Source organism: Saccostrea echinata, unplaced genomic scaffold, assembly GCF_033153115.1.
Source record: "Saccostrea echinata isolate AGI-Se365-2 ecotype Australia unplaced genomic scaffold, CSIRO_AGI_Sech_v1 ptg000017l, whole genome shotgun sequence".
NCBI lineage: Eukaryota > Metazoa > Mollusca > Bivalvia > Ostreida > Ostreidae > Saccostrea > Saccostrea echinata.
Window position 1 is genome coordinate 2055368 of NW_026889766.1, and position 72089 is coordinate 2127456.

Sequence of the window (72089 nt, forward strand, 5' to 3'; positions counted from 1 at the left end):
CCATAGTGCTTATCAACAAAGAAAACCTCCCAAACACTACAGAACGCCCTGCTTCCGTTGTGGTAAGTGTGACCATTTTCCTTCACAATGTCGCTGCATTACTAGAAAATGTAAAATTTGTAAGAAAATTGGACACATTGCCATAATGTGCCGATCTAAAAATCGATTTTCGAAGCCCCGTCAAAAACCAAGGTTCATTGATTCGGTGTCTAGAGATGAAAAGCAAAACAAAGTAAAAGCCAGGGTTGCCGGTCATGTTGTTTCAGCTTTAGTTGATACAGGGGCAGACATCTCCGTCATGTCGCAAAAACTCTTTCAGAAAGCGAAATTGCACCAAAATTATCCTTTGCAAAATTCAACAACTTTTGTAAGAGGTGTAACTGGCACTCACCTCAAAATAATTGGTAAAGTTACTATACCCATTGAAATTGGCAACCTTGAGCTACATCAGCCATTTCATGTCACAGAGCATTGTTCACAAGATTTCATTTTGGGTTTAGACTTTCTCAAAGCACAAAATGCGCAAATTGATTTTAAAGAGGGAAATTTGATTTTACAACAGGGTATTTCAGTTGTACCATTTTTGAGATCAGATCAGAGTTTGTGTCATGTGTCATTGATAAGCAATGTTAAAGTTCCTCCCAGATCTGAAATTATTCTACCAGTGCAATCAAATCACAGAAATTTTATAAAATCAAAGTTTGGCGTCATTGAAATGAATCCCGCTTTAGCAGGTACCCATTCAGTTGCAGGTGCAACCTGTTTAGTTCAAATGAAAGAAAACAAAGCTGTAGCAAGAATCATGAATCCAACAAATTCAGAAATTAAAATGTCGAGAAATCTAACAGTTGGCAAATTCTATGAAATTGAAAGCATTACTTCAGAAATTGACAGTGAAATCAAACAAATTTCTACTGTAAGTATTTCAGACAAACAATGCAAAACTCAAAATGTTCAAAAAGCAAAAGATTTAGGCATAAACTTGTCAAATTGTTGTTTGTCGGCAAATGAAAAAGAAAATCTTTTAGATAAGCTTGGTCAAAATCGCGATGTCTTTGCCAAAGATTTGTCGGAATTGGGTAACTCAAATCGACACCCGCACACAATAGACACGGGAAACGCTGATCCGATCAAACAAAGACCGTATCGCGCATCTCCGCAAGCCAGAGCCGAGATTTCGCGCCAAGTCAAAGAACAACTCGACAATGACATAATTGAACCGTCTGTCAGCGATTGGTCAAGTCCTGTGGTTCTTGTACGCAAGAAAAACGGTGATTACCGATTTGCAGTCGATTACCGGAAGTTGAACTCGGTAACAAAACCAATCAACTTTCCACTTCCGCGAATGGAAGACATCATAGATACACTAGGCGAGAGCAATGCACAGATTTTCAGCTCCCTAGATATGTTTTCTGGGTATTGGCAACTCAATTTAGACCCTAAAACAAGACACAAAACAGCATTCATTTGTCATGAAGGTTTGTATCAGTACAAGCGCATACCATTTGGTCTACAAAATAGTCCCAGCGCATTCATGTCTGTAATGTCAGATGTACTTCGCGATGTCAATTGGAAGTATACTTTGGTTTACATGGACGACATTCTGATATTCTCAAAGAATTTTGAAGAGCATTTATTTCATTTAGACCAAGTATTTCAAAAACTCAGAGAGGCAAATTTGCGCCTCAAGCCATCAAAATGTGAATTTGCTGTAAAAGAAGTCAAGTATTTAGGCCATGTAATTTCAAAAGATGGAATTTCTGTAGATCAGTCAAAAATTGAAGCTGTCAAATCATTTCCTGAGCCGAAGAATACAACTGACATTAGAGCATTTTTGGGACTTGCGAATTATTACCGCAAATTTGTCAAAGGTTTCTCAGAAACTGCAACACCTCTCAATAGACTACTAGCCAAAGGTACAAAATTCAGATGGGACGAAGATTGTCAAAAAGCGTTTGACACACTCAAGCAAATCCTTACTACAGCACCAATTCTGTCATTCCCTGATTTCAATAAAACATTTATTTTGTACACAGATGCGTCAGGATTTTCTATTTCTTACATTTTGGGACAAAAAGATTCAAAAGGGCGAGAAACAGTAGTAGCTTATGGCGGACGTGCACTCAGACAGGCCGAGAGAAACTGGTCTATATCTGATAGAGAGTGCTTAGCATTAGTAGAAGGAATCAAACATTACAGAATTTATCTGGCTAGCAAAAAGTTTCAGGTATACACAGATCACAGTGCCATTACGTTTGTAAAGAAACTAAAGGAAGTTGAGACAAATAGCAGACTAGCAAGATGGGCGATTTTCCTTCAGGGTTATCAGTTTGATATTACTCATAAGAAGGGCAAAGTACATGCAAATGCAGATGGGTTAAGTAGAAGAGAGTACCCAGAGGAGTCCAAAGTAGATGTCGCCATGCTTGAGGAAGAGAGCAAAACGAAAAGCGTTCAAGTTCAGACAGAAGTCATTTACACAGATTTTGACCCATTTGCCTGTGTAAACGAAATTACAACAGTCTCAAAAGAAGAACTAAAAGACTATCAGAGAAATGATCCTGATTTTCAAGACATTATAAGGTATATGGAAGAAAAGGAATTACCAAACAGAGGTAGGTTTGACAGGAAAATAATACTCGAGGCCCAGGACTATGCAATTGATGAGGGCATATTGTATCATTTCTATTATCCTAAGGGCAAAGGGCATCGTACTGACAGGCTTGTAAAGCAATTGGCTGTACCACACGAGCTTCGAGAAGATATTCTCCTTTCATATCATGACTCTTTGTTAGGAGGCCACCAAGGCAAAGATAGAACGTATCAGACGATTCGATACAAATACTTTTGGCCCTCCCTGTACGCAGACATTTGTAAATATGTGCAAACATGCATTTCGTGTCAACGTGCAAAAGATGACAAGCACAAACATCCAGCTCCATTGAGGCCATTACCTATTACGGAAGCGTTCTCAAGAGTTCACTTAGACTTGTTAGGTCCATTGAAAACAAGCCCAGAAGGCTACATGCATGTTCTAGTCATCACTTGCGCATTTTCAAAATGGACAGAGGCATATCCCCTGAAAGAAATTTCAGCCATAACAGTTGCAGATGCATTCTTTAGAAATTTTATTTGTAGATTTGGAAGTCCGGATTCCATTCTTACAGATCGAGGTCAGCAATTCATGTCAAAGGTTTTGACAGAGTTGTGCAAAATCTTTGAAATTACAAAATTAAAAACATCCAGCTACAGACCGCAAACGAATGCAGCTGTTGAAAGAGCTAATAGTTCCATCTTAAACAAACTCAGGACGTACATAGATGCAGAGCAGACAAACTGGCCAAAATTATTAGCTCCAGTCACATTTGCTATGAATACTACAATTGCTACGGAATCGACTCAGTACAGTCCCTATTATCTTTTGTTCGGCCGAGAATGTAAAACACCATTAGACACTTCCCTAAATCCAGCAGAAATCGTAAGTCAGAATGCAAAAGAGTATGTTGACAGCATACATAAAGAACTCAAGAAAGCCAGGGAACTAGCTACCAGAAATATTGAGGAAGCTCAGGAAAAATACAAGACTCAGCACGACAAGCGAGCAACTCCGCCAGAATTCAGAATACATGAAAAAGTATGGCTGAGGTCGAAGAAGAAGCAAGTTGGCCTAACCCCTAAACTTTGTAATAAGTGGATTGGTCCGTTCTACATAATTGAGGACAATCACAACAACACCTACAAACTTAGGAATTGTGCTGATAACACAGAGCTAAAATCTGCAGCACATGCGGATGATCTGAAACCTTTTCACGATCCTGAAATCCGCCCCACAAACAGATTAGATCCCCTCCCGGATGAAGATGAAGAGTTGAGTTCCAGTGGTGATGAGTCGTCACAAGCAGATGAGTCAGGAAGTGAAGCTGATGATCAGTCAGACGCGGAAAACGATAGCGTAGACGATGAAAACGAACCAACTTACAATGTCGAGAAAATAATCAACGACAAAATTATCCGAGGGAAACGGCATTTCCGTATTAAATGGGAAGGATTTAGCAGCAAAGAAAATTCATGGGAACCAGAGGAATACATTCCAGATGCGTTAATTCAACAATATTTCCGGGTTAAAAGCGCGCGAAAAACGCAGAGACATCGTAGAAAATGACCAAGCAGTACAAATTCTAAATTTTAAATTTAATGAGTAAAAACAATTCAAAATTTTATTTCATTTTGTCAAACAGGCTTGAAATATGGACTCGTCACCCATATTTTGACTCTGTTAAAAGTTTAGCGAGCAAGAAGTGACGAGCTTGGTCGTTAAACCCAGACAATTATTAGAAAATATACCCCCCCCCCCAAAAAAAAATCTTTTGTTTACTACATTTAAATGTTCCCCTATCTTTTTGAGATATTTGACTTTATCTTTATCTTGTTCATTTTGTCATTGCTCATTTAAAGCATAGAATGGTATCTGCTACAAGCTGCTTTCTTTAAATAATGATTTGATTTTAATGTCAATTCATTTAAATCACACTTTCGTGATTGTTGCACATGAGTAGATTTTGTTTAGATTCTCAGAAATGTTGTTCAATGAGGAATAGAACTTTCTTTGATTTCTTAAAGTTGAGGTTGAAATTCAGTATACGAAATTTTTTTCAGAAAAGACTTCTTTAAAATTTTAAATTAATGTAATGATTTAGTTGTGTGACATGAGATACTGATGATTTTCGATCCATAAATTAAGTTATTTATATTTAAAAGTGTCAGTCAAACAGCGACAGTGTTTAAGCAAATGGTCATTCTTGTCAATTGATATGTGATTATTAATTTTTTTTAAATCCCGTTAAAATATGCATAAAATCAAAGTTTTATTCGAATTTTAAGTGATACATGTGTATATTGATTCATGGAGGATCCGATAAAAAGACGACTTCTAAAGATTCCGTGGACACATGCTTGACTGTGATACATTCCACACATCCCTTGGATCCGCATACTGATGAAGCGATTCGCTGTACTTCCTGTCAACACAATTCTATGGACTATGCTTTTTTTTCTTCAAATAAACAACTAACTCTTAAACCAATTCAAATGTGGACTTCGTTCATAATATACATTGTACTATATTTATTTCATAAATACTACCTTGTATATTTTTAGTCATGTTTACGAATGGTGTATATATTTTTTTTTAACTCTTCACTCCATTCCCATTTTTTTTTTTTTCATATATCAGACATTTACTTTTATAGTCAGTCATTCTATTTTTTTTTCTAGCTTGCTAATTTTATTTTTTTTAACGGATTCGGAGAATCCTTTGGGGAGCAAGAGGGTATTATGACCGTGCAAAATGTATATTTTGCACATTCGTAAATATTTTGTATTTTCGGCTTGTTTGTGAGTTAATATATTTTACATACGCAATCTTATGAAATTCTTCTTGATAGAACGTAAATTAATGTTTATTAAAAGTCTTAACTGTAACAATGAAATAGTAAATCAAAGATATTAAATATTGCTTAAGGGTAAATACTTATAAGATAGTGAGGACAGATGGACAATGCATTTCAAGATCAAAAGAGTGTTTGACACTAATTGAGTTAAAACGTTTAGGTAACAATTAGCGGATTAACGCAGGTGAAGTAATGGGCGTTAACCTTTACCGATGGTCAGTCTTGAGTAATAAAGATTGACAGTGATTGGATAGATAATACTGATTAATTTATAATTGGGCATGTCAATCAAAGTAAAGTAAATGTTTTATAAAATGTAAAATAGAGTAGAGAGTTAGTAAGAAACAGAGCTAGAGTGAAGATACATTTTAGGTTAAGAAGTGTCCGTAAAAGCTGTAACGTTTACCTCATTGTCATAAGGTCTGTCTGTCCGTTCATTTAATTGATATAGGGAGTTTCCCCATATATATTGTACGGAGTGAAGAGTAACTGATTCCCCAGATTGTTATGATATATTTTATTAACTTCAATAAATGTGGAAAATATTGCGAGTGTTGAGCTAATTCCCTAGTAATCGCCAAGGTGTAGAGACACCACAAAACGGGCGGTTATATAAGCATGTTTACTCTATTTACAAGTAATTCATGAAGAAGTCTTTACACATTGGCGTATATTCCCTCCGTAGAAACAAAGAGGGAAACCAGTTGATAGCATCGTTTGTACTCTTCCTACAAGAAAAAAAAAATAAGGAAAATTAGTCTATAAATCAATTCATCATTGAAAACATTTTTGTTTTTGATGCAATGTTTTTTATTTCTATTTTTTGATGCATTTTGCTTTCAGTTCAATTATATTAGGTCATCTTTTAATATCTGGTATATTTGTAAACCTATAGTGTTTAGAACGCACGTTTTATTTGAACTATTTAAACTTGGAAAATATTCATATCTTAATCATTTTAGTTATCAATAGTGGACTTATTAGTGACCTTAAAGTAAAATGAATGGTTATTAAACGGGGATGGACATTAATGTTGTATCAAACACAGAGACTTTATAATTGGAAAAAGATACTTTAATTTCATGAAGTATAATAATTGTATTAGAACAAATGGGATTTTAATATTGGTACAATGAACTGTACTTTTGAAAATTGTTTTTAATGGAATTAACCAGAATAGATTAATAAACTCATCCTTACTTAGTAGTAAAATTGGAACGGAAATACAAAGAAATTATTACATTATTTTGTGTTAGAGTAATGAAATTGGGAACTTTGAGGTAGATTTAGAAAAAGAGCTAAGGGCAAGAACTCCTATAGTGCTGAGATGGAGACTGAACCAAAAAATTATTCAATAGCCGAGTACCGAGTTATGCCGAAACGCCGTTTTTCGTCCGTGTTTATCAAAAATGTTCCTCAACGTTACTTCCGGTAATATTCTATCCCTTGTTTATATTGAAAACTTTTATCTTTTATCATTAACTCTGTTACTGTCATGCAAATTTACTTTAAGCTGCAAACATGGAATTGTCTAGAAAATTTATTTGCACATACCACTTTTGTTGTCCTGGTAGAAAAACTCGACCAGACGTCAATTACAGAAGATCTACAGGTGCAGGTGCGACTGAGCAAAGGTACGGAAATCAAATGGTTTTATTGAAAGTAGTGCCAACCATATTATGGATAATAGTTTTTAAAAAAATAATGGAAAAACTGGTAAAGTTTCTGGTATTATGATACATGTATCTTTAAACGAAATGCAATAATGACTGTTTTACACGGGATTTGGGGTGGGGGGGGGGGTGGTGTTAAGAGTTATTTTTAAGAAATAATGCAGAATTGAACAAAATAAAATTAAAAACATCTATTTCAGTTGCAACTCATTTGGTAAATGAGGACATTGACACACAAGAGATGATTGTCCTAATGTTATTTCCCAGACAGCTACAGTTCTGTAATTAGTTGTAAATGAATTTTAGAGAACTCCACACAGAAACACTGATAAATTTAAAAGATAGGGCTAAGGCATACATGTAAGTAGAACTATATATACATGAAACTTGACTGTGTCCATTACATATATCATTGAGATAAGTCATACTAGGTCTTTTAAGGAAAAGTTTTGCATAACTGTTTCAAATTATGATTTATATATTAAAAAAATGAACATTTTTAATCTAATAAGTAAAGTACATGTAGCTTTACACTGCTTTCAGGAAAGCATATTCCCTGACAAGAAGAAGTATAGAAAAGAACACTCAAATACTACTGTAGTTAATGAAAAAGTTCTGTATGCAGGATGTTGCTGGAGTACCACTAAGACAGATCACCTCATTGCATCTCTAAGGCATGGCTTTGAAAGCTTTGTGCAAGTTATAATTTTCACAAGATTGATAATATGTATACCTGCTAATGAAACATGAATGTCTGCTGTATTAAATCCTTATAATGTTATGTATATATAATAATATATAAATTCTCTGTATTGTCAGTGTTTGAGTAAATTGTCATGGACTAGACAATAAAAAATATACAAGACAGAATCCGTATCTTTATTTATTTATTTATTTTTTTTTTTTCTTGATAAATGAAGTAATTAATTATTTTGCTAAATTTCATATTGAGTACAAATATTTTTAGCAAGATTATTTAGACTGATGCCCATTTTTTTAAATGTTTTTAGGGAGAAGAGCTTGTTTAAGTCCTGCCAATCAGAAGCTTGCTGTGTTCTTAAACCTTAAAACTTACTGTGCATTCCTCGACCATGTCAACATAGATATGATTTTTGGCTTATCATAGAAAAAAATATTGGACTGCAGTGAAACATGCAAATAAAATAGCAAAACAGTTGGACAGTATTTTGTTTGCTTAATACTCTCAGATGGTCTTAGTATTTGAATTTTAAATACAATGAAGAACTGTTTTCTATGTTGCTATTGTTTTTCAATAAAATGTTCTAAGATAAAAATAAAAAATATTTTCAAAATATTAATTATACTTTTACTGTATATGTGTATGGACATGAGATTTTGTAAATTGATAAAACTGCATATTGGTACGTGACATTACAGCAACATTGAGGGATATTGAGTGTGTGGCAGTTAGGCAGGTTCAGTCACTAGTAGCCAGATAGCTCAGTTGGTAGAGCACCTCACTAGTGATGCAAGTGTCTGGGTTTTGAATCCTGGTCTGGCCCGTCATATTTTTCTTCTTTCCGGTTACAAGTGTATGTAGATGCTTAAATATTACACAGTTGATTTTTTGTTCAGTATCTTGAACACCACTGAGGCAGTACACTCAACTTTAGTTTGAATTCCAGTGTCAAGTTTGATACACTTAATGCATGTACAAGATACATGTCTTTCCTCAGTCGTACATCATTGGAGATCTTGGACAATTATAGTGTCAAGCATTGCACGATATTTTTTTTCAAACTGATTTATTGAGTTAAAGAATTCTACATGTTAATAATGATGCAGTTAAAGAAACCGAACAAGTCTTCTTTTTTTTTTTTTCAACATTCTAGCATTAAAAAGCCTTGATCTTGTGCGTGAACAAATCATGTGATGATGACTTTTGAGCTGATGTACCCAATTGTCAGGTTTTTACAATTAATTTCCATTTCATTACATATTGGAATCATGTTTAAATATGTGTTACAATCATATATACATTTAGAACTTTCTGTGTATATAGAGGACGCAACAATATTATGTAAAGTCGCCTTTTCACTCCCCCCCCCCCCTTTTTTTTTTTTTTACAGTTGCTGCGTTTCCACCCAATTGAAAATTCACGACAACGCATGTTGACACTACAGGTTCTAGAATGAAATACATGTACAACGTATAGAGTAAAATGCAACAAAGTAGTCGTTTAACAGTGTTTTACTATGTATTTTTCCTAAATTACATAACTGATGATGATTGATATCGCGGGATACATATACAAGAACTGGTTTTAACTCAGAGTATTTCAAATAAACGTACATTAAAATATATTTCTTCCTTCATGTAAAACACATTATATTACACCCATAAATAGACGATTTCATGCGTACATAATCTCGATATCAGGGTAACTAAAGTAAACAACCCGACTCGAATGTAAACCGGAAGTAACCAACCCGGTGGAACATTTAATTTTTTTCTAAAATCACTTGATCGGCCTGATTAAACGGGGAATAAAAACGGCGTTCCGCCATAACTCGAATCGTGGCTATTGTGGATATACCTTGATTGATGGATGGTGACATGTTGGGGTTCATTGGTTAACGGATACTATGTACAAGCGTAACTATTAAGGCAGCCAGTGAGGTGCACATTTATATCCGGGACCATGAATACCCTCTGAGCATAGAATACCCTATTTTCTGGAAAAAACACTTTCCGTAAAAAGTGGAATTTTTTCACTAAAAAAAACCAAGTTTATTATTTACTACCTTTGGCCTTTTTTCTTATAACTCTCTTAGGTTTTTATTCTTTTTTTTCGTTCTAACTCTCAGCTTTTGAATAATTTGGACTTTATGACAATTTTTGATCAATAAGCCGTTGTATACATAAATTGTGTTGGTCTATTCTGATGACATTCCAGGAATTACATTTAAAACTCTATACAGTCACGATGCATTAAAAACTGAACAAAATCATTTGAAAGCATATGTAATTTTCTTTGACTTAGAATGATAAATATGTAGCAGTTCCGACTCACAAGTTTAGTTAAGACTTCTGGCCTCCTAGACTGTATTTGTCGGACAGTGGTGAATACGTCTACTTCACCGTCCATACGAAGCTGCTGAAGGGCGTTATATAAAACACAGAATATCCCCGCTGGTCCAGCACCATCCCTTATAGAGCACAAAATTATAAATGTATGATTAATTCTTCTGCCAATGTTAATGTATACAGATAGAATAATTCATGGCTTTCAACCTTCCAGACTTACTGAATTTTGAATATTATTTATGTTATAAATACTTTTGTCTGAGGAAAACATTACGTGACAATGGGATCTCCTTTAAAGGAATGCATAACTCACTTGCTAATAATCACAGCAGGACATTTTGAAGTTTTCTCTTTTTCCAGAAGCAACTCTGTTCCTTTTACCAAAGAATCATCGTTTTCGTGGGGTATTAGGAAGACATCAATATCTCTTTTGTGTTCCTTTCATTTATTTTTGTTTGAAAAACAAAATCGCTTTATAATTGTATTGTAATTCTTTTTACAAAAAATTAAATATTTCTGTTTGTATAAAATAGTGATTGAAAACTTTTTTTTCATGAATAACTATCAACTAGAAAATTATTTGATGCCATAAAGAAGAATAGATTGTTTGTCGTAGCTTTTAACAAAATTGCTACTATTGATATTTTAAATATCTTACAGTGCTTGAAATAACCAGGGTATCTTGTGAGACGCCATTAATGGTGCTCCCACTATTTCCGGTGGTGAGGATGTAAGGAGGACACGACTGAGACAAACCGCGCTTTGGAAGCCAGGTAGTTTCCTGAATATGCATTTAAAATAAGTAACTTTTAAGAATTGGAGGAAAGTAGTGTTTGCTTTTCTTGGTACAAGACGATAAGCTAGCATACATTGAAACTAGGGAAATAACAAAGTTCTATATGTATAGGTCTATAAAATTATAGAAGGCTTTATTTATAAAAAGAAAACATGTTTTCTCTACAATGAGTAACACGCTTGAAGGGTTATAGAGGGATAAAAAAAAATGTTCTGCTACCTCGTCGTTGTCAGTCAAGACCACTAATGCAGCCACTTCGTGGTCCATACATAATCTACACAGATCAACATTAGTTTCAGGTAGAGGCTTCTGGGTCAATATAAATCCAGTTGGGTTTGTGAAAGTCTAAAATACAAATAATATTGACACTGTTTGCATACTGTTTATACATACAATGCGTCTCTGCGATTTACTTTTATCTATGATTTTTAAACAAGGCCAATTTGTAAACAGTCTTGCAAATGTGTATAATATATAAATGCAGTATAAAATATTTTCCACTTATGTTTGAAAAATTCATTATATTTGTATAAGTTCTTGGGTTATATATGATGTACAATCTCATCCCAGGCTACAAATGCATCTTCAGGGGGTGGTATACATGTATGTAGTAAAGTGCACGGAACATTTTTTTTCAACCAGTCAGGGTTCAGTATTTAGAGTTCCACTCAAATACGGTTTGTTTAGCCACATGTACGGTAAGTTCAACTTAATAATTTTATATCTAAGAATTTTTAAAGTGACAGAAGTTATGTTTATCTTCTGTTTTATTAGTTGTCATAGTTTAGATCATATATATAGGTTCCAAGGACAGTCGCTATAAACTCCCTATATATTCCCACTATAATGTATCTCTTCGTTTGCCCTTTATTTTACAAGTACTGGGTAGTAAACCGTTTGATTGATATATTTATTTACATATTCATATGCGAAATTGTGGTTTTTAGCATGGTTGTTTTATTTATCCATCATTTTATGTCGTGTACATTCAGAATAAATAGTTGCAATGCTTAGGACCTTCCTTACAATGAAACAAAATGATTTTGGACTTTGAAGGACTTCTTATGCATAAAAGTGTAAATATACAACTTATCTATTTCATTTTTTATCATATAGTATCCCCTCCCCCCAGTAAAATGTCAAAAGACAATGAAGTATTGACGAACAGAAAACACTGTTGTATTTTAGCGGGTAGAGATATATTGCAAGTACGAGTAAATATTTACGCAGCACTGTTAAAACAACAGAAAGGAGACGTGGCCTAATCTATATTCGAAATTTTTACTGTGACATCACGCAAAAATAACAACTGATCAAAATACCAGAAAATGAAAAAAAAAATCTGCGAGTTTTTACAACGGCATAAAGTACATGAAATCTGTTTTATTGTGTACAGTGTTGGTATATTTTACATCAAGGTGCCTCATTGAATCGGCTTTTCACAAGGGCACACACGTTATAGATCTTAGTCATTTTTTAATATAAATGAAAGAAATATTCTTTAACTTAAAAAATACTATCGCTTTGGTGAATTCGAGAGATGTACGAAGTAAATACATTAAATATTTTGTAAAGGTCACTCATACTTAAACTTGAGCCCCACTATTTGAAATTTTAACCAATAAAATGCTAATTCTATTTAGCAGCAGCACGTACGGAAAGATCAAGATATGTAGAAGCAATTTATCGCTTAAATTTTAAATTTGAAGTAGCATATGCCCATGCGATATTAAACTTTGTGTAGGCCCTTTATGGAGTACTAATTATATTAATATATCACGTGACTGGCACATCAGATGACCAAACTAAATTTTACACGGTATACTTTACACTTCTTAATTTTGTTGATTTTATCTTAGTACGCCTTTACGGTGCTGCGTAAAATGTAATTACTTTATCTTGCCTCTACGAATATTAAGAATGTTTGAATTGATTTAAGATTTCTTAAACATTGTAGATGTTATTTTAAATCTAACAGCTTAAAAATACAAAGCAATCAGAGCTATGAAGTATGCAGTGTATAGATGATTTTTAAGTCAAGCCGTCTTTGCCAAGATTGGCAATATTTAAGATCACATGGCTCACTCTTACAATAATCATACTTGTAATGTCCATTGTAGATACAAAAAAAAAATGCCTGCAATTGTTGATTTCTAGTCAAAGTTCTAGTCATATTTACATCGACAATGTACTTTGTATTATTACACATTGACATTGTGTTTAAAAATCATGGCAAATGGGGTTATAGTACTATTTAAGTTACACAGTATGAGGCTTGATGCAGCACATCTTATGTAGCCTTACTAAACTTTTATCTGTAAGATATGTACGTCAAGGCTGTTGATAAAAAATTGCACAGGGTAAAACTGCATCTTTCAGTCAACTGAATGATCACTGATAGGTCTAGAAAGGGATTGAATGGCAAAGGTGTGTCATTCAGAAATCTTTCAGTTACTTTTCAGTTAACAGAATGGCAGCGGTCCATCCTTAATCATAGCTTACAAGATGCACTTGTATGTTTTTTGCATTTTTTTCTATGCAGGTACATAAGTGATTAAGTGTACTAATACATGAACAACACGTTTTCCATTCTGTTGCGGGTTTCCATTTTAACTGCCACTTTTTAAAAATGTAAATAAGATGTTGAAACTCGAACAAATCGACTTCATATGTGCCTCACCTCTACTGAATGAGCAGATTTTTCAGCATTTAATTTTCCCTAAATGAACAATTAGACCCATTTTTGGATTTAGAAAGTGTGCTTACTGCAGGTCTACAAAACTGGGAAGAATAAGAGATTCCAAGGTTCTAAAGACTTTAATCGGAGGCATAAATTTTTAATTTGTTTTATTTTTTAGATGAAACAAACGATTTGAAAATTTTTGTGTACACGTACTTAACACAACCGTTCCTTGTGTAGACTTGATTACTCTAAGTGACCTTTAAACAATTGATTTTAAGTCTTCCTTACATTCAAGTATATTGCAAAAAATCTTAAATTATTTTTTCTTATTCAGAGAGAGTTCATTTATTACATTAATAAACATATTAATAAAACTTACCGATACAATAACTGCATTTATAAAGTCATTTCGTCCTTTCACATATGATGTCAAATATGGTCTAAACTTCGAAACTGAAAATCAGGCCACATGAAATAGAAAACTTTTTTCATAACTTATATTCTTTCTTCTTTATAAAAATCGAATGAACTATGATATATATATATATATATATATATATATATATATATATATATATATATATATATATATATATATATATATATATATATATATATATAATGAAGTTACTTAAATACATTAATGCTTAATAATTAAGTATACTTGGCAGAATATCCCCACTGAAATTTTTTGATTTGTTTTCGGCCTTTTTAGCATCTTTTTTATCTTCGTCGTTGTAAACTGGTTTCAGGGATGTCAGGAACTAGAAAAAAAAAATCTAATTCTTATTTCAGGACAACTATATGAGAGAGAAATTAATTACCGTCTCCTTGATGCCTAATAAATACCTTAAATTCTTTGTATAAAATTCTTTGATTCAACGGTGAATGGTCATTTAGTAATTCTTCCGTCTTTGATTGCAAATCCCCTTCTTGGATTACATTGCCCTTGTCCTGGAAGCCACATTGAAGAGCTCTATGTAAAAATATATACTGCTCCTGAAATTAAAAACAAAACAACACTGAAATAATTACCACATTTTGCCAATTTCATTTTGACCTCATCCTTACTTTTTGATAATATCTTACGGCTTTGTTTGATGATATTTATTTATGATAGTTTAATTTAATTCTGCCACTCACTGGTGTTTGAACCATGGTCATTCGATCATCTCTCATTTGCTTGACAAACTCAAAAACGTTGATCCACCCCGTTTTTCTTCCCTGTTTCAGCAAAGAGTCAAGTCCTATAAAGGTACCCGTTCTACCAACACCGGCACTACAAGGGAAGAAAGAATGGTAATATTTATTCTGCCGGTTTTCATATTTCAACGAAATTGAAATCAATATTGAATGACTCATTTTTGTTTCAAACAAGCATATAGTTTTGGAATATATTAAGGAAGGAAAATAAAGTAGTGGAGGAGACATCTTCCAGGTGACATTTTCCCTTTTAGGGCCACTTGGCTTGGCATGCTTCTTTATTTGAATTTCGATCATTGAATGATTTTTCATTGCATGTTAAGCTTATGTCTTCTCGACTCCAGAATCAACAGCTGTCCTGCCGTGTAGTTGTGGAAGAGATAAACCTTATTACAGAAATATTGTGGTGTGTGCGTGATGAAATCAATAATAACTTTTTGGTATATAGCTTTGAAATTTTTCAGTAGATTGAACTCTTAATTCTTTTTATGTGTGTGTGATGATGATGATGTGTGTGTGCGAATAAACGACAATCTTAAGAAAGCATTTTAATACAATTGACAGGATTTAATTTTTGTTGCCATTGATTGATCAATTTTATTTCCTTTTACTTGTAGTATCATTTTACCTGCAATGGACCAATAATGGGGCATCAGAATGTTTTCGCTTGGTAACAGCCTTATGGAACTGAACAAGTCCAATTTCTTCTGGAGTTCCATGGTCTGGCCATGCAGTGTAATGAAAGTGGGTTATTTCTCTCCTACCATTTGTCTGGAATTTAACATACAAATTTGTTCAAATACTAAAATTATTATGTCATCAAAAAATCTAAGATGAATAAAGAAATTGTCAAAGGTAAAATAGAAAGTTCTGAAAAACACATTTCATTCATAAAATTCATTTCTTTTCTTTTAATTTCGTTTAAAACTTATTCCAAATATTTTATAAATTTGCATCGATTGAATAAAAGCGTTAACTTACTTTTTTTCGCTGTACTAAAAATTTTCGAAGAATGTAAAATGCATATGTATTTTCCTCCGAAAGAGATATTTCACATGGACCTATATTCATGGTTTTGTCTTTATTTGGCCAATATTGTGTGCACTTGTTCTGAAATTTAAGGATTTAAGAATCAATGACATACGAGTAAAATGAAAAATCATATTGTTAGAAAAGAAATCGTATATAGGAGGAATAATCACCTTTCCATTTTCTATAATGTTGGTCAGCATTACTATATCTTTTATTTCTTCTTGCCAAATCATTCTCCAAAAATCTGCCAATGTGTTGCTTTTTGGGCCTTCAGAGGAAATTTTCGATCCGGAGAGTGTAATGGATTTATGGGGGTTTTTTGGTTTAAAAAAGAACAGAACTCATTGATAACATGTAGTTCATTTTGTTAGTATACAAGCTGTTTAATAAAAAACGTAAAGAAATACGCTTAGTATGTTTATAATAGGAACATTTTCATACCTTGTGCCCCTATGTATGCAACGTCTCCATTAAAATCCTAAAATCGACATTGCAATGTATCATAATTATTGTGTTGCGTGAAATTAGACAGAATTTATTTATGAGAGGTTCTCATTCAAATTTTTGTCACTTAGAGCTAAATTGTTACCTTTATATAGTTTGCATTGATATAGTCATTGTCCAAATTCTGCCATTTATCTTTGAGTATGACTCTAGAATGCTCATCTGGAATCAAAGTTGTAAGATACTGCATTTATGTCCTTGAGATGTGTACATCATTTTGTCTCTTTTTGGGAATACATAAGTATTACTCCGAAATCATCGATCGACAGAGAATGCTTGCTCCTCCTAAGCACCTAATTCCATCTCTAGTGTTTCCAGACGTCTTTTCTTTTAGCCGCATTCACTATTCGTTTTATATACTCTATTTATGAGATTACCCTTCAGTCGGTAGAACGCTCGCTTCGTGATCGGGAGGTCGTGAGTTCGAATCTCGGCCGCGACTGACCTAAGTCGATAAAAAAAAAAATGGGAAGCACCTGTTCCTTCGCCGTGCGCTCGGCACTTTGAAGTGAAAGTTGCGGGTCCTTCGGATAAGACCTTAAAAACCGGGGTCCCGTGTCACGGCAGGCGTTGGCACGATAAAGATCCCTCACTGCTTAATGGCCCTGAGTGCCGAGTAGAGGTCAAAATTTGAAACCCTTCACCGGTATATGGTGACGTCTTTATGAGTGAAAAATTCTCGAAATCAATATTGATGAGATTGATCACTATTTGTTCTCTTCTTCTTTTGCAGTTTGTCAATTTTGAATATTTTCAACAACCAACATGAATTTGAATTAGCATATCTATATTGAAATTTGAAATTTCAGAAAAATCCTTAAAAACATAGATACATAGCGGATTCCAGTAAATGTTCTACCAAACCTCTTTCTTTACTCTTCACTAAAATTGTAAGATTAGTGAAGGAGAAACTTTAGAAGTACTGCGCAAAAATATACTGTATAAGCAGGAATTTTAGCGAGGATTTAATTTTGGAATTATTAGCAAGGGTGTTTAGATCGCTAAAATTAAATATAGCTAAAAATAAATTGCATTTTATTTGTTATAGCCTCTTTAGTAGGTATTTAAAATCGCTAAAATTGATTCTCGGTAAAATTTAATTACCATTATTTAAAGATAAATCGCTAAATTTGCGTCTCATAAAAATTTCCACTTAAGGGGAAGAAGGACCTTTAGCTGAAAAAAATACTTGTCATTCATTTTTTTTTTTATATTTTGTATATTTCTAATTAAGTATGTCTCACATATCATAAAGCAGTTATATCATTAGGTTTCTAACCTTATTTTAGAGATACTGATTGACAAATACTATGCCCTACAGTATCTAATGGGAGTTTTAATTCTCCATGTTTCTGCGCTCATTTTTAAAGCATATATAGAAAAATATGTAAGTGAACATGTATCGTTTAAAATATTTCAGAATATGAATAGGGTTTAAAATTCGAATAAGCAAGTTAATCCAATCACACTGCATCTGGATAGGGAAAACTACGAACTTTTTAAGATAACTTAAACAACAAAAAAAACGTAATTTACAAAAAATTCTATCATTCAATATTTTCAAATTTGCGTTGAAATGCAAGTCTTTCAAATTATTGATTAACTGTAAAAAGTGGTGAAGCTGACCTCAATATTGCACTGGACATCGTTAAAGACGACATAAGCACGACAAAAACTTGTCATGTTTACATTTCTCGAGTACGGGAAAAACAAACTATGACGTCTCACTAAGCTAACTAAGTGAAATAAGATATACCTACACAAGATTTCCGTCATCAGCCATGCAAAAATAATTTTTGTGTTCCCCGTTTCTCAAAATATTTCATCATATACTGATTATGACCTGTTTTTACAGAATAATACCGCCCCTGTATTCACCGAGTATGATCTTGCTGTACTAACAGATCGTGTATGACGTCACCGACTTGTTGGACGCGCAGTTTAGGGAAACAGAGGAGTGGATCAATCTTTTTTCATAATTTGTTAATGTTTACAAGAAAGTTAAACTTTTCATTTTTTTTAATATAAAATGATAATTCAAGAAAAAAAATTGGCAAAAATTTATACAAGAACTGATGCTTTACACGTTTTACACTTACATAAACGGAGACTATGACGTAGTTTAACAGGGTCATGTGACCATGTGTTCTTCATCCCCTTAAACGGTATTCGAGACGTATCGTAATTCAGATGTGGATACATAAAAAATCCAAGGAACTTTTGGAAAATTTGAAATCACAAAACTTTACCAAAAACCAACAAAACTTACGACTTTTCATGTTTATATACAACCATTACCAACGATAAACTAAAGTGCAGGCTTTTTGATATATTGACAGTTGCTTTTACAATAAAAATGGAACTGGTAAATTAACTTGCCAAGTCATTGGTCATTAGCCAAATTATTTTGTTAAAAACTATTCTGATTGTACACAAGTACTCTTAAGTTGATACTAAAAAGATGCTAGAGTTTATTATTGACAATATCTATGTAATTTTTGGAGACCAGGTCTTCCAACAATCTATTGAAATTCCCATGGGTACCAATTGCGCCCCATTATTAGTAAACCTAATTTTTTTATTCATATGAAGCAGAATTTGTTCGAACTCTTACACGTGAAAAGAAGAAAACACTTGTTGGGTCTTCAACTCAACATTTAGTTAAATCGACGACGTATTGTCAACAATGATTATTTCCATTCTTATGTCGATGCGATATATCCCGGTGAGCTTGAAGTAAAAAATACCAAAGAGTCTGACACAACTGTTTCATATTTGGATATTTTACTTGAAAAAGACGTTAATGGTAATATAATAACCAAGCTTTGTGATAAACGTGACAATTTTTCAATCGTCAACTTCTCCTACTTATGCAGTAATATACAGTCACCAACTGCATACAGGGATTTATATATCTCAGTTGATTCGATACGCAAGAGCATGCTCTAGTATTAACATTTTCTAAAACGAGGTAAGTCATTGACAAACAAGTTGTTTATACAAGAATATCAGCAGTCTTGTTTAAAGTCATTTCGTAAGTTCTCTGGTCGGTGCTGGTCGGTGCAATGACATTGTTAGCAAATAGAATTTATCATGAAGTCAAATGCTGACTTACGTTTTTCATACTAATTGTTAGGCCATTAATTTTTTTATCTACGGATTTACCAGTTATTTCCTGATCATGACAAGGAGCACACGGTGGGTGTAACCGGTCTAAAGTGGATGCTCACTTCTCCATGGAACCTGATCCCACATCTGAAGCTATATAGATCCGTGTTTGCTCTGCTCAAAATTTTTTATTGTTTAATGGATTTTTGAGCTTGAATACTGTTCGTTATGTACATATATTTCATTAAATAATCTCTGCTTCATAGGAAAAAAAAATGTCGACTTATCAAGGAAAAAAAGTGGCTATCGGGATTCCAGCCAATTTGTGGAAAAGCTGATATCAAAACTTACACAGATATTATCATTGAGGAACTCAAGCATCTAATTATCAACTTCAGAGTTCTTGTTTTTAGAATCAGAATGATTTTAAAAATGAAGATCTGTAGATTTACGAGCTCCATTCATTTAGGAAGCAGTTGTCTCTGATGGCAAAAGCCTTCTCTTTAATTACTGTAGAATCATTTAAATTCTTGGGCAAGAAAAATTAAATTGGTTCTTTGGGACGTAATTTTCTTATGAAAATGAAAATCGTATATATATATATATATATATATATATATATATATATATATATATATATATATATATATATATATATATATATATATATATATATATATATATATATATATTAGATTCAATGAATAAATATGTTGATAAAATAATTGTTCATTGTGTTGTAATTTCTGACTCACGAAATTCACAAACTGTGATCCACCTCAAACAATAATGATTCTAAAGTATCTTGAAGAATGATTGTAAAAACTGTAGAAAAGTCAATTATTGTTTTGTTGCTATCGGGTTTTTTCCCCAAAAGGTTTTTTTGTGTTTGTTTTGCTCAGAGTTCGCCACGGTGTGACCGGTGACAGGGGATGCTTACCCCTTATAGGCACCTGATTCCACCTCTGGCTTTTCCAAGCGTCAGTGTTTTTGGCCTGTTCAGGATCATTTGGTCTTTATTTTTACCTTTACAGAAATAAAAGGTGTTTTGAGGGATATCTTATTCAGATGTACAGAAAAGAATGAAATAATAAGAATAGTGTAAAATTATCCCTAGACTTATTATATAAGACTCATTCACCAAGTGTTACGCTCCATTCACATCAGAGATAACTTGTTTTACATAGGAGCATTTAGAAAGATTTACATGTATTCTATTTAAGATTGTTTGGGCAATAAATTATTGCATAATTAATACACAAGCAACCCCAAGGATTTTTTATTTAAACATATTCCAAGAAAGCAAGGTTCAATATACTACATTCTTTATATGGTGTGACAGGTTGCGGTGGCGTATAGTATATATACAGTAGAAAACTGTGGAAATGCTGTAAGTTACAAAAAAAAAAAAAAAAACAAGGGGATTTTCATACGGACAGGGGTTTTGAAAGCCAGTAGTAGTATTGGCTGGGCGTTCGATTGATAGTCGGTAGGTCCGAATTCCATTTTTGATCCTGCCAAGAGTTCGGTATTACAAGTAAAGTTATACTTTGGACTAGGAGTTGGTGCAAAATTTATAAACGATTTTCAACTCAAATGTATATATAATTATATATAATACGTTAAAGAACTTCACTGAGAAAAGAAGCGGGTTGGTACATGGATGTGATCAAATCTTCCGAGAAGGCCTCGGAATTTCATAACGCTCTTCATTTTTGATAACGTAAGGCATTTCTTTAAACAAAACTGCATATATAAATGGTTATTATTTTAAGAAAGTAAAAGAAAAGTCTAATAGATATAAAAAAAAAAAAATAGGCACGATTTCCGATATCTATTAATCGTTTAGCTTTTTGACTATCTGACCAATAATAGAAAAACATATTTTATTTTATGTTGGCATTTGCTTATATACTAACAAAGAAGTAAATCATATATGTTTGTTGAAATAGATCATTTATACATTCTCAGCTGATTCAAAATATTTTTTAGAAGGTCGTCCATAAAAAATAGTGATATTGGCTGTGATAAAGTGATAAAGCTTGTTTAATCATTTGATAATTAATATGTTTTATTCATGGTGTATAAGCATTATACATTGGAAAAAAATAATTTAAAAAAGTTGGGAAATATCGTTACATGTACCCGCTATCTCAAAGTGGAAGAGAGAGCATAACTCAAAAATTTGACCTTTAGATAAAGATCCCGCATCAGACAATTACACGTTTTTTCGAATGTTCCATGAAGAAAACAAAACTTACACATTTGAAATTTCAACAAAAGGGAGATGTTTATGTTTGATCAAAAATAGGTTAACTGGGTATCCATTATAATTTTGATATACACCTTATAATAAATACAATTACTCGACTATATCTCCAGAGATAAAAAGTAAAGTAGGTCTTACATGGAAATGTTGTTTTAAAACGGTTTTTGGCAACGTTTTCCATTTTCTTTGCTGATTTACAAACATTGACATTTGCTGGTGGAAACCTCTATTAAAATCAAAAGTTAAAAACGTTTAGTAAACACAGTTGCTAGTTTTGGCTGCAGAAAAGTAAACAAACAAACAGTACAAAAATCGAAAAAATGAGATGGAGAGAGAGGGAGACTCAATTTCACAATTTTATGAAAAACCGTAACATTACCTTCCTAGATTTCAAAATGAGAATTTTAATTATGCAACAATAATTTAAGATACTTGTTTGAGTAGAACAACTCTCATTTATAAAAATAATACGGTACATGTAGTGACAAACCTTAAAGAATATCATTTTCTTCCCCTACTAGTATAATTGAAATGTTTATGAATTAGGGGTACATGTATTTCATTTCATTAAGAAAATAACGTTAAAGAAGGTACCTTATATTCTGACAGAAACTGTCTGTTCTCAAATTTACTCTTTTCCACTATTACATCTTGTAAATCCTCAATATCCATATTTGTATTAACCTGGACCGTGTTGTAATATCCATTATCACCATTAGAGGATGAAGGTAAATGGTCAAACTCGTCATTTGTTCCCTTTGATTGGTCTTCTACATAAAATTCCACTTTGTCTGGATATTTATTAAATTAACAAGGAAAACATATAATAAAATTTCATTTAAATGATTACCCCTAAAATCGCTGAAGTTATTTTCCCCTCTCTGTTTGCTATCACTTTGTAAGTCAGACGTCCTAATGGTAGCCGTGTCACTTCGTTTGCTGCTAGTATTACGGTACCGCCTACAATATTGAATAAAATAGTGAAATATTGAAGGAAAAAAAGATTCTTTAAAATAAATTGATTGATATGCGTTTAATATAAGTTTGAATACCAGAAAGGAACTAAGACCTATATACATTGTACATTGAACTAAACCTGTAGAAAAATAAAAGAGATACTCCGGCTATAGATAGAAAAACGATTGCTGAAAGTGTTCCTCCGATTACTGCTGCATTACTGGAGAGTTCTTTTGGATTGATAAGATACTCTATATATTCTACAACGCAAAATAAAAAAAAAATGTTGATGGTGCTGAGATTTACAAATCGTTCTCTATTTCATGCAGGTCCCGATCCTCACAAATGATTATTATTATTATTATTTTGTTGTTGCTGATATTTCAAGTGTTCTTACATGAATGACATATTCAATGCTTACGGTCACAGTAAGACCCATTCCAATTCTTTTGACAACCATAAAGGCAGGCCCCTGTCGATTTCATACAGACAGGATTTGTCTCATTGCATTTCCCACACAAAATATTGCATTCGTCGCCAAACATCCCATCAGTGCATACTTAAAAAAGAACGATTATTTAAGATGCATAAGATAGACAAAACATACATATATACATGTAGTTCGTGCCAATCCTCATATCCTGCATTTTGTTCACATTTAACGTTTAATTATTCCATATTATTCAAAAGTTTTAGAACATACTTTCACAATTTGTGCCATTCCAGTTTTTTTGGCATCCGCTTTTGCATGCCCCTGTGATGTTGTTACAAGATGTTTCATTCTTGCAATGTCCGCAGATCAAGGAGCAGTTTTCCCCGTAAAAACCTTTTAAACATCCTGCAGAAAAAGCATATTCAATGATTGTAATGAGATATGAAATCTATTTCTCGAGTGGGACGGAATTAAAAAAAAAATGATTTCAGGCGTTCAAGCACGAGTTAAAACATGTATGAAAAAATTTCTTTTGAGGATGGTTTATTTAACATAGCTATCTTATAACAAAAAGTATATTCCTGAAGGGAAGGGAAATTTCATGTGTCAAGGTAAAAAAATGTTATGCTTGACCTTTTTGTGCATTGAAATATTTCTTTTTGAACTTCCACCTTTATTTGGTGCATGAATTACAGTATTTTACTGTGGCAAATGTAATGAAAGCAAAAATGAATTCAAAAAGCTTCAAGGTTAACATTTAAAGAGAATACCTGATCAATATCACCCTCAGTAAATCATCAATCATTAGGATGACACATATTCTTCTAAATTACAATGGAATGTAAAATATACCATCACATTTATTTCCAGCCCAATGACTCAGACATCCATGTGGACAGATTCCTGTTATGTTGTTACAATATGTTTCTGTTTTACAGTGTCCACACTCCTCTCTACAATCTGTACCATAAAATCCATGGTTGCAAACTGTAAAAGAAATAATGCATTTTTTAAATATATTTTAAGTGTAACAACTTTGTTCAGTCCGATTTATTTTCCCTGTTAACAATTCACGCCAGATCGACACGTTGCAGTGGTTTGAATAATACATGTACGAACTAAATGAATTCACGAATTTTGTAAACGAATTATACTCAATATTACGATAAAAGTATACAAAAATGCAAATTCACTGCATGTAAACAATGATTTAATATTGTAATTTAACATTATTTCTTGGAATTAACAATACCGTCACATTTTTCTCCAGCCCAATGATCTCGACAACCATCCTGACAAATCCCTGTAATGTTGTTACAGTGTTTCCCAGTTTTACAATTTTCACAGGGTGTAGCACAGTCTCTACCGTAGAACCCATTTTTGCAAACTATCAAAAAATAATTTCAGAATAATAAATATGCTAGCATTACTTGCTCAACCGTAATATATGATTGATGAGCCTGTTTTCAAAACCAAGATTTTATTACTTTACTCAATACTCTTTCCTCGAATTACTTCATACCGTCACATTTCTCTCCAGCCCAATGGTCTCGACAACCATCCTGACAAATCCCAGTAATGATGTTACAGTATGTCCCTGTTTTACAGTTTCCACAGGGTGTCCCACAGTCTCGACCGTAGAACCCTTTTTTGCAAACTAATAAGGAATAAATTTAAAACAAGATGTGTTTATGAAACACTGATGCCCCCGTATGGCAACTTATAGCAAAGGTTAAACTTTCACAAAGATAGATTCAAATTTGTTGGTACCAAAAGTAAGGTCTTGTCTCGATGAATATACCTGTGAAATTAAAAAAAAACCCTAGCAGCAACGATTGAATAGATATGGAAAAAAGTTTTTGTAAAGTAAGTCAAACATCAAGGTCAAATGGTTAAAAAGAGTTGTGCCCAAGGAAAGGTCTTCTCACAGCGAATACACATGTAAAATATGCAAGCCGATGCATCAATCGTTCAAAAAATATGACCAAGGTAAAACTTTTTCAAAAGTTAGGAACAAGGTCAAAGTTTATCAAAAGTAGTTCAAACTCCAAAGTCAAGGTCAAAAGGTCAAAGTTGATGGTATCTAAAGGAAGGTCTTGTCACAAGAATTACATACTAGAGTATAAAAGCCCTAGCACCAACCGTTCAAAAGGTATGGCCAAGGTCAAAATTCGGTAAAATTTTGCAAAACTGGGTCAAACGCAAAGGTCTAGGTCAAAGTTGTTGGTATCTAGAGGAAGGTCTTGTCACAAGGAATACACTTGTGAAGAATGAAAGCCCTAGCAAAAACCGTTCAAAAGTTATGGCCAAGGTTAAAGTTTTACAAAAGTAGGTCAAACTCCATGGACGATGTTAAAAGGTCAAAGTTGTTGGTATTCGAAGGACGGTCTTGTCAATTGGAATGCACATGTGAAGTATGAAAGCTTTAGCACCAACCGTTCAAAAGTTATGGCCAGGTTCAAAGTTCGGAAAAAGTTTGCAAAACTGGGCAAACTCCAAGGTCAAATGGTCAAATATGGCTGTACACAAAGTAAGGTTTTGTCACAAGGAATAAACATGTGGAATATGAAAGTCATAACTCCAACCAATCAAAAGTTATTGGCAATGTTAAAGTTTTTGCGGACAAACAGACATACTGAGAGACAGATGGACGGACAGGGCAAGTACTATATTCCCGAATCTTCGATACGGGGGCATAAAAAAAGGAGAATTAAATGCAAAGTGTATGAATTTGTGTGTGTGAGTATGGGCGGAATAGAAAGAAATAAAAAAAAAGTGAATACAAACGTTTTGAATCTTCTGATAAAAAAAAGCAGTGAAGAAATGCAGGGGTTTACTTAAAAAAAAAAAGAAAAAGAAAAAATGGAGGAATAATGAATCGTTAATTTCCTTTTTTAAAAAAAAACATAATTTAATATTTTACACATTTTTTTTTAAAATAATAACTACTGTCACATTTCTCTCCAGCCCAATGGTCTCGACAACCACCGTGACAAATCCCAGTAATGTTTTTACAGTATGTCCCTGTTTTACAGTTTCCACAGGATATCCCACAATCTCGACCGAAGAACCGATATCTCACAATCTCGACCGAAGAACCGATATCCCACAATCTCGACCGAAGAACCTTTCTTTGCAAATAATAAATAAAATAAAATACTGAGATAAAAAGTGTGTGTATTTATTAAACGGGTTTATTATAATTGATCCATAATTTACGCCTTTGATCCAAGTTCTTTTTATAAATCCATCCCTATCGTCGCATGTTTGTCGAGCCCAATGATCTCGACATTCAGCCTGATATAACCTGGTAAATAAATGTTGTTACAGATTGTCCCTGCCTCACATTGTCCACAAGCCTTCTCACAATCTCTCCCATAGAACCCGCTTATGCAAACTAATAACAATCAAAATTAAATATAGTAGAACGTGTTTAATCTAGACACAATTCTTTCAATCCGTTTTGTTCAGTCAAATTTCAATGAAAAGTCTATACCCATGGAATTCCTACAAATATTCTCAGACTGTTGCTTCCAAAGTTTTCAATTTCGAACAAACCTAACAGTGCCTAGATATTGAATATCTAAAACAAATTCCACTTAATTGCTCTTGTTTTTATTCTTATTTCAACTATAGTCAGGTTTTTGACAGTCATGTGATAAATGTATATAATGTGTACTGTCTGTAGGTAATGGACAAATTTCAATATCGCAAGAGCATACCCTAGTTAAAATAAAAAAAAAAAAAAAAAATAAGTAATAAATATTTTCCACATATTTTGTAGCTAAAGTGCTGCTGCTTTAAAAAGAATTCACATTTTATTAGTTTAAATTTCAAGTTATTTAGCTCTAGTCGAAATATGTGTGACTTTAAGTATTCTATATATTATTTTATCCTGCAACTACCCCTTGCATTGACCTAATAAAGGTAACCTAATAAACCAAAGCTTTATTCGGTCAATGCCCTAATAAAGCCTCGTGGACGTATTCCGACGTTTTAAAAGCATTGTGACGTCATGAATATTGCAATGTTTACGCCATGGCGTCTTAGATTCAACTCAGAGATGTACCTAAATCGATAGAAAATAGTTCGTTTTGAAGGTCATGTAAAAATATGTTGCAGGATAAACAAAATACATAGATACTGTCTTGAAATATAAGCGATATTTGGGCTCCGGTCGAAAACGTGATAGAGGGCTCGGCAAGCCTCGCCCTCTATCACGTTTTCTTACCCTCGCCCAAATATCGCTTATATTTCAAGACATTAACCATGTATTTTATATAAGTAATGCTCTCGATTTCAGGAAAGCAACAACACTTTTCAAGTTAAGGAATTTTCCGATATGTTACTTTAAAAACATGGTCAAGATCTGTTAAGTGTATGTCCTTGCGAAAAGGCGATTTAATGAAGCACCTCGGCGTGAACATGCAAACCCCGTACAGAGAATCAAGGTAGAATTAATTCAATACATTCTCTCGATAGTTTTTAAATACAAGTACTAAACAAAGGTTTCTGATTTGTATTAATGGTCTGCTTAAAATTTGCAAATAATATTCTGTTTAATAATAAAATTCATTTTTCACTGTGATAAAATTACTTGATCCGCCTCTCACTGCACATAAAATGCATCAGCTTCTACCATAATGGGTGTTCTTGATTTAGCTTAATTTGGTGTACACCAGTGTACACCGGTGTGAAAGATGGTGGTGTATAATCAAGTGCATTTTACGAAGTGTAGTGTATATGGTGTAGTATACGTTTTGCATCTCGCCAGTGTGTGGCTTAAATTTTTTTTGTTTTAAAGTGAAAAAAAAAAAAAAATTAAAATACGTTAAGAATTGACTGAATTATTGAAAATTGTTAAAAATGATTTCAGTGTCATCACTTACAAACAGAAGACAACTTGAATGTGATTTCTTCTCCTTTATATAACATAAGATCATTTCTTAAATATTCAATCGTACCATTCTCCGCCATTTTGAATTCAGTGTACACCTTTCGACACATGCCCTAAATTTGGTGTAAGAAAGTGTACACCGAATGTACACTCAAAGTCTACACCCCTGCACTTGATTAAAAAAGGTGTACACGGTGTAAAAGGTGTAAGTAAATCAAGTTCGCCCAATGACGTCATGTCGACAAGTGCATTGCGATCAGTGACTTGTTAAAATTTTGCTGTGTGAGATTTAACTAACGACAAAAATGAATGCAGTGGTAAGTTTTGATAAAGTTCATTACTCTTAGGCAGTTTAAAATCGCAAATTATTTCATTTTCTGTTATTGCTATTTTTGTGTAAAGCCACAGTTAACATTTCCCGTATAATTAAGCCCCGCCCCCCTTTATGCAGCCTTAACAGAGATGCGTATGAAGGACCTTCTTATTGTTGAAATAATGTCATTCACTATTCTTTTGAATTCTGCTTGGCAAAACAGCATTGCAAGCAAAATATTGTTAATTTCATAGCAATCTAAAAGGTGAAAATTTCGAACAGTTATCGATTTCAGGAAATCAGCAGACAAAACGAATCCTGAAAAGGGAAAAAAAACATGCTCTTCTGGAAACAACAAAGGCAGAATCAGGTGTAAAGGAGAAGATAGCTTCCACTGTTGACCGATCACACCTGCCATGAAGTCTATGTATTGACCAATTGGACGGAATATCCCTTGTCAAATTTTGTATAAAAACAGTAACCTAAAAAATGGAAAGAAAAATGTCATACAAATACGAAATACTTGTATTTGTACAACCATTTGTTGTATTTCAAAACAAGATAGGATTTGCTTAAAGCTGTTTTAAAATTTTATTTTTTAAATCTTTTTTTTTGTCAGTGGCTTGATCGTATTGCCTTTTCTTATCGAATCAGTTGGGAGACATAAACACAACATGCAGGTGATGTTGGAATATTCCTACACAAATAACAGAAATTGACAGTTGAAGTCATTCTGATTGTCATACAGATTAGTTACTGGTTGACCATTATAGTCTATAAAAAGTAAAACTTCAAAATATAAAATAGTTGTGGTAGACTTTTCAGTGGTTTTTTTTTTCTGATTTCACTGGGTTTTATCGAGTTCACAATGAATGATCGTTATGCCTTGTTTGTTATATTTGAATTAGAATTTCCGTTTTAACAGGGCAAAATTACTGTTAATTAATAAAACGTCGGCGATACTTACGTACTCATAAATTGACGCATTCAAAATTTAGTGCAATGTTTGGAAACGTATTGGTTTGCATAGTCAAGAATTAGCACTGCACCCTCGTCTCCACCATGTATTGTATTTATTTTTGATTTATTAAGGCTATTTCCAAAAAGTATTTTAATCCCATTTGAATTTTTGGCCAAAGTAAATGTCAGAGAGAGAGAGAGAGAGAGAGAGAGAGAGAGAGAGAGAGAGAGAGATTATCCCTGCTATATAGTCCTATGAAAAACTTTAAAATCTCGCAAACGTCCCGGAGGAAATTTAATGTTTTAAAAAAACATTTTTTATGCAGTGTTCTTCAAAAATATTCAAAACTGAAAATTAGTATGTGACCATGCATAGTGCAAATTTTATCCCTTTGAAAATTAAAAATCTTAAAATCATTTTAGAGATAAAATAGGATTAAATAGCGAATCAAAATATTTTGAATAGCGAAAACAAGCTATACTGGTATTGCTTAGCCTAATTCAAATAAAAAGCCTAACCAATAGATTTTGTTAGACCTGTTTGTATTTTAACCATTCTTAAAATATTTCCATCAACATTACTGAATCAATGGAAGCTAAATATAATGATCAAAAAGTCATCGATATATAAAGTAATATATATGAATGTTGTTAGGAATAGGTAATGATGATAAGTGGGAAGTGGGGTTAATATTCACAAATCTTATTAAATTTTGAACATTTAGGACCATTTAGAGATAACTCATTATCAAGTTTTGATTTAGTATATTACTCTTATATAGTTTAAAATCGCAAATTATGTAAGGGTATATGTACTAGAACCGTTCCATTCCTTAAAAGAAATGGAGCCGAGGGCACAAAAGCGCCGAAGCATGTTGCTTTCTTTCAGTCCAAAGCTACTTTGCTTTTAAGGAAAGGAGTGCTACAAGTATATTGACCAGCCTAAAATTTCTGTTTTAAATGCTTTTATTTATTGTTTGTCAATATATAATGAAGATATATTTTTATGATACACTGTAATTTATAAGTATGGCGAAGAAAACATTGGGAAGTTATTTAAATCCACTATACTTTAATGATTGAGATGAGTGTCTGACAACGAAAGTAAAGGTACCGAGTTCGATCGTCAATTATGACACACTTTTTCCTAATACGAAAATATAACTTGGATTTTTTTTTAAAAATAAATTCTAGCCTTTGTAGAGGCAAAGTAAGGAGAATTTGTACATAACAAACAACGTTTCTCTTTAAATTGCAAGTCTTCATTCCTGAAAAGTAATGAGGCACTCAAACAAAAGAGTAAAGCCACAAGTGGATTTTAATTCATTTTTGGTATTGTGAGGAATTGCTTATTTGTGTGATGACACAGTCATCATTCCCGTATAAATTAGGCCCCTCCTCTTTATGCAGCCTCAACGGTGCTTGGAAAGTAATGAAAATGAAACTATATCTCCCATATCTGCTATAAATTGCATTATGACCAATTGCATTATCTCCAAAAACAATATCACTCATACAGAATTTATGCTTCACAATACCTTGGCGGTAACAAAAATCAACAGGGTAAATTTCCTCTCAAAAAATACTATTAAGCAAGTTTATCTTTTTCGTAGAAAATGCAAACATGACACTTCGAAATCGCAGAATTCGACAGGGTGAATATCCTCTCAAAGATGATACAGTTGATACAGTTTATATACAGTAATTTACAGGAACGCAAAAACGACCATCTTTTAGATAGCGAAACTTTACGGGATAAATTTCCCCCCAAAGAAAATAACTCATACAGATTTTTTTATTCACAACATCTTAAAGATAGCAAAAATCTACAGGGTAAACTGCCTCTCAAAAATGACATCGATACAGTTTCCATATATTAATTGAAAGCAAAAGCAATAATCTTTTAGAAAGTAAGACTTTACGGGGTAAATTTCCCCCCAAAGAAGGTATCACTGATACAGTATTCAATACACTTATAAAAGCGAATATAACACTTTGAAAACCACAGAACTCTACAGGGTAAATTTCCTCTCAAAAATAACACTGATACAGTTTATATACAGTGTTTCAAAGCAAAAACATCCATTTTTAGATAGCAAGACTTTACGGAGTAAATTTCCGCCCAAAGAATATCACTGATACAAAATTTATGCTTCGCAATGTCTTGGAGGTAGTAAAAAATCTACCTGGTAAATTTCCTCTCAAAAATATTACTTATACAGTTTACATCATACTTAGAAAAAGCAAACATTACATTTTGAAAATAGCAAGTATTTACAGGGTAAATCCCCCCCCCCCCCGGGATGAATTTCATATCAAAGAATATTGAAAATATATTAATTTAGTATTACAAACGATACTTTTTTTAAATCATCCTGCAAGCAGGAAAAGTTAACGATTAAAGTTAACATAATATTACGCCTTCTACACATAGAAAAACATACAAAAACATAAAAAAAAACTCTGACATCTTTTTTTCTTTGTTAAAGGAATACGATTTCTTTGTTTAAACAGCGTCCTCCTTTTCTATCTTTGACCGAAGTTCAACTACTATGCTTTTCTCTTGGCTGATAGAATAGACAGATTGTAGAGTGCATCTTGAAAAGGAAATCTGGCAACCATATTCTGAACCAATCCACAGTCGCCCTATGGATGAAAATTTTAAGTCTCATAAACTTCAATTTCCCAAAGCCTTAGGCATTTATATATGATTTCTTGACAGACATAACTGGTTTAATATTGCGCACTAGAGTAGATCTAGAGCAGCAGCTGCCTGCTCCGAATTTTTGTAAAACAGTCTTTCTGTTATATTGTATGAAAATTACATTCATCTAAAGATCCCTCCCCCCCAAACACACACTCATATACACACACACATTTATAAATGTTTCTTTTGAGAATGGTGCTCAATCGTGATATGGGTCTACATCGTAAGATAATCAAAAAAGTTAAATGCACTTACCATAGTATTGTATTTGTAATAAGAAAACTTCAGACAGGACATATAATTACATGTATTACTGATTCCCTCTAGGTCCATCAATGACGTTTTTAAGAGGAAGTAAAAGAGGTACTAGTAACTGATAGCCTATACAGATAGTTTTACTACCGCCTAAGTGTTGGTTAAGGTGTTTAACATTTCAGCTTCAGTTATTTCGCTATTAAAGAAAGGAACCAACTTCCGAAATCCTTATGCTGGGCAATGGGATTGTAGATCAGGAAGGAATTCAAATGCAGATACTGCCTAAAAAATACATATGTCGTGACATATATAAAATTGTATATTTACCTTGATTGTTCAAGATTTGGACTTATATTTGTAGTTCAGTTCCAGCACAAACCAGTCTCTTTTGTATCGAATCGTCGATAAAAATACACTTTTGAAACACTCTTAAAGTACTTGTATCCATAAAATTGAGAGGTCATCTAGCCTGGTTTCCTTTCCCTAATTTGCGGGACCTTTGGCGTGGATGAGCCAGGGAACAAGGCAAATGAACGCCGGTCATATCAATACGGCCAATAATATTTAAATTCCCAACTCACTTTTCATCAAGTAGTATATATTACAGGGAAACGGACAAAATCAACTATACGCATTGCTTTCAAAGGAAAAGAGTAAATATATCAATGGGTGGTTGCGAGAGAAAAAATGAGTTGATCTCTTTCTCATCACTTTACTGTTTACTCTTCCGCTGCGTGAATTCCAAATGTTAATCAATCCTTTTATTGGATAGCATTGCGGCCATGTCATAAAACTGACCTAAGTTAAGATAATTTCTCCATTTTCTCAGCATCCATTTCTTGATCTATAAAAAGCACAGGTTGCCCTAATTAAAACTTGGTGACCTTTTTCATATACTCTACTGCAATTGCATATGCATCATCTACTCATGTGGCAGTTTTTATTACTTTACAAAATATGTGGTTTCAAAGATGTGAAAAAATTATGAAAAGTTATTCTTTTTTCAGTTGATCTTTCTACACTGACACAACCTCAGGTTGAAAAAGAGAAAAATAAACTAAAAAAAAAAAATAGCTAATGAAAAGCAATATTGATAGAATGTATTCTTGACTTTAAAACTTGAATATATTGTACATCATTTTAAAAATTAAAGAAAAAAATACCTATCTACCTTCAGCGCGTCGACCAGTCACCATGCCAGTTTGTAATCTAAACATTGTACAAACAAAGCGTGTGAATGTACAGTGTAAAAATATTATCAATATGATTTTTAAACATGATTTTACATTATAAAAATATTTTAATTCTCCAGAAAACATGCAATATTTACACATCTATTTTCATTATTTTTTATCTTTAAAATCTATTAATTCATTATATGGGTAAATTTATCAGACAATGAGTACTTTAAATCATAATAGAAAAAAGAAGATAATAATGGTTATAATTATTGTTACTAAAAAAAGAATAAAAAAACTGGTCTTCGATAAATTAGAGAATTTTATTATCTCAAGATACAGTATAAGAACATGTTCGTGCTTTAATTTAATTACTTTTTATTTATTATTTCAATTTACATGCACGTTTTAATTTATCCAGATCAGCATCGAAATTATCGATCTTAATAATTGATCATGATAAAAAAAAAAAATAAATGTACATTGTACAGTATAAATGTGCATTATATCAATACGTAAATTGGAGGGAAAAAATCTCTTTTTTTTTAATTACTATGATATTTTTTTTAAAATTAATCTTTTACCAAAATTTAATAAATAGTTTGATTTAAATACATACGGAAGCCGGTTGGTGCCAGGTAGAAAAAAAATTTCTGGCTGCCGCCAGATAAAAAGATCTGGCGGCCGCCAGATAAAATATTTTTCTACCTGACACCTACCGGCTTCCGTAAATACATGTATATAGGGAAAGATTATTTTGGCAATTCTAATTATCCTACCTGAGACCTTGCATTGCATGTTTTTGAATTTTTGTAACTTCTTGCAAGCCAGTACAAAAAAAAAAAAAAAAAAAAAAAAATGTTATCACTTTCCTTAGCGTTGATATATTTATACAGGTGTACATGTTCACGAACCTCTTACATGTACTACATGTAATTTTCGAAATACTTTATATAGATATATTTAAAAAAAATACTAGACATGTATGTTTTGTACATGTGCATGAAAAGTACACGTAATTCCAACATTAGTAAATTGAACTTGCAAAGATACCTTAATAGGAAAATGTACATAATACATTTTTTCATTAGATAGGTACCAGTATTTGAACTTTTGTAATTGTCATAATTATTTAATTTTAACACTTTAATAATTATAGTTTCAAAGTGAAGCCAGGGTCAGCACGTGTCGGTAATCATCGACCTGTTTCGAAGATATTGCGGGTGCTAAGAGCAATTGCGGTGTTTTTTTTTAATTGACACTTGCTAGCTGGATGTATACTGTCTCCATGGTCACGGTATACCTGAGTATATACTCTCCCCTACATTCGAACCTTTCATAAACCGTTCATGCCCTTTAAGTTACATGTACCTCGTCTTGGCACGTTATCAATGAGAAATCCAATCAGTATTCGTATTTATTTTTTTTTTTTGATTTTTGAATTTGGAAACGTCATAGTTCTTTTGTACGTTGCATGAAGAGTACATGTTCATGTAATTTGCTGCCACCTGAATGCTGAAAATCAGTAAAATAGCTTTACGAGAGAGAGAAAGAGAGAGAGAGAGAACACAGTGTATTATTTGAAATTAAAATCGCTACAACCGGCCCATGGAAAACAATTCGAGTACGGAGAGGGGTGGGGGTGGGGGGGGGGGAGGGGGTGGGGCTCATCGAAATAAATAATAATAATAATAAAAAAAAAAAAAACTCGGGCGTTATTATCTTAATTTCATCTACTTAATCATGCGTGTTTACATTTTTTGAATTCTTGTTTTGTTTGTTTTCTTTCTTGTTTTTATTTTTTTTTAACATTTAGAATTTTGTTTGTCAACATGCCGCTCCAGAATGTACATGTATTTAGTGGGGCGGGGGAGGGGGATCATGAACCAGTAAGGAACACAAACTATTCAAATGATCATTTATTTGAAAACAATTTAAAAAATTAATATATTCTTATCAGTGGACCAATTATTAGGTTTTGTTTGTTTGTTTGTTTGTTTTGGTTTTTTTATTGTTGTTTTTTTAATATAAGTCTTCCGTTGAACTCGCCTAATAAAACAATGATTTATAGCATGGAAGTAAATTATAAATGATATGTAAAAAGAAACTCAAGTTACACTTTATGAGAATTTTTAGTGATTATCACGACCTACATATACAAGTAATGGACGACAACCTAGAGCTTAAATGTAAACTGCTAAATATGAAAACTTTTCATTTTACGTGTACAGTATGTTTCAGCTATTTCATAGATAAGATCATAATTCAGTTGTTTATCTTTCAAACATTTAAATTACGATTTAGCGATTGCAATTCTATTTGGAAGTTCTAATTGATTTTAAAACGCATGAATAAAGTAAACAAATGAATTTGAAAGCAATTTTTATTAAGATACTCTTATCAATTTCACTCCATCCAATACATCGAAAATAAATTTAACATCTTTTCTTCCTTTTCTTTCGAAATATACTTACATGTAGCTTGTAAGTTAAGAAAAATAAAAGTGATAATTCTACGTCGGATGTACGGTGAAATTCTTGAAAATTTATCAGCGTTCTCCATATTGTCACTTACATGTACATGTTTCGATCGCCATAAAACAGCAATGATCGATTTCACATCTGTATTTGGAATATACAAGGGGCGGGGCTTACTGGCGGCAAGATTAAAGCGGGATCCGCTTCACGCATGAGTGCGTAGAGAGAACCCGGAAAGCGAACGACGAGTTCGCTCTAGCGGACCCAGAGCTTACCTCGAGCGAAAGCAGAGAGAACCCGAAGCGCACCCAGAGAGGTCCCAAATTTTCAGAAAGCGGACCCGCAGCGGACCCCGAGCGAACCCAGGAAGCGAACCCGGGGTGCGCTTTGGGTTCGCTCTGGAGTTAGGTTGTGTCCGGTCGGTACTGTACAATACTATGGTAAGTGCATTTAACTTTTTTGATTATCTTACGATGTAGATCCATATCACGACTGAGCATCATTCTCAAAAGAAACATTTATAAATGTGTGTGTGTATATGAGTGTGTGTTGGGGGGGGGGATCTTTAGATGAATGCAATTTCCATACAATATTACAGAAAGACTGTTTTACAAAAACTCGGAGCAGGCACCTGCTGCTCTAGATCTACTCTAGTGCACAATTTTAAACCAGTCATATCTGTCAAGAAATCATATATAAATGCCTAGGGCGACTGTGGATTGGTTCAGAATATTGTTGCCAGATTTCCTTTGGAAAATGCACTCTACAATCTGTCTATTCTATCAGCCAAGAGAAAAGCATAGTAGTGGAACTTCGGTCAAAGATAGTAAAGGAGGACGCTGTTTAAACAAAGAAATCGTATTCCTTTAACAAAGAAAAAAAGATACCTGAGGTTTTTTTTTCATGTTTTTGTATGCTTTTTTTATGTTTAGAAGGCGTAATATTATGTTAACTTTAATATTTAACTTTTCCAGCTTGCAGGATATTTTAAAAAAATATCGTTTGTAATATAAAAATAATATATTATTAATATTCTTTGATATGAAATTCACCCCGAGTCTTTTCGTCATCAAGATGTAATATATGCCTTTTCTGTAAACAATATATACAGAATGATCAGTTTATTTTATGAGAGGAAATTTACCTTGAAAAGTTCTGCTTATTTCAAAAAGTAATATTTGTTTTATTCTGTGAATTATATAAACTGTATCAGTGCTATTTTTTTTTTTTTTTTTTTGGGGGGGGGGGGGGGAGTTACTCTGTAAAGTCTTGCTATCATCGAGTTGCAATGTTTGTTCATGCTTTGAATAATATATGCTGTATTATTGATACTCTTGGGGGGGGGGGGAGGATTTACCCTGTAAGTACTTGCTTTTTTTCAAAGTATAATGTTTGCTTTTTCTGAGTATGATGTAAACTGTATAAGTAATATTTTTTAGAGGAAATTTACCCCGTAGATTTTTACTACATCCAAGATATTGCGAAGCATAAATTTTGTATCAGTGATATTCTTTGGGCGGAAATTTACCCTGTTAAGTCTTGCTATCTAGAAAAGGGATGTTTTTTCTTATAAACACTGTATATAAACTGCATCAATGTTATTTTTGAGAGGAAATTTACTCTGTAGAGTTCTGCGATTTTCAATGTGTAATATTCGCTTTTATAAGAGTATTGAAAACTGTATCAGTGATACCTTCGTTGGGGGGAAATTTACCCCGTAAAGTCTTACTTTCTAAAAGATTGTTGCTTTTGCTTTGAATTAATATATGGAAACTGTATCGATGTCATTTTTTAGGGGCATTTTACCCTGTAGATATTTGCTATCTTTAAGATGTTGTGAATAAAAAAATCTGTATGAGTTATTTTCTTTGGTGGAAATTTACCCCGTAAAGTCTCGCTATCTAAAAGATGGTTTTTTTTTTTGCTTTGAATTACTGTATATAAACTGTATCAATATCATCTTTGAGAGGAAATTAACCCTGTATAGCTCTGGGATTTTCGAAGTGTTATGTTTGCGTTTTCTACGTATATAAGATAAACTGTATCAATTATATTTTATGAGAGGAAATTTACCCTGTATATTTTTGTTACCGCCAAGATATTGTGAGGCATATATTCTATATGAGTGATATTCTTTTGGGGGAAATTTATCCCGTAAAGTGTTGCTATCAAAACGATGGATGTTTTTGATTTGAAATACCAGGTATAAACTGCATCAATGTCATTTTTGAAAGAAAAATTACCCCGTAGATTGTTGCCATATTCACGATGTATGCGAATCATAAATACTGTATTAGTGATTTTTTTTTTTTTTGGGGGGGGGGGGGGGAGGGGGGGGGGTTACTCCGTAAAGACTTGCAATTATCAAGATGGTTGCTTTTGCTTTCAAACACTGTATATAAACTGCATCAATGTCATTTTTGAGAGGAAATTTACCCTGTAGAGTTCTGCGATTTTCAAAGTGTTAATGTTCCCTTTTTATAAGAGTAGTGAATACTGTATCAGTGATATTCGTTGGGGTGGAATTTACCCCGTAAAGTCTTGCTGTCTAAAAGATGGTTGCTTTTGCTTTGAATGACTGTAAATTAACTGTATCAATGTCATTTTTGAGAGAAAATTTACCCTGTAGGTTTTTGCTATCTTTAAGATGTGAATCAATGATTTTCTTTCGGGGGAAATTTACCCCGTAAAGTCTTGCTAAAATGTCAATATTTCCTCCAAATATTTACATTTCAGTTTATTTGTGACACTAGATCGTGTTTCCATTATTAAAATGCTGATTTTTCACAATCTATCAATAAATATCTTATAAAACTGTGTTTGTGTTAGATTTTGTCAATACCTTAGGGCAAAATGCCTAAAACAGAAAAAAAAGTTCTGTTTTGATTTTGGAATGCGTTTATTGTATTAAATTGGTATCCTAATGTTTCAGTGAACTTTAAGAATCTTTTTTTTTTTGTTCGGCATGTTGTGAAGAAAGAAAAAAAATCGTAATAAGCTTGGAATTGAATTAGTTCTTTTCACAACCAGACCTATACAAATCTTTATTTGCTGTCTCTACACAAACACTGAAAAATTGATACGTTCGTAATTGTCCAAAAGAGTTTAAATTAAACGTTTTACTCCAATGTGATAACCAAGACATGTGCAGTTAAGATAAAAAGAGGAATTCTTGCGGTGAGAAAAGCTTGAAATACTTAAAAAGTAATTTCACCTAAAATATCTATTCTAGCTTTTAACAATCAGCTGAATTTAAAATATTTTTAAGGGGTTTAGAATTCATTGTCTTGAAAAAATGAGATATAAAGAAGCACAACGATGATTAACTTACCGTCACATTTTTGTCCACTCCAATGATCCTGGCATATACTTGGACAAATTCCTGTTGAGGTGTCACAATACGTTCCTGTTACGCATTGTCCACACATGTGTTCACAGTTCAAACCGTAGTATCCTTGTTTACAGACTTGTAATAAGGGTATGAAAATAACAAGGCATTATAAAATACTGAATATCTCTAAAACATATTAAGTGATTTAAAGGGTCAATTGGTTCTAGGTTTTAGGTTTGTCAAAAAACTAAATTATGTTTTCATTTCTTTCCATTAACACCCCCAAGGGGGAAGGGAGGTATAGTTATTCATTTCTTCAAACTTAAATGCTTGAAGGACAGGTGGAATAAACAAAAAAAAAAAAAAATGGATGCCTGGATTGGTATATATTTTTGGACCTACTTTGGTTGTAAATGATGCAAAAAATAAATATCTAAAATATTTAGAAATTTTAAACTTTCTGTGATGTTCAAAATTCTACCTTTCTGCAACCATCCTTCTGAATCAGCTCAACTTTTCGTAACTTTAAATCCAATTATTGTGAATTTGTGAATGAAAAATGAAAATCCACTCGGTTAAAGTTATTCATTTTACTCGCCTGAACATGACAAGTTGTTATTTTTGAATTTTAAGTTTGTTTAAAAGTTTGTTTGTATCATCTGTCTTATTTTGAACTAAGTTTGGCTTACATTAGTTCAGTAGTACTGGAAAAAAAATACTGTACGTGTACTGAAAAAAAAAAGACTGGCTTCATTTTTTTTAACTGATGAAATGCAAAATATTAACATTATCAATCAGAATTAAATTATGAAAATGTGCAAAACCAAACCATATGAAACACTTACCAAGTCTACATAATTTACTACATGACTAATTTATGCTATACATTCTTCTGTTGTAAAAAAACAATGAGAAAATTTTCAAGCATTCACCGTAAAAAGAACCATAAACATGGCAAAACAGGAGCTCACACCGCTCTGAGTTTGTATTTTATGCTAGTCTTCTAGTGCATTGTCATTGAAAACAATTAAGCAAAATACCGTTTTAATCTCCAATGTTAGATAGCTATACCAAAGGGAGATAATTTGAAGCAAAAGTGACAGAAAATCATGGATCTAAATCAGTTTTCATACATAAATGTTTACGATGCCTTCGGATATTTTCCTTTATTCTTCTAGAACAAAGGCTGTTAATTAGATATTTAATCTTAATAAGCTTTAATATGGTTGTAGATCTTTTTATTAAGTAATTCAAATAAAATTTGGTGGTTTTTGAAGCAGAACTAACCTCGAATAACTAGTATATTTATCAAGCGGAGAGAATTTCAATAAGCAACAGTGGTTAAAATAGAGTAGATTTATATGATTAAAAAATAATATAAAAAGCTTTTATTAATGACAAGTAATAAAAATGTATTTACTTAACCATAAATTCTAGTGTACACGCTCTCTGAAAGCCGCGTGGTTTTCATTGCAACAATGCGATAAATTATTTTTGGTTGCTTTTTTTACATACCATTTGTTCTGAAATTTTTCACATAAGTTTTAACCTAATTTATTTCATGCCACTTTCAACATGCTCGATCCTTTCTGATTCTAACTCTTAAAAACTGAACAATAAAAAAGATGTATAAAATGTGTTGCCTTCAAGTTGTTAAAAACATGCACGGCACTACCAGTAGTTATCACGCAAATGACAGATTAAACTTGGTACATGCATTGCATCTCAAGTTTTGTATCATTGAGTTTTCCATGGTTTAAAGGGAATGAGTTAACGAAATATTTAAAAAAAAAAAAATATTCATTTATCCCTTTAACAAAAATAATGTATTGAACGTTGCATATTATAGGAATAACCTGTTCACTTTTGCGATTTGTATATAAAAGAAAATAACAAAATAAGACAATAAAAGTATTTCCATCAGCCTATATGAAACATGTCGAAAAAAGAGCAATCTCAAAGGAGGTCTCGATAAAATCATTTCAATTTGAAAATAAGTTAATTTACGAGGTGAGGCTGACGTGGTGATGTGATGGAAAAATATCCTTACCATTACAATTTGGAGGTACCAACAGTGAATTGCTACAGCCATATATACATGATCCATTGAAGACATCACACTGTCTGTTCAAACATTTAATGTCACAAAATTCACATGTAGGACCAAAATGACCAGCCTGGCAGCCTTTTTAGTAAAAAAAAAATAAATAAATTATGACAAAGACTCTCATCAGGCAATCATTTTTGGTAAAATTTCCGTAGTGTGAGTGTGAAAATACATCATTTTTTAAAATATTAATTATGAAGAGGATTCCCAAAGTACTTTGAAATATATGTAAAGAAATATGAAGATAACAAACAGTTATCAAACTCAAAAGTCCATTGACCGTCACTCTAGCTCAGTCGTTAGAGCGCTCGCTCCGTGATCGGAAGGTCGTGTGTTCGAAACACGGCAGCGACTGACCTAAGTCGACAAAGATAGGTAGCAACTATTCATTCGCCAAGCGCTCGGCACTTTGAAGTGAAAATAGTGGGTCTTTCGGATGAGACCTTAAAAACCGAGGCCCCGTGTCACGGTAGGCGTTGGCACGATAAAGAACCTTAACTGCTCAAAGGCCCTGAGTGCCGAGTAAAGGTCTAAATTTGAAGCCCTTTAAAGGTATATGGTGACGTCTCTATATGGGTGAAAAAATTCTAGAATGGGACGTTAAACAACATACAATCAATCAATCAAAAGTCCATTGAAACAAAAAAATTGAAGCAGAGCAATCATGGACTTTTAAAAGTATCAGAGGTTGGTTCAGGTTCCATGGAGGAATATGCACCCCCTTTCGACCGGTCACACCCGCCGCTTGCTCACCATCATGATCGAAAAAAGGAAAAATCAGTAGACAATTCAGTGTGAGAATATTTACCTAACAATTTGTATAATAAATGTCAGTCAACATTCGACTTAATGATAGAGTGTATTTGCTGACAAGGTAATTAATCTCTTTGGTTAAAGAATCTGCTAAATGTTGACCTTAAAGGAGACTGTTGACGTTATCGTTTCATCAATGAAATATATGGAGATAACGAACAGTATTCAGGCTCAAAAGTCCATCAAACAATACAAAATAGGAGCAGAGCAAACATGGACCTCCAAACATCAGAGGTGGGATCAGGTGCCATGGAGGAGTGTGCATGCCCTGCCGACCGATCACACCCGCCGTGTGCTCCTTATTATGATCGGGAAATAACGGAAAAATCCGTCGATAATTCAGTGTGTAAATAATGGCCTAACAATTTGTACGAAAAACGTCAGTCAGCATATGACTCAATGATAAATTGTATTTGCAAATTCAACTAATTTGTCACTAGCTGTCTCGTTGTAAAAATTGTTTGTACGTTGCGTATTAAATCACCTTGGAGAGAAATCCCCATATGTAGGTGTTAAGGGCATAATTATTGCACATAAGTAATAGATAAAGAAGTTGACGATATGAAAGTTGAAGTCATCATAAAGTCATCAAGTGTATCATAAAGTTTATTATTAGGGCACCATGAACATCCTTTTCTAGTAAAATATCTTCTTTTTCTTTGGGGGGGGGGGGGGGAGGGATTAACTGTTTCTTTAAGGGATTCATATGATTATTGTTATTTTTAAAAGCACTAGTCTTTTAAAATACATTTTACAATTTTTCAACAGGAATAACGACCTAAAAGACGTACAATGAAACGTATTACTAACACGTGAAAGCATTTCACTTTTTAGCGCTTTTCCTTTTAGGCTTTTCCTTTCTTACCTTTTCGCGGGATACGAGCAGCTTTAACACAAACCACGTGGGTTTCGATTACGATGGAGAAACTGTCCGAGAAGGGTGTGAGAAACTTTTAATTAGAACTTTGATTGTATGTTGTTTAACGTCCATTCGAGAATTTTTCATTCATATAGAGAAGTCTCCATATACTGATGAAGGGCTTCAAATTTTGACCTTTACTCGGCACTCAGAACCATCACTACTGGACGAAAAGGTGCTGAGAATCCCAAATTTTACTGATAATGTTTGATAATTACTGATACGGTGCTGTTTTTGCTGAAAAATACTGATATTTACTGTTATTATTACTGTCGTTGCTGATAATTTTTGTTGTTTCTGAGAAATACTGATAATTACTGCCGTCTTTACTGTGGAGTCTGATAAATACTGATAAATTCTGTTGATGTGCTGTCGATGCTGATATTTACTGATAATTACTGTAGTCATTGTTTTTAATCTGGGAAGGGACTAAAATAGCTTAAGAAATGATTATTTGTTTTAAAGAAAGTATTTTATCAACAAATTCATTACAGTATTCTAGCAAAAAAAAAAAAAAAAAAAAAAAGAATTCTAGAAAAATAGTCACATTTTATTTGTTTTCATATTTCATGTATTGATTTTATTATAATCATTTTTACATCATATTGTTAAAATTAGATCATAAATGTTTGTGTTTTTCTTTACCTTTATATTTCTCCTTTCACAAAGTTTTCAATATCTGCGGAAAATAATAATTGTGTTGTTATTGCAGTGGTTTTTCTCCCCAAGTACTTTTTAAAAACAAGTTTTTATTTTTAAAGGTTAAAAAATAATCCCATCTCATCTTTTTTTTTATTGTCATCAAAAGCTTTTAGAGGGCATCTTTAATATAGTCAATGGTTGTTATTGTCAATTTATTTTTTCGTGTGGAGAACTGAACATGTATGAGCTCTTTAAGTTGAGACCCCCCCCCCCCTCTCTATTTACATACAACACTCATTTTAAGAAGACACACTTTAGCCAGTATTAAATTTATCTCACAAAAAAAAATCTATTCTGATTTTATGTTGTGTACACTATGTCCTTTTATTGAAGAATGTGACAGGTTTAAATAATAAGAATAAAACATCTTTAATTTGTAGAATAATCTCTTTTATATACATATAGCCAGTGCGCTCTAGTTCTCTGATTATGTTCTCGATGCGAAGTTGATATCATTGTGTGGTATCGACGCTTTCTATCTTTCGGTTTTTTTTTAATTTTAATTGTTAAGTCATCAGTACACTATAAATCTTATGCAGTGTGATTTTCAATCAATGAAATACACGTCTTTCTTTAATTGCGTTAGGTCTATAGACATACGCCAGTATCAGGGAGATCAATAAATAACTGCTTATAAATGTTATACGCGGTCAGTCAATTAAAAGAAAAAGATAATAAAATAAAACAAAACTTGAAGTTACTTTCGTCCATTAATGTCGTCTAGCTAAATTGCAATCTCTCACCAGAGGGCGTATTACGCTTCGCTACAACACCTCTGTTAACGTCTAAATGCCAAGATTCTTGGCAAAACTTACTCTGACCTATTGCATAACAAATTATAAATTTTAAAGTTATATATTTTAGTTTTAAGATTTGAAGAAAAGTTAATTATGTATGAAAATTAGAAAGAGATATATCTGTATCACTTTATTTCACAAGGGATTATTTCTCGGTGGGATTTTGCATCACTCATGTACACAGATATGAAGAACGTGGAAAATTTAAAACGCATTGCCGACAAATGTCAACATGGTTCAGTTTTTAAGGAGAAACAACTTGCAGCATTGACACATATACAAAAAAGTGAAGGTTATACGCTTGTTAATCTTCCTGTGATAAAGGCCACGCGTCTCCGCCTTCCGCACTACTTTTTAGACGTTGACAGAGGTATAAGTGGAGCGCAGCGGGAACGATAACTCTGGATAGAGATTGGCTAAATTGCTGTTCTGGAACACACATGACAACCACGTGTAAAAGTTCTACTTTCGTTTTGAGAATCGGGTCAATTATTAATACATTCTGTGTATCGGGCGACATTAATTTTGTAAAATTAGAAATAGTTTTGTACAAAGATTATAATGTTTTTTTTTTATTTTCCATTTTCTCCTTGTCGGAGACCTTTGTATAAATGAACAGAACAGGCTGGGCGCTTACCGACTTGATTAATATGCTTTATTGCAGCACAAAAAGGGTGGGGGTGGGGTGGGGTGGTGAAATACTGTTAACTTAAAACTGATACGCGGAAGGTTGATTCTTTAGTTTTATGTTTAATAAGTCATACATGTTATAATTACTCATTACACATTTTTTTTAAATACATGAATACAATTATCTTAGAGAATCAATGAACGATACCAAATTCAGAACTATAACATTTATTCATGAGTGCGATAAACAACGTCATGTTACTCTCATTCAAAATTCATAAAAGATTTTTTTCACGGATTCTGAGCGATGTAGAGTTTAATTCTCTGTTTCTGAATTGTGAACAGTTAATGCTAATATAATTTCAATAATTTTTTCACTAAACCATCTATTTTTTTTTTTAAATTTATATGTACATTTTGCATAATGTTTTAATTATAAGATGAAGTCAAATGTTCCGTATCAATTTCTCGTCTCCGTTTCACGGGGTTCAAACCATCGTTAACCGAGATTCAGAATGGAAAATACATGTAGCCCCCTCTCCGGGATTTTCTTTTAAATTTATCTCAAGCATGTCAAGAAATGTGCATAAAACTAACAAATAAAATTAAAAAGTGAGCAAAGATATATTTATGTGAATTGAAATAATTAATGAATATTAAGTCTGTACAATGTATATGTAACATATAACTTCATTTCTTTTTTTTTTTTTAATCTAGTACTGCAATGTCCTATTTTGCTAAATAGTTTTTTTTTAATTTTATTCGTCAACAAACTGAATATTTCAGGATAATTTTTTTTTTTCCGTGCGACCGTAAAGATTTTCCTGTTCAAAGAAGAAATTACATGAACAGTGTAGGTAGTTTGTTTATTATGTACACGGTGGCCGCAGACGAGGAACAATAGGTAATTATTGCCCATTGTTACGCTGACCACTACAATTTACATGGGATATACAAGTTGTACCCCGTTCTACGCCGGGGCGGAAGACTTGTACACAATACAGCCAAATCAGAGACTGATCTTCGATTTTTGATCAATGAAGATCAATTTATTCCATGCAATTTTTGACCACACAAGATTAAAATCGATCAATTTGATCAATTTGATCATATACATGTACTTTACTAAGTAAACATATTATAATAGATCTCATTTCTTATTTCACATTCCATAAAATTAAATTAATGAAATTTTAAATCTTATTGAATGTTTCGTGTCAGGAAATTTTAAGAGACCAACATCAAAATAACATAAACACATGTGTACCTTCGCTCTGACTCTGGGGATTCTTTTTAATCAGCCTCCAATCTGCCGGTTGCACATGTATGTATCGTGTACATGTAGATGTATAGAAGAGATATTCAGGAAGATTCTAAAATGCCTATAATACGTTAAAATAAATGAATAAATAAATAAATAAATAAATAATCTGTTCCTCCAGATTGAACATATTCACCTCTGTTTTCATCATTCTCTTTATTAAATTTAAAAATGCTTCAAATTTCTAATTTTCGAGCAAATTTTCAAATATGTTGACAGAGACCAGAAAACCGAACATTTAAAAATGAAAAAAATAAATGTCTTTGAGATAGAAAAAACAAAAATAGCTATATGAAATGTCATCTTTAAAAGGAAAATGTCGTCCTCTCTTGACCAGTTGACGGAGTGAAACCGTTCGAATCAAACTTTTCTAACCTGCAGGAAATATTTTTTATCCCGAATTTTTTCCTCCCATTAAGAACTATTTCTTATTATTGAAGAAAAAAAAAAAAAAAAAAAAAAAAAAAAAAAAAAAAAAACATCACCGACCTCCCTACCCAAATATCTTGGAGTCGGGACAGGGCGGCGATGAATCTTTTTAAAAGATAGCCTTATTTCCTTTCTATTTACAGCACATTAATAAAATTCCATTTATCTTGCTTACAGATAAATTATACCATTTTCATAGAGTGGTAGAAAACATTTGCTTAATATACGCGGAAAGTTTCATTTATTTATTGTCAACATTTTCACAACAGTATTGTAGTGAATGAGATCAGCATAATTTTTGTCACAAGCAGAACATTTAAAGAACTCAGTTCTTCTTTAGCCCTTCCCAGCTTAAGAACAAAGACCACAGTAATTATCAGTAAATATCAGTATCGACAGCACATCAACAGTATTTATCAGACTCCACAGTAAAGACGACAGTAATTATCAGTATTTATCAGAAACAACTAAAATTATCAGCAACGACAGTAATAATAACAGTAAATATCAGTATTTTTCAGCAAGAACAGAACCGTATCAGTAATTATCAAACATTATCAGTAAAATTTGGGATTCTCGGCACATTTTTCGTCCAGTAGTGCATTGAGCAGAGAGGAATCTTCATCGTGCCAATGCCTGTCGTGACACGGGGCCTCAGTTTTTAAGGTCTCATCCGAAAGACCCGCAACTTTCACTTCAAAGTGCCGAGCGCATGGCGAAAGAACAGTTGCTACCTATTTTTTATCGACTTAGGCTAGTCGCGGCCGAAATGTGAGCTCACGATCTTCTGACGATATGAAAGTTGAAGTCATCATAAAGTCATCAAGTTTATTATAAATTTTATTATTAGGGTACCATTATCATTCTTTTCTATTAAAATATCTTCTTCTTTTGGGTTCACTGTTTCTTTGAGGGATTAATATGATTATTGTTATTTTTAAATGCACTTGTCTTTTAAAATGCATCTAACAATTCCTCCAAAGGAATAAAGACCTAAAAGAAGAACAGCAAAACGTATTACTATCACGTGAAAGCATTTGACTTTTGAGCGCTTTTCCTTTCGTACCTTTTCGAGGTATACGAGCAGCTTTAACACAAAACATGTTGGTTTCGATTACAATGGAGAAAGTGTGCGAGAAGGGTGTGAGAAACTTTCAACTAAAACTTTGATTGTATGTTGTTTTACGTCACCTTCGAGAATTTTTTACTCATGTAAAAACGTCACCATATACTGTTCTCATCTGAAGGAACCGCAACTTTCACTTCAAAGTGCCGATAGCAAGGCGAAGGTCGCGACCGAGATTTGAACTCACGACCTTCTGATCACGGAGGGAGCGCTACTTTCTGATTTAATGATAATATTAGCTAGTTATCTTCATCCCTATACATATACCTGTTCAAGTGCTTTCCTTACTGTATCAAGAATAATTAACAATTCCACCAGTAGTAGCATCACGCTAGCAGTAGTCCATAACTGAGTTTCAGTCGACATGTATTTTTATCGGCCATTCAAATAAAAACGTGTCTGTGAATTCATGTTTCCATAGCGTTAATTTTTACTTCTGTTTCATACACTGATTTAATGTTTTTACAACAATTGCACTTTAAAAAATACTGTAATTTATTCAAGTTACCGGTATTCTGATTATTCCTATTGACATAATTCTTTTTTTTTTCATTCTTCTTTAGACGAAATGTAGAGGAAATAGAGCGAACTGCGTGGAATCGGTGCAATGGAATGAAAACAAGTTTAAACAAATAATTGAAACTTAACATACCCATAACGTATACTTCACATATCTCAATCGATGCAAATTTTTCCTCATAGTTTCTGCATATCCGTTTTAAATTCGGTTGGTTTGAATTATAAAGAGCAATCCCCATCGTCACTTTATTGATTGTTACATTCATTATTTGATTAGGACAAATATCAGAAGACAGAGTAAACACTTCATATCCACCGGGTGATGGTGGTTCATAAGACGTGTTGTTAAATACAAAAACAGAAAATCCTGCATGTCGTTCCACTGCTACAATAAAGAATTACATGCAATCATAAAAAATAAACATTTTATTCGTTTGCACAGTAGTAAAATGAATAAACTGTTCCCTCATCTGTAGCTACTTTTTATTGGGTATGGGGGTTAGAAGGAGGTATTATGACAGAATATCAAAATACAGTGAGACTTGGTTATATCAAAGTTTTGGAGTCCTGCGAATTTACTTGTCAATATCCTTAATTCGTTATATCCTTATAGCGAATTCGTTAAAGGATACATAGCGATGTCGAAATATAGATTTGTTTCCCTTCAAAATTGACTACCAGATGTATTTTGAGAATTATAAACATGAAATATTTCTAAGAGTTCAAAAGCTTTCGGACGAATTGAGTTTTAAATATAAATACTTAGACTAATTATTATCAGTTCAATATTTTAATACAGAGATTTTTGAAAACAAGTCAAAAAGTTGTAAATATCTTTATTTTAAACTTCTACGGGACACAAAACCAGATTGCTATAACCGTTAGTTTGCTATATCCGAGTTCGTAATATCCGTAACATTTTACCTGAAATTGTCAACAATTTCAGCGGGGATTGCAAAAGACTTCGCTATAACCATAAATTCGCTATAACCTTGATAGTACTTAATAAGTTTTACCTTAATCTATGAAAAATGAAACATAAGAATTTTAAAGCTTCATTATTACAAAAGCAATATAATGATATTTTACTAGGAATTTCACCAGGGATTGCAAAACGCGTCGATATAACTATACATTCGCTATATCGGTGTTAGTACTAAAAGAGTTTAACTGTAATTTATGAAACATGCACCATTAGAATCTTGAAGCTTTATAATTGCAATAATAATATAGATATATTTAATTAAGAATTTCAACGGTGATTGCCAAGACTTCGATATAACCATAACTTCGCTTTCTACGTGTTTGTACATGTACTAAAAGAGTTTTACTGTGATCTATGAAAATACAACATTAGAATTTTGAATCTTTATTATTTCAATAATAATATAATATTAATAATAATAATGATGATGATGATGATGATGATTGTGGTGACGATGATGATTTAACTTGATTTTTACTTATTTTCCTGAAGAATATCTCTAAGTATGCCACGTTAGACATTATTTTCAAAGGAAACTTCCACCAGGCATATTGAATTCCCGGATCCCCCTTAGTAAAACTGCAAGAACGCTCATCTGTTCCCTGAAGTTGTCCATCAACTGCTTTGTCTGCAGGCCACTTACTGTCAGGATAAGATGAACTCTGTGATGCGTTACCCTTGTAGTCGTTAAGTCTTGCCAAGTTTTCTGCAAATCATAGCAAAAACAGTGACATTTTGATATTGGAATCATTGTGTAAAAGCTATACAGGTTAATACAGATTATCAGCATTTTTTCCTGTACGAATAACTCACTTTAGAATTTAATACAAAGCAACAACATATAAATGGATTAATGTAGGTACTAATAAATCTTCTTACTTCAATAACATATACGACTACAAACTGCATTTAAACGGTCAATTGCTGCATTTATTGAATAAACGCTTTAGAAACTAATGGCATTATTGAAGAAATGAACACCTTTATCATCATTTAGATATTCTCTGTTGCGTGTTTAAAAATATAAGAAAAAAAGTTTAAAAGTACAAGAAAAAAAAACCAACCCTCTGTTTTAGATAAAGAACGGAACAATTTTTTATTCATATTTGGTTTCATAAATGTGAGAGTAATGTGGTTGAAATTAAATCATAAATTTGTTCGAGTTTCTAAACGAATTTAAACAGGATCGATTTGTTTAATATCCTATTACGAGTGGTTGACTTCGTAAATTTGTCATTATGCTATTGTATCGTCATCAAGTCTTTGACTTTGGTATAGTGCAGACTCACTGTGACTAGTATTCTTTTTTCAGTTCTGAGTAAATATTAATAGATTTTCTCTCAAAGTATTCCGATCATCATTTCCTTGCAATTTTAACACATGTTTAATTAAAGATGCAATAGATATCATGGGTGAAAGAGATATTGATCTTTACATGCCTTCCTGCTGAAAGCAGCAGCAAAAGGCTAGCAAATCTTGCAGTTCGATGTACAGTGTATATTTAAGATACGCAAATTGCAAGAAAGACTACACTTATCTTACTGTAATGGGGTCCGATATATTGCTCAGAGACGAAAGAAGACAAAATTGCTGAGGTACTTTACCCAGAAGATAGGCCAGTTGATATTTGCCCTGTGAAAGTGTACGGAGATGCAACTGCTTCTATAGGGCCCTCTTTAAAGCCCTTTTCGGTAATGAAGAGGGACATGTCATGACGGTATTAGAACTTGTAAAAAATCCCAGAAAGTATGCGTCACAGGCAACTTACGACAAGGTGTGTTCTCATCCCACAAATGTAGAATATGTTGTGGAGAAGTCAGTGTAGTAAAGATCACTTGTACCGGAGAATTTTCTCAAGTCGATCCAAAATGAAACTATAAATTCAATTAAATCAGATGAATATTGTTTTTTTTTATTCATTTTTTTCGCAGCAGCAAATGCGTCGAATATTCCAATATATAGCATTTACCCAACAATACAACATGTTGCCGTGAACAGACATTTTCTTCATCAAATTAAAAAGCCATTTTCAGATGAAATGGTACGTCCCGGTTCTCCTATCTACATCATGTGGTCACACACTGAAAATATTAACCCAAACAATTGGACACCAAATCATTTTGTCGTCTGTTTCCAAGTTTTACCTACTGAATCCAATGAATTTATTAAGACAACAAAACATGATAAAGATGGAAAATCTTTCGACGATTCTAATTTTCTCATCTTGGTTAAATTTGTAACAGGTGCAATAAAGTTGAACTCAATGTCCTCAGCTGAAAAGATATATTCAGAAACAACCCTTGCTAGACGATGTCGCCAAGTGTGTGTACAAAGTGTGTTGATCATTCTTTGCGGGAAACAGAATATTCCTCTCCGATGACACAGAGATGATACCACAAGTGATTCCTCAAATAAAGATAATTCCCTGGCAATATTACAGTTGTTAACAAAGCATGATGAACAGCTCTTGTCTCATCTACAAACAGTAATGCCTTATATAGGGTGAATTCACCATGCATCGGACACCCTCGAACTTAACGAGTTCTAGCGATATCGCTACCGACCGAATATTATCAAAATGAAACTTAATATGTAGTATATGGTTAAAATATAATAAATTTTTGACACAATCTTGTGCTATTTATTGAGAAAATATCACTAGAAACTGATTTTTTCGAAATAAGTCAGAATTCACCATGGATCGGACAATATTCACCATGCATCGGACATAAGGTATTTAAACCATAAAAATATCATACCTTCGCGGGTATGTTAAGGAAGCATATAAGTCAATTCTCTGGAAATTTAGACTTTTTAAAGAAAATTAAGTTTGATAATTTACCAAAACCGCTGATAAATGTAAACTATTATTATCTATTGCATAAAGATAAAAGAGTGTCTAATGCAAAGACGTGCACCACCACCACGGCATCACGTGACTTCTATTAATAGCGAAATTTTCCTTAGTAAAAAAGCTAACAGAACAACAATACCCCGAAATGTAATAATTTCTTTGAGTAAATAATATAGTTGGAAAACATCTATTTTGCCTAAAAAGTGCTGCTAGAATCCCACTGTCCCGTCAGTCAAATAATAATTCCACACATTCGCACGAAACCTTACCCGATGTTTTGAATTTTATACATATAAACCGAGATTTTTCGTAAAACAATGCTTAACTCGGGATTCTAGCAGCACTTTCCAAGTATTTTAGGAGGGAAACTTCCCATCTGTACAAATCTTATGTTTTGAAATATACAGCTTATTGTTGTTCTGCTGCATTATTTTTGTCACAAATGACAGAGAAAAGGCCGACCGGGATACGTATATAGCTGACTGTCTTCGAAGAGAATACAGTCGATGAAAATAAATTAGCATACCTGTTTTAGTAACTGAACTCCATATGAATTTCACAAAATATTCAGAATGTTTGCTTTTAAACTCCATTTTACGTATCTTTGTACATGCCGTCTTAGCCAAATTCTCTTTACGTGACATGATCAATTCCCAAGTTACTTGAAGTACACATATGACGTCATCGGTGGTAGATTTTAATCAAAATGACAGATACAGCATAACAAAATAAAAACATTTTATTTTTGTTAATGTTTACACGTTTCTATTCATTTTCTAGAGTTAAATTACATCTCTAAATACGAATATTACGAACACTTGTATTCTAAAATTGACGTCATCTCGCCTGCTGTGACGTCATAATGTAGCACTGATTAAGTCAAGGTAGAATATTTTGTATGCTTCCTTATTACCCCTGCGTTGATCTCGGTGCTTTAAAATTAGTTATGTCAAAACATTTTTATTTAAAAATTAACATTCTAGTTAAATTTAAATGACTATTACGATCCACAAATGTGAAGAGATTTTAGTTGCATCACATCGCCTTAAAAAAGGTTTTGCAATGCTAGTAATATAGCAACTTGCGCCTTTGTCTCGTGGGTTAGCATCATCTAGTTCAAAGAAATAAATAGAGTCCACCTCTAATCGTCATATATCGATAACTTGTATTTTCAGGGAAAATGTAGAGTTTTTATTTTCTATTTCCGTTAAAAAAAAAAAAAAAAAAAAAAAAAAAAAAAACTGTCATTTGGGCTTTATATGAAAATGGAAGTGATTATCCATTCATAGGAAAGTGTCCGATGCATGGTTAATTTGTGTCCGATGTAAGGTGAAAAAAACATACATGTTAAAAACAACTATATATATATATATATATATATATATATATATATATATATATATATATATATATATATATATATATATATATATATATATATATATATATATATATATATATATATATATATATATATATATATATATCTATTAAACAAACATTTTTGAAAAAAATCTTGAAAAATTTCTTTAAAATTATCAATCATTGACATATTTTACCTAAGTGCGACTCGTTCAGCTGAAGTCTATTTAAAAGAACGACAACTCTAAAAATTTATATGGGAAATATGATAGATGTCCTTAATCCATTGTTTATTATCTTTGACAGTTCCTCAAAATGACAAGGGCTTCTTGAGACTATTATAGAAAATGATGAGTCTGTAGATTTTTCCAGAAAGCAAATACCGTATATACTCGCCTATAAGTCGATCCGCCTATAAGTCGGTTGTATTTTTTGTTTGAGGTTATTTTACAGGGATTTGCCATTGACCCATTTATAAGTCGGTACAACGTTTTATCAGAATCAGATGACAATTTCATATAAATGTTATGATGTTTTAACCTGGTTTCAATTAATATTTTTAGAAATGAAGGCGATATTTGATTTTAAATCATTAAAAAAAAAAATAAATAATGCCCTCTTAAGATTAAAAAAGAAAAATAAAATAATTAAATATATAAATACTTGTTCTTTGTGTATAAACTTAGTATACATAAATGATATATCCAGACTTTGTTCATCGATAACAATTACTATTGTCTTTTTTTGACTCGCCAGTTGGACATCAACTTTTGGACTAACATTTAACTCCCAAAATCCGACTTACAGACTTTTGGACTAAAATTTAACTCCCAAAACCCCGATTTATAGGCGAGTATATACGGTAGTTGGTTTCTGTAAGACTAGGTTAGCTGAGCTTCATATCTGCTTTTATGTGTTCTACAGTATGTACAAGTTCGTCGTCAAATGTCTGCAGCACGTTTTCAATCCAAAAACTTGATGAAACTACCAGTGAAAACTGATCTTGGGATAGACAAACTAAGGTGGCCGCAAAGGGGCTTTGGACTTCGATGACGTCCTTCTCTGTGTTGATAACATTTGTCTTCATAAGGTATGCCCTAGATTCAATAAAGCCTTTGACTGTCAAACTTCAGAAAAGAGAAATTGACATTTTCACTGCAAGTAAGTTAATTGAGGACCACATGGATAAGCTAAAAAATCGTAGACAGGGGGGTTCCAAATTCGAGCCATGCCTTGACGATGCAAAAGAAATTGCATACGACTTTGATATGGTGATTAAAACCATGGCGTTTGCTTCAAGCAGAGCGGAGAGAAAATGTCTCTAATAATAATCCAGGAGATTATTATCGATCTGTCGAGGTCATTCCATTTCTGGACTTTTTCCTCAGTGAATTAAACAAGAGGTTTCAGAAAAAGGATCAGGCGGCATATTCGAATTGTCTTTGTTGCATGTCAACGTGACAAATCCTTTACATGAAGAGTTGTCCAACCTTGCCTTAGAGCTAATATGGGGGGGGGGAGGGGGGCTGCCTTGTCTTTCTGTAAATGACTTGGAGAAAGAACTTAGATATTGGAGACATTATTATGTTAACATGAGCAAAGAAACTTCACACAAGCTCTGCAATCTGCTTTTTCCTTTCAACTTTGTAGATGGGGACGTTTTCCCGAACGTTGAAATTGTTCTTCACATTGGTTGTGTTTTACCTATCATAACGTTTGAGGCAGAAATATCAAGAGTTACATCGCAGTACTGTGCAAGAAGACAGATTGACTGGGCTTGCACTGATGCATCTTCACATTCATTAGAAATTGATTAGAAGGAAATTGTACATTAATTTATTAGGCAGGGAAAACGATCATTTCAGTCATGTTTCTTAAGCTAAATTAATAAAACCTCATACCAGAAAACATCTACACATGATAAAAAGGTCGCCTGTGTGGCTCAGTGATAAGAGCGTTTCGTTCGAGAGTTGCGAACTAAAGGGTTGATCATTATACCGCGGGTTCGATTCTTTTGAAAAGGTCCCCCCCCCCGGAAAAAAAATTCTGGATCCGCGCCTGATTTCTGAAAAAAAGATTTCTATGCCTAAAGTATAAGGTAGCTATAAAACCATTGTTCATAACGTCATATAAAGGAGAAATAAATTTTTATAAAAATAATTTTTTAGCGATAGGGTATCTCCTCATTTGAAGAAATGTAAAAATTAAACATAAGAATTTTAAGGAAATTACACCTGAATGTTTAAAGCATAAACATTATTAAGGAAAAACAATGAGTTCAATATATATATATATATATATATATATATATATATATATATATATATATATATATATATATATATATATATATATATATATATATATATATATATAGACAATCGCTTAAAATGATGATTCAGGAAACATTAGAATGATCGGAATTAACATCTTCATGTTATAATTACTTCAAGTCAATGATAGCATAAGGTACAATACCATAGCCTTCTGAAGGTGACAAAAACAATACTCCTATAATCAGAACTTCCATGACCGACACCATCTTCTGTAAAATAAAACTTCCGCATTACTGATATGTTAGGATTTACTGTTAGTATTTCATGCTACCGATAAGATAACATTTTATTTATAGCGTAAAATGCAAATTGTGTGCATACGGTTTTTCATTTATAATTTATTTCTTATCTGATAGATCAAAAGCCTCTCTTTATTGAAATAACTTAAATAAATAATTCTTATTTCTTTAATTTCAATGATATAAATTATCCAAGAACAATCTATTGATTTTCTTTATCCTACTCTATATTGATTTCATATTTCCTGAGATACTCATTGGGAGAGTAGCTGTTCATATTCTCCATAGACAATTTATTAATTTCATCAAAGAATTCATTTCTTTTTAAAGCTAGTGTTTATACTGAATCACGAAGGTAAAGTGTAAAACATAGATCCCCTTCACAGAAGGCCTCGGCTCCTAAAGATCCCTTTACCGGTATACGAGTTCAGAAGTAAGATAACCTAGAAAAAATCACAAATAATCACTTATCTAGACCGAAGCAGAGACAAACAAATCGTTTGAAGTCCTCCATCTAGCGTTTAAAGTACGAAAGTCCATTTAGGACCTAATATTTTAATATACTTCCCTTAAGATATTTGGTTATTTTTCTAACATCTTATTCTTCTAACGATTTGACTGGTCGCAGTAGCCTAGTGGTAGGGCGTTTGCTTCTTAATCGGAAGGCACGAGTTCGATTCTCCTTCGCCGCGTGTTAAATGTGAAACGTAAACATAGATAGTGACTGTTCCTTCGCAAAGCATCCTGCACTAGAAGTGAAAGTCGAGAATCTTTCGGATGAGACCTTAAAACCAAGGCTCCGTGTCAAGATAGCCATTTGCACCATAAAGAACACACACTGCTCAATGCCCCTGAATGCCGAGTTTAGGTAAAAATTTGAAGCCCTTCACCGGTATATGGTGACGTCTTTATATGAGTGAAAAATTCTCGAATGGGACGTAAAACGTTATAAAATCAGTAAAACTAACGATTTTGAAAAAAAAAGATTCAATTAGGCAATAAGTGTCTTTTTGAGTATATGGTCTGGAAGTGTATGAAAGGGATGCATAGGCACTACTTCTTAATTATTGTGTAAGCAAGTTAGATAGGACTCCAAAGTACCCTGATGTGAATAAGAGTGAAATTTTATACCAAACTGATGCAATTCTGTACAAGTGATAAGCTAAATGACAGTGTTTTAACAATTCATTTCGAAACGAAACTAGAGAGAAAGAGCTGCAAAACACAAACGTGGCCTCGGGAAACTCACCAACAAACGCTCCTACATATGACTCTGCAATATCTTACAAACTAGATATTGTTATAAACACAATTCAGGACCTCAAATAAAATCAAGATAGTATGAAATGTTTGTTTGAGGCTAAACATGATAAACTGAGAACTGATTTTATGAAAGACGTTGATAAAAAAATGGTCACTTCGGGATGAGTTGTCAGTGGACTTGGGTAGAGAGACACGACGTGTAGACCAGCTCTTGACAACTGCTCAGTTTATACAATCCCAGCTAGATGGTGGCGAACAGGGGATAGTGACAGCAAACGGTAGTGGTACAATTGTGAAATCGGGCGATTCAAATCGACTACACTGTAGCGAGATTACAGTTATGGTCAGCGGTATACCAATCTCTGAAGACGAGAATCTCCTCCACAAAACAAATGATCTCAGCCATGCCCTAGGAGAAGAGGTGTCCTCAAATGTGCATGCTATAGCGGAAATGCGGCTTTCAAGTAGATTAAGCAACCGTCCCGATTTTCAGAAATAAAAATACTGGTCCTGCAAAACAAAAGGGAATTGAAAGAAACTGACGCGTACAAGACTTCATTAGAAGAAGCAAACCCCGTTTCGAACGTCTAATTTAAAGGACTGAGAAACATATCACAAGAAAATTCGTTCTGTGTTGACGAAACTAAAACTATATGTACCTTATTTTACGCAAGCTGTAGACCACGCATCCCAACCAGATTTGCTCGCTTGCTGCATTGGGATAAATCACTCAAACACTGACTGATCAGAAAGTAAATACTATGATTTGTGAATAAACATTATTCAATGTCTACATTTGTATCTAATAAAACTGATTCAAAGATGTTAAATCGCTTGTTATGATGACAACACTGTTCATTGTATAGATAGTATCAATTGCGCCCCCTTATTAACAGACCTATTTTTGTATTCATATGAATCAAAATTTATTCAAAAACGTCTACATGAGAAGAAGAAAACACTTGCTATGGTTTTCAACTCGACATTTCGATATATTAATTAACAATAGTTACTTTCATTCATATGTCGACTCAGTATATCCCAGTTAGCTTGAAATAAATGATACCACAGATTCTGACACATCTGTTTCATATTTAGATACGCAGCAGTGTTAAGGCGTACTACGAAGAAATCAACGGAATATGAACGTGCATAAATACATACCTTTTTAAACTGAATGTATTTCTGTTAAGCTACAAAATTACCACATGACTTTAATATTAATTGAAATAACATTGTATACCCCGCTCTGTACGGAATTTGGTTTGGTCACGTTATTTGACAGTCACGTAAATGTGTGTAATGTGTACTGTATGTAGGTCATGAACAAATTTCAATATCGCGAGGGCATACCCTAGATAAAATTAAAAATATAAGTAATAAATTGTTTCTACATATTTTTTAGTTTATGGAAAGTGCTGCTGCTTTAAATAGAATCTGCATTTTATTAGTTTAAATTTCAAGTTATTTAGCTCTAGTCGAAATATGTGTGACCTTTACCAAGTATTTTATGTATTTATCAAGTAATCCTCTCGATTTCAGGAAAGCAGCAGCACTTTTCAAGTTAAGGAATGTGTCCTTTATGTATATTTAAAACATGGTTAAGATCTATCAAGTGAATGCCCTTGCGAAAAGGCGATTTAATGAAGCGCCTCTGCGTGAAACAAGCATATCCTGTACAAAAAAAAAAAAAAAAAAAAAAAAAAAAAAAAAAAAAAAAAAAAAAAAAAAAAAAAACGGTAGAATTAATTCAATACATTCTCTCGATAGTATTTAAATAATGACACTAAACAAAGGTTTCAAAATTGTATTAATAGTCTATCTACTGTTTGCAAATAATAGTCTCTTTAATGATAAAATGCATTTTTCACTGTGAAAAAAATATTTGATCCGCCTCTCACTGCACATAAAATGCGTCAAATTTTACCATGATGACGTCATGTCGCCAAGTACATAACGATCAGTGACTTGTTTATTTCTTGCTGTGTGGGATTTAACTAGCGATGAAAATGAATGCAGTGGTAAGTTTTGATGTAGTTCCTTAATCTTATGCAGTTTAAAATCGCAAATGATTTCATTTTCTGTTATTGTGAGGAATTGCTATTTTTGTGTGATGTCACAGTAAGCATTTCCCGTAAAAATTAGGCCCCGCCCCCTTTATGCAGCCTCAACAGAGCTGCGAATTTTACTAGAAAAAGACGTTAATGGTAACCTATCAACAAAGCTTTATGATAAACGTGATGACTTCAACTTTTCAATCCCCAACTTCCCTTACTGTTGTAGCAATATGCCCTTGTGACCTGCATATGGGGTTTATGTCTCTCAGTTGATTCGATACGCAAGAGCGTGCTCCACGTATGAACAATTTCTAAAACGAGGCAAGCTATTGACAAACAAGTTGATGAAACAAGGATATCAACAGTCTCTGAAGTTTTACGGTCGATACAATGACCTTGTCAGCACATACAACCTATCATTGAGTAAAATGCTGACTGACGTTTTTCATACCAATTCTTTGGCCATTATTTATACATTGAACTGTCCACGGATTTCTCCGTTATTACCCGATCATGACAAGGAGCACACGGCGGGTGTGACCGGTCGGCAGGGGATGCTCATTCCTCTAAATTTTGAGGTCCGTGTTGCACTGCTTCAAATTTGTATCATTTCGTTTAATTTTCGAGATTGAATGTTGTTCGTTATCTTCATATTTCATCATTTAAAGTCACGTGATGTACATTATAATAATTTTTTTCTAGGTGACAAGTATGTCCAGTGGGCCGCGTGTTAACATGTTATCGATACGAATTTATTCAAAAGATTGTTCTCTTTGAAAAACACATGTCACTTTAATTTATTTAAATTCATTATGTCACTTTAATAAATAAACTACTACTTCTAATGTGTGCGAAGGTTAACAGTGGTCATAAGAGTGTAGAAAGATTCCTATTCCCAGAAACACCAATGCATCAATGTTAATTACGTTCCTGAAAAACTACATACGAATTTCATATTTGTTAATTTAAAAATCTCAAACCTATCGACTTATTCACAGGTCAGGCTGACATCTTAAAGGCATTTTATGTTAAATAAAGTGATCACTATTAAAATCCTTAAAAACACTTCAAATCGAGAGCACGACAAAAATCTTAACCCTGGGAAAACCAGAGGTGGAATCATGTGCCAAAAATATTTTGACATCCTTGTCGACCGATGAAATCTGACCCGAGTCCTTTGTATTGATAAGACTAAGTTAATTCATCATTCGTGGTCAAGAGTATTTTTAAAAGAAAGATAATCATTATCATTCCGATAGACCTCGTGAAAAAAAGTAAGCATTTACCTGTATTATAGTGGAAGGCGCATTTCAATTATTTTCATTTACACCAAAGAGAATTAAAATATATATATAAATATATATCAGTAGTCATTAGTTTTGAGAATTTTTTATTCAAAAAAAAAAAATTAACAATATGTATAGGAGCATTCATATATTCATTAGAATATCCTTATGCTTTTTATTCATCTATAGAAATCACGGATTGGATATTCCTTTCCTTTACCAAAAATAAGAAAACCCAGGACATTTATTTACTATAGTACTACAAGTTCCAAAAGATTGTGTTACAGTAATATTTTTTAAGCGAAACGACGTGGGTCTCCTGACAATGAAAGCTTTATTGTTATCATTATTATTGGAGTAATAAAATATCCCTATATTCCTTGCCTTTGAGAAATATTTGAATTGTGTAATTTCTGCATCTGACATGAATTTATTTAAAAAAAAATAAATAAAAGGTTATGTCCAATACAAATACCCATTTATTTTAGTTTCTGTTTGACAATTAAATTTTTATTTGAAAGTTTAAAAACTTCAGCGCCAACAACCAGCTACATAAAAAGTGGACAATCACAAGATTAAAAGAGGCTAGGTCAATTTTGGATAGAAACAGTTTGAAAAGAATAAAAAAAAATCAATCAAAAAAAGAATGAAAGCACATCAGGGACAATGACAAAGATATTGGCATGGTGCAAAATAAATGTAGAAAACTGAAAACAAATTAAATTAGCTTATCGGGGGAAATCATAAAGCCTAGATAAATCGAATATCAAAAATACATTTCATTTCTTCAAAAGAATTACTATAAGATCTAATGTCAAAGAGGTATATTATTATATAGAAAATATATATATAGATCTACTGTTGTACTATATAGATAACTCCAACACAGATAACCTGTTAGAAAATGCCTATGGTATTCAAATGCCTCCCTACACGTTTTCTCTGTGTGTTTCCTTTAATAATATTAATACTGCTTCAAAGTTTTATCTGACTGAATCATTTTCCCTTTTTAATTCTAGACATGTATTGCTCTTCTTGGTGCTTTCCCCTCTTTGCCAGATATGCAATATTCTTGACATAAATCTTAAAAACATAAAGCACACATTTTAAATGTATTAGGAAATTAGATAAGAAAGGGGGAAATTATTGTATTTCTTTTTACCATTTGATGAATCTCATGTGTCAAAACAAAGCAAAGGGAAGGAAATATTATTTAAAGATTAATTATATTTAACAACACATTTGTGTTAGATACTGGAATATGATTTCCTTGAATTATTTTGCCATTTTACCTTAGCCATAGCAGCGCACTTTGAAACGAGGATTCTTTTCCTCAATTCCTAGGTTCTAAAAAATCAAAGTAATTGAATGATCCCAATGAGAAGGATGCCTCTTCTAACATTTTGAAATTCATGAATCCTCGGTAAGGGGTACTGGTGTTAGAGTGGAGCTCTATTGACTATATAGTGAAAATGCATGAATTCTTTGAAAACCTTCTTCGCTACTTTTGGGTTTTAAGCAATCAAAAAATTTAATTCATGGCCCCAGGATCAGAAGTTGGGGGACTCTATTGATTATATTTAAAATGCATTATTTCTTTCAAAATATTCTTCTCTTCTCCTGGGTATTAAGCAATCAAAATAAATGTATGATTAAAATAAACAATGTTCCTTCTTTCAAATTTGTGAAATTCATGCTAGTCTCAGGGTCAGGGTATATGGTATTTTCATGGGGCTCTATTTATTCTATATTGAAAATTCATAAATTCTTCGAAAATCTTCGTTCCTTCTGGGTATTAAGTACAAGATTATGGTGAGCAAGGGTTAGGGCGGTTCTATCAGCATTTATTCCAACCAATGTACTTCTATATTATAAACAGCCAGAGTCCGAGCTTGTTTTGCGTAAAATAGACATAAGACCCATATTGTGTGAAAAGGTCATTTATTCACAAAAGTACATTACTCAAATTATTGAATAGTATATAATTAGCATTTACAAAATGTGTCATTTGATATGATTGAATAAATGACATAGATTCGCAAAGGTGGGGATAAATAATGAAACCACCTAAGAACATATAAACCATTTTTTTATGAATGTTGTATCTGAACAGGCAGAAAAAAGTTAAATACAAGTATTATAATTTATAAAGTTAGAAATGTTTAAGTTTATTAGCAAATTAATATGTTCAGGCTACCCACAATTGAATATAACTTCAAGTAGATCAGTTGTGACACATTTACACTACAATTGAATATAACTAGAAGTGGATCAGCTGTGTCTTATTTACTCTCATGTAATATGTTCAGGTTACCTACAATTGAATATTACTTGAAGTGGATCAGTTGTGACTCATTTACTCTAAATACATAATTTAAATAAAATTTCGTGAGGCATGTAATTTTATTCGGTACATGCAGGTTCTGTTTGGAGAAATCTACTCAAACTGATCAGGAATTATTCTTAAAGGTTTTGTTACAATAGCTACAAAATACCTAAAGCATGTACAGTAAAATATATTTTTAAATTTAGCTTGACATATTGTTTGTGCAGAGATGAGCTTATTCAATGATGATCTGTAGTTATAATGAGTACAAGAATACATAAAATAAAAAAAAAGGTAATGGTAATTTTCATGAATTACTTTTGCAAAGTAGTTGTACTTTAATTAAGAAAATGTAATTTAAATGTAACTTAATAGAAGAAAAAAGTCAAATTGATAGTGATTGTAATGTTTTTGCTAATCTTTTTGAAAACTATTATTCATTAAGCAATTAGGCATCATTTGTTTGGCCAGTTCATTCCTTCATAAATTATGAATTTGCCAGAGCCATCCCAGGATTTTCTTTAAAAGGCAGTCAACATGGTCAAAAGTCATGTCAGACAGCAGGCTCCCATCAGATGGGGGAAAATCTCTAATAAAGCTTGTCTATGTGGATGCCATTAATCGTGCATGTTCTATTGGGAATCACTGAAGTGAGTGTAGTCTTCAAAAAGTGATGTACGTTTCTTTGGATTTTTATGTGGATTTTATTAGGAAAATTAATTATAAGGACACCCCAATCTATAGATCAGGTGTTGCAAAGTTCAGACATTATAGATACCATTCATTTGTTTCAATACACTTAGAAGTAATATTTTAAATCCAACAAGTACAAAGGACATAGTTTTTATATTAGGGCAGCATCACAACCAGCTGGGTAGGTTTCTCTGAAAATTACATTCAATATATGGGTATATGGAAACCTGATGCAGTCAAGAGATATATAAGGACAGGATCTTTTACTCTTTTTCTCCAATACATTGTCCATTTTCAAATTAGTCAGACAGGGTTTCCCATCTTCCCTCAAGTATATTGAGCATAATACCAATCATCCTCTTACAAAAGTGTTTATGCAAATAGTCACAGATGGGTCAGATTAGGTCTGCTATCGCATTGTAGTTTATTCCTAGATCAGCTTTTGCTGGCCCAAATTATGTCTGTCACCCTCATGCAGCCTGTCCCTAGATTAGCTTTAGGTGGTTCAGATTATGTCTGCCACCCTTAGGCAGGCTGTCCCTAGATCTCTTTTAGGTGGTTCAGATTATGTCTGCCACCCTCATGCAGGCTGTCCCTAGGTCAGTTTTAGGTGGTTCAGATTATGTCTGCCATCTTTCAGCAGGTTGTCCCTAGATCAGTTTTAGATGGGTCAGATTATGTCTGCCATTCTCCGCATACATTATCAGTTTCAGATGGGTCAGGTTATCATATAACATTGTTGCCTACAATTAATTATTAGGTAGTACGAATTGAATGCATGAAGTTTTGCTTGTGAATAATTCGTTTAGGTCAGAATAATGTCAGTTATTCAATTGAGTTGTCAGAAAAGTTTCACTTACTTAAATCTTTGTTATTATTATGCAAATAATGCCAGCCCTGGTACTGCCTGCAAATTAATGCTCTTCATTTATTCAATCAATATGGTAGGATTAAGGATGTGTGTAAAACTATTTGACATTATTTCAAAGATACAATATTGTATTTAGAAAATTCCCTGTGATGTAAAATAGATGTGAGTTGTTTCCCTTGGGTGGCGGAAAATCCTATGAAGTTGGATTTTGGTGGCCTATTTTTGGTTGCCACCTTATTTTTCACCATAAATGTTTGATAAAATTGTATTTTTGATTACTATCATGCTGTACCTTTGAGTTTTGGGAGATCCAAATCCTGGTGTATATACAAATTGTAGAAAAACATAGGATCTCCCAATTTTCATGTCTTACCTTTGTGTCATTAATAAATGACATATTTACAACTACATTCATTCTTAGTTTTGTATTCTGGCAGAAAAATAACAAAGCTTCGGAAAACAACATGTTTGAAAATTTTCATTCTGAGCAAATGGAAGGCATAATTATCTTTCTTTCTATAGTCTATTTGTATTCCACATTAAAAGATGTCTTGTAGTGGCCCAAGTAGATATCAGAGAGAGAGAGAGAGAGAGAGAGAGATAGAGAGAGAGAGAGAGAGAGCGAGAGAGAGAGAGAGACTGTCCCTGCTATATAGTCCCATACAAAACTTTTAAATCTCGCAAATGCCCAGAAGGAGAGTAAATATTTTGAAAATCTTTTTTTTTATGCATTCTTTTTTTTTCAAAAATGTTAAAAACTAATTGACTATGACACAGTGCAAATTTTATCCCTTTGAAAAAAAGATCATTTTAGGGGAAAAAGTTTGATAAAATAGCAAACCAACGTGTTTTGAATAACGGAAACAAACGATAGCTGTATTGCTTAGCCAAATCCAAATATATAGCATGATCAATAGACCTGTTTAAATTTTAACCATTCTTAAAATATCTGTATCAACATTACTGATTCAAGGAAAGGCTAGAAATATGACCAAAAAGTCAATGATATAATAAAATGTCTTTATATTCCTTGCCTTTGAGAAATATTTGAATTGTGTAATTTCTGCATCTGACATAAATCTATGTAAAAAAAATAAATAAAAGGTTATGTCCAATACAATTACCCAATTTTTTTTTTTAGCTTTTGTTTGACAAATAATTTTTACTTGAAAGTTTAAAAACTTCAGCGCCAACAACCAGTTACATAAAAAGTGGACAATTACAAAATTAAAAGAGGTAATTTTGGATAGAAAAAGTTTGAAAAGAATTTAAAAAAAAATCAATTCAAAAAAGAATGAAAGCAAATCAGGGACAATGACAAAGATATTGGCATGGTGCAAAATAAATGTAGAAAACTGAAAACAAATTAAATTAGCTTATCGGGGGAAATCATAAAGCCTAGATAAATCGAATATCAAAAATCATTTCATTTCTTCAAAAGAATTACTATAAGATCTAATGTCAAAGAGGTATATTATTATATAGAAGGTATATATATATATATATATATATATATATATATATATATATATATATATATATATATATATATATATATATATATATAGACCTACTGTTGTACTACATAGATAACTCCAATACAGATAACTTGTTAGAAAATACCTGTGGCATTCAAATGCCTCCTTACACGTTTTCTATGTGTATTTCTTTTAATAATATTAATACTGCTTCATAGCTTTATCTGACTAAATCATTTTCCTCTGTGTCATTCTAGACATATATTGCTCTTCTTGGTGTTTTCCCCCCTTTGCCAGATATGCAATATTCTTGACTTATAAATCTTAAAAAACTTAAAGCACACATTATAAAAGTACCAGGAAATTAGTTAAAAAAGGGGGAAATTATTGTATTTCTTTTTACCATTTGATGAATCTCATGTACCAAAACAAAGCAAAGGGAAGGAAATATTATTTAAAAATTAATTATATTTAAAAACACATTTGTGTAAGATACTGGAATGTGATTTCCTTGAATCATTTTGTCATTTTACCGTAGCCCTAGCAGCGCACTTTGAAACGAGGATTCTTTTTCTCAATTCCTGGGTACTAAAAAATCAAAGTAATTGAATGATCATGATGAGAAGGGTGCCTCTTTTAACATTTTGAAATTCATGACTCCTCAGTAAGGGGTTCTGGTGTTAGAGTGAAGCTCTATTGACTATATAGTGAAAATGCATGAATTCTTTTAAAACCTTCTTCGCTACTTTTGGGTTTTAAGCAATCAAAAGTTTATTATTTTGATGAGCAAACATGCCTTCTCGAAAATTGTGAAATCCATTGCATCTGGGTCAGGGGTTTTCATGTCAGGGCGGGACTCTATTCATATAGTGTAATGAATTATTTCTCTGTAAAAGTTCTTCTTTGCTCCTGGGTATTGAGCAAAGTGAATGATTATGATGTGCAAGGGTGCCTCTTCAAAATTGTGAAATTCATGGCCCCTGGGTCAGGGTCTGTGGTGTAAGGGTGGGACTTTGTTGATCATATTGTAAGCATTCATGAATTCTTAAACAGCCCCCCCCCCCCCCTTTTGGTATATAGCAAACAAAGTGTATGGTAATGTTAAGTAAGGACGCCTCTAAATTCATGGCCCCAGGATCAGAAGTTGGGGGACTCTATTGATTATATTCAAAATGCAATATTTCTTTCAAAATATTCTTCTCTTCTCCTGGGTATTAAACAATCAAAATAAATGTATGATTATGATAAACAATGTTGCTTCTTTCAAATTTGTGAAATTCATGCTAGTCTCAGGGTCAGGGTATATGGTATTTTCATTGGGCTCTGTTTATTTTTTATTGAAAATTCATAAATTCTTGGAAAATTTTCTTTCCTTCTGGGTATTAAGCAGTTAAAGAAAGTGCAAGATTATGATGAGCAAGGCTTAGGGCGGGACTAACAGCATTATTTCTTTTAAGAAACCTCCTCTCTGCTTCTGGTCATCTAGGAGGAAAACAGGGTACACATTTACAATGAGCAAGAGTGTTTTACAAGATTTGTGAAATTCTGGACCATTTGTTCAAGTGTTCTGTATTTGTTGCATTGATAAATACAATGATAGTGAATAAAAAAAATATTTAGTGACTCTACATGAGTATGTAAAGTAGATTCTTTGTTTTGTGGTAATTAATTCCTTTGTTGCGTAATAATTTCTAGATTCTTTAGTGGGTGGTAAATTCTAGTTTGTTGTTGGGTAGTAATTTCTAGATTCTTTGGGGGGTGGTAATTTCTACATTTTTGTTGGGTGGTTTCTAGAGTCTTTGGTGGGTAATAAAAAAGGGACAAATTGGGGGTTGACTTTTTAACCTGGAGGGATAAGAGCTGTATTGATATTAGGTATTTTTTGTAATCTATTGAGAGAAGGTGTTATTCTGCTATTTACTTATGATAATTAGTTACTGTAAATAATTTAACTGATTGGTCAAAATGAATAAAGAATTTCTTATGTAAAATGCAAAAAGTGCTGGCATAGCTTTGAATTGTCAGGTAAATTTGTTAATAATAGATATAAATATGAGAAAAAATACATTATCTTTATACATTATATATTCTTCAAACCCAAGGGAGAATATATTTTATGGAAGATAGAGGGTTTACTATAAGTGTTCATGCACTATTGAAATGTTTAGTTCGCATTATGTTAGTGACCGAAAGGATTGAATTAGTACTGGCAAGTAAATAGAACTACTTTATGATTTATTTCGGAGGACAAGACAAACTATTCTATTGATCTCTCATAGGTTACTAAGGTGACAAGACCCTTGGGGCTTTTTTAATGGTGTATGGTATTTCCACGAACAGTACAGGTGATTATGTTTTGTGAAATCCCATGTTTGTGTCGTCAATTGGATTTTAACAATTTTAATGCATTGATTATGGTATAATAATTTTATTTACATGTACTATGTATAATAAAAATTGTTTCTGAAATTTGTATTTTTCAATGCTTGGAATATTTAAATTCATGAATCCCACACAGAATTTTCATATAAAATTTAAATATACATTGACGTCAAAATTGGTACGTTTGATGGTAAATAAGTTTAAAAAAAATGTATAGTCCGTATGTTGTATGGTCGTAAATTTGGTTAAATCAGTCTCATTGGTGCAAAAATATTAAATCAAAATTTTTCATGATAATCAAGAAAAAAATAACCTTTGCGAAGTATTTTTCTCTATAAATAAAATTATAACGTTGGATTTGACTCAATCAGTTTCTTCTGGTTATAAGATCATATAAAAGAACTTTTTATTCTTAAAACTTTTATCGACTTTTATAACTGAAAAAAAAAAAAAAAATCTGTGCAAGAACGATTAAATTAAGAAGCAGAAAAACGCTGACAATCTTGATTAAGAGAAAAAAATATTATTGAGATAGAAAGTTGTTATTGCGGACTCCTTAAATTACCTACAGGTATGTATTTCTAGGGAGTAAATATTTTTAATTTTTAAAAACAACACTGTATTCTAGTTTAAGTTGGTTTTATTTTTTAGGCTTTTAATATGCTGTGCTGCTGGCATATTATTTTTATTATTATCATAATTACTATTATTACTGTCATCATTATCATCATAGAACGGCAAGATAATGTGCAAAGCAAGACATAGGGAAAAATACAATTAAAGTTAATAAACTTAACTTTTCTTCTGAATGAACTAATATTTGCTTTCATCAACCAATTCTGTGTTTTTATATTCATGAACTTCTTCATAATCAGATCTTTTTAATGAACGATTGATTTCATGATAGACATGGTCCATCTCAGTACCAGTTATTTGATCATAAATCTGCGAATTTTCCGCTGCCGTTGATGCTACAGTCTCTGTTACAACTTTCCCTTTCTTCCTTGTTCTTCTTTTGTTCACAATCTTAATCCCAAGGCATATGAGTGTGATAACGAGCAGAGTAGAAACAATGGCTATAATTATAGATGAGGTCTTTGAAATCCCTTCATCTACAAGTATTAATATCACAGACATTCTCATTTATGACGATTGCTTCTAAAAAAAATGTTAACATCAATTTACATTTTGCTAGAGAATAAACATTAAAGAATGAGTCAGATGTCCATTAATATCATTTTTGTATATGGGAAACGTAGAAGTATTGTCGGACAACTCTTAACATACATGAAGGATAAGTTAAGTGTTCTTTGTAAATTCCTTTTGAAATTCTGAAAGAAGCTGTCCTTCTAAAAGCTTAAAAAGGTGCTGAAGGAGTTTTCTACTTATTAAGTATAGTAGCGTAGTCTACCCCCCCCCCCCCCTCCCTTATTTTACAGATTAAACTTGAGGATACGTTATTATTTTTTATTTTCCTGGTATATAAGATAGTCATTCTAATTATAATATTGTACAGTCATAATGAATAATTTCCAATATCAAAACATGATAGCTAATTTTCAACACCTGTCGCGCGTACTAATTCGGAAACTTTTTTCTCGTACAGACTGTGTTTTCCCTATTAAATAGAATTGGTGGAAACATTTAAATAAGGGACTATAAAAGGAAGGCACTTAGTGAACGGTAAGCGTAAAACGATTAAATAATTTACAATGACCAAAAATATCTTCAATAATCTTTATTTTGTCTTATTCTTATTTTAATAAGGTGAGGGGGGTCTTCTTTTCTTTCTTAATTTTTGGTCGGATGTTTAAAAACACCTCAAATAATCTACCATTATTAAGTCAAATATTTAAGTATAATCAATTTATAATTCTTCTCTTTTAATGTGTATACTCTATTTCCTTATCACTAAATCTTTAAATGCCTGTCCATCGTGAGGATTTATTCAATTTTTTTTTTTAGATATACACAATATTCATACAAAGCACATGTAACTGAATTAAGAAAAATTAACACCCTTGAAAAAAATGAAGTGATTACAAACACCAAACTATGCATTGTCAAAACATGTGAATATTTCTTGTGATTCCAAAGTCTTAATATCCATAATGTCTTTCAAAATCAACTTGTACAAATGTCATGTTCGATCTAATAAGATTTTACCGTTACTGTACATATGTGTGTGTGTTTTTCCGCAAAAATTAGTTTCAAGTATTTGTCTCATATAGTCTTCTAAAAAGTCATATTCAGTTTCTGCTTAGTTTTCGGATGAAAAAGCGTGTAAGCAAATCCAAAGTTAACTACAAAAGTTAAATCACACTAGCCCCCGCATAAGATTTTATACAAGAATTAAAAAAAAATCAGATGAGGACTGCCTGCTTTGGAACCTTAAAGCTTGAAACATTTTATTGAAGAAATGATTTATTCTCAATTCCCAAAGGACGGAAAAAATCAGCATTTTTCTTTAAACGCTGACAATATTTATTTTTGAACATTTTGATCGTAAAAAGCGCCATCAAATTTTTATGAATCACCGTGTAACTCATTACTTTTTCCTGCAGTATTTTTTTTTTTTTATTTTTTAAGAATTTATGGATAAATCCAATGTTTCATTATTATTACTATTTATTTCTTTTTTACGAATTATAAAATAAAAAAAAAAATCGTATTTAGACTAGATCATAGACATTTTTATTTCCACTTATTGTGTATATGTATACTTTTTTTTAGTTTGAAAACAATTAAGTATTTGATTTAACCTAATTTTATTTTTTTTTGTCCTTGTGATTGGGAAGCTAGGGTGTTATAAAGTGTAAAAGTCAAACTCTGTAGACTGAAGAAAAGAAAAGGTAGTTTCAATTCACGCGGGAAAATGCTCGTTAACTTTCATTGTTGAATTACATGTATTCAACTACTTACTTCATACGTTACTCGCATAAATAATGTTCTAATTAAAAAAAATTAATAAAGATGTTTATATATAGAAATCATTTTATATATTTACATGTAATTGAAATTTGTGTTGACTCGGATAACCTTTTTTTCAGTAAACGCACAGCTACCCAATGAACATCTTCTCGCAGCCTACAATTTTACAAGCTTGCAACTAAATCTTAGTTGGATGTTTTCAGCGATTTTTTTTATATCTATCAGTTTTTAGTGTAGGCCTAATTTTTTTTTTTTTTTGGAAAGTTTCGGTGATGATTGAGAAGTGTAGCTTGTTAAAATAAGTAATGAAATAATTGGTTTGTCTCATACATTTCAAAGATTTTTGCCTGACCTCTCCTGTCTTTATTTTCTTGTGAGGAACGATTGTC

General features: G+C 32.5%; 1 protein-coding gene across 1 annotated transcript; it reads right to left on the reverse strand.

The window, feature by feature from the left end:
• Positions 1–6106: 6106 nt before the first annotated feature.
• LOC133189218 (receptor-type tyrosine-protein phosphatase alpha-like) lies at positions 6107–48095 on the reverse strand. The gene is made up of 24 exons (XM_061324620.1): positions 48059–48095; positions 41325–41459; positions 24679–24813; positions 24409–24543; positions 24009–24143; positions 23427–23561; positions 22863–22983; positions 22617–22726; positions 22361–22557; positions 21905–21992; positions 16475–16551; positions 16327–16363; positions 16056–16153; positions 15835–15963; positions 15482–15624; positions 14794–14929; positions 14500–14649; positions 14315–14414; positions 14030–14103; positions 11187–11312; positions 10830–10952; positions 10485–10609; positions 10158–10293; positions 6107–6178 (listed from the first exon to the last, which is right to left on the reverse strand). The coding sequence occupies exons 1-24, from the start codon at positions 48093–48095 to the stop codon at positions 6107–6109; spliced, it is 2754 nt and encodes a 917-aa protein (XP_061180604.1).
• Between the last annotated feature and the right edge of the window lie 23994 nt (positions 48096–72089).

Coding starts and splice junctions, on each gene's coding strand:
- LOC133189218 (XM_061324620.1), bottom strand. CDS start 48,095: ATGTTTTGTGTTAAAGCTGCTCGTATACCTCGAAAAG. Junction 23,562..24,008: donor GGCTGGAAATAAATGTGATG/GTATATTTTACA, acceptor CTTTTTCTGCAG/GATGTTTAAAAGGTTTTTAC. Junction 14,930..15,481: donor CCATTATTGGTCCATTGCAG/GTAAAATGATAC, acceptor CTTCCCTTGTAG/TGCCGGTGTTGGTAGAACGG.